Source organism: Salvelinus fontinalis, chromosome 14 (genome assembly GCF_029448725.1).
Source record: "Salvelinus fontinalis isolate EN_2023a chromosome 14, ASM2944872v1, whole genome shotgun sequence".
NCBI lineage: Eukaryota > Metazoa > Chordata > Actinopteri > Salmoniformes > Salmonidae > Salvelinus > Salvelinus fontinalis.
In genome coordinates, this window is record NC_074678.1 from 43,604,052 (window position 1) to 43,657,575 (window position 53,524).

Sequence of the window (53,524 nt, forward strand, 5' to 3'; positions counted from 1 at the left end):
TTGTCGCCTGCAGTTCCGCCTTTGGGACAACGACTCACATTGTTAGGGTGGAGACATGAGTATCTTGTCAATATACAGATCTCTAGTTTCTGCCAATTGGCGGGTACAGCGTTCACTGTTCAGATGCTGGCTTCCCATAAAACAAATTGATATAATTACTCCTGTTTAAACAAAATCATTCAAATACATTACCAGAGAGCTTGACTTAGTCACAGAAGATCATTAGCTTATTTGAGAAGCCAGCAATTTGGGCAGCGCACGTGGCAATAGGCCTAGCTGATTATTAAGTTGCAGCTGTCAGTGAAAAGCATCTCAAATGTGTGAAGATGTGTCTTGAGTATAAATTAAAATGTTGAGACAAGAAGAATGGGAGGGTTGTGTGGCAAACATGAGCGTCTCTCTCCAGAATGAATGCATTCAGCTCTCCAGAATGTGCTCTGCTGTCTCCCACCAATTCTTGCACATTCATTGTTTCATTGTGTGAATTGTTTGCCCTTGTTAATTTTGATCAATTCCCAATGACATACAGTATGCAACCAGTAGGTCTTATAAATATACTGTTAATCCCCCTCATTTGGTTACATGCATTTCTGTTAATGCATGTATTACAGTCATTTACCGTTCTCATTCTCGAAGTGGAAACGTTGTTTGCAGAGTTTACAGCCTGCTACATTTGTGAGAAACACGTTTTGGTATATCATAACCAGCCATTTAGGAGTTTTCTAAATGTTTTCATTGTCTTTTATTTGGAGTGCTCTAGGTGAGCAATTCTCTGTCCTGATAAGGCTGAGGGAGTGTGCATGCCTGAGCACTAGCCATAGCTCAATTCAAGACATATAGAAAGGGAGACAGACAGAGTAGAGAGATCAGTGGCAATTTTAGCATGTAAATCTTGGTGGGGCAAACCACTACACAACACTAAACAATACATGAATTGCACTTTAAAGGTGACAAACTGTTACATAAAGCTGTCCCAACAGCAGAGCTTTCTTTCCAGCACCATGGAGTGAATCCTTACCACCGCTACACCTGGTTATCAGCGGAGCCTTGTCTGGCAGCGAAACAGTTCATTCAGCCTCATTTACTGCCTTTTTAAAAACATCGCTGACATGGCTGACTTGCTTAAACAAATGTGGTTTCTACTGACAATTGAGATGTACAAACTATGGCATACGGGAACGATGAGCGGATAAGAGGAAATCCGTAATTTTGATTAAGACATTAATGAGCGAGCTACAATGGACGTAGTCAATATAACTATTTGTTCAGCACTTTTGAAATGTACAGTGACAGAATTCATAACATGGGGAAACCTTACAGTATTCTCCCTGTATACCAATTCAGAACTGTAGGAGATATAAAGGCGGCATATAAGCAGACAATGAAAGCTCGTACAATATTCAATGATGACATTTCTCTAAAACAGGCTATGTGCACCACCAAGTCAGAACAGTAGGCTAAGTTATGAGTGGGAAAGGGACCAAATTAGTAGGGTGAGGCACATGGACTACTAACAGCTTACTATACAACATACACTTAGTATTACTTTCTTAGCTATAGTATACATATCTCCCTGGCATAGTACATAATTTTTGCAGCAGCATACAATACATTTTTGGAATCACCTTGTTGTGCTGTGCTCACTTGATCAGGAAGGTGGTGTGGCAGTCCTTCTTGTGGGCAAATTTTGTCATCAAACTTTGTCATCTAAGTCTGGCATTCTCTGGATTTATTGTGCTTTCAAGACAACTGGGAAGTCAGAATAAAAAAATGTTGAATCATGACATCAGTGATCTTCAGGTCGGAGCTCTAGAAAGAGGCCCAAGTTCCCGACTTGGAATTCCGAGTTGGATGACCGTTCAAAATGTATTTTCCCAGTCGGAGCTCGTTTTTTTCAAAGTTCCAAGTTGTCATGACCTCACTGAACTCTGAGATTCCCCGGTTCCGAGTTTCCAGTTGTTTTGAATGAGGCAGAAGTCATGCTGGATTGACAGCATGGCCAATGTATTCAACCTTTTCTGGCCCATGGTGTTGCATGTGAACGTTTATCCTTCTAAGCTTGGAAAAGAGACCCTTAAACCCAGACTTGAACCACACACCCTATCTACCAAATAGCTGGCTACTGATTGCTTGCAGTTAGCCACTGATTCCTTCCAAACCACTCATTGCTGAATTTGGCGAATTCCAACTTGTGCAATGTTTATGTCCAATGGCAGATGAACACTGATACGTTTTATCTGTAATTTCACTTCTTATGACAAGGATTGAAAAGGATTCGCCAGTAGATTGTCGACTTGATTCATGAAGATGACTGCTTGTCTAGCTTGCTAGCTAAGATTTTGAAAGCATGATGGTTAAATTATCAGTCCAATCAAAGCTATGGTAGATAACGTGATTTGACCTGTGGCGACTGACCTTGAGCCTTCTTGGATGGGCACTTCTAATGTAACTCTGTGGCAGCACCCAAGGGGGCTTGAACTTTCTAGAACTCCCTGTAGATTTTGCAATGATGTAATGTCCCCATGAGTGACAGAACACTGAGCCAATCACGGCGCAACTAGAGAACATTACCAACCCATATGCTCTGTATTTTCCGCTGGCTGCCCCACCACAGAAAGCACTGAGCTATGCTGAAACACCTGCAATTTGGAGCTGCTTTACTCAAGAAAGCAAAAAAGAGACCATGTTTGTATGCGGCTTTATTTTATTTTTTATTTTAAATTGTATCCCCTTTTCTCCCCAATTTTCGTGGTATCCAATCACTAGTAATTACTATCTTGTCTCATCGCTACAACTCCCGTACAGGCTCGGGAGAGACGAAGGTCGAAAGCCACGCGTCCTCAGAAGCACAACCCAACCAAGCCGCACTGCTTCTTAACACAGCGCGCCTCCAACCCGGAAGCCAGTCGCACCAATGTGTCGGAGGAAACACCATGCACCTGGCCCCCTTGGTTAGCGCGCACTGCGCCCGGCCCGCCACAGGAGTCGCTGGAGCGCGATGAGACAAGGATATCCCTACCGGCCAAACCCTCCCTAACCCGGACGACACTAGCCCAATTGTGCGTCGCCCCACGGACCTCCCGGTCGCGGCCGGCTGCGACAGAGCCTGGGCGCGAACCCAGAGACTCTGGTTGTCGCAGCTAGCACTGCGATGCAGTGCCATAGACCACTGCGCCACACAGGAGGCCCTGTATGCGGCTTTATTAACTCAATTTTGTTATTTTTAAAATGGCAAACTGATATTTGGCACATATTGATGCCAAAATAACATGCAAAACAGAAGAAAAGAAATGCAGCAGCCTACAATACATTGGCCAATACAGCAGTAGGCCTCTAACTTCCATTATCAACTAAATAAAATACATAGGCCTAAAGCCGACAAATAAAAATAGGAGAAAATGTTTTTGTTTTTTGGAGGATAAACAGCCCCACCTGCCCTGAATGAAGGGGTCGCCACTGAGAGAGATTAGCGGATTGAAAGAACCTGAATGTTCATCTGGATATTTTCTACTGTTGATGATGGAAGTTATAGCCTATTGGCCAATGCAGCAGTAGGGCTATCTCAATTTCTTTAGCTGCCAATGGATCACCTTGTATCAATGTGTCCATATGGGAAAGGCTGGTGCTCTTGCATTAGTTGAATATAAACTTTTAGATTTCTATCATTTTAATTCAGATTTTTATAATTAACCATGTGACAATAATTTTAAGGAAAGAAACCCTTCTTATAGAAATTAAACTGTTTCACGAAAATGCATATATAAAAAATATCATAACTGGCACGCAAATAGGTAGAAATAGTAGGATAAATTGTAAGATTCCCCAAACTTGAAAGTCACGAGCTGCCTATGGTCTTTATTATAAAATATTAACCAAATTCGTGCATGAGTTTGAAATAAACGGGTACCCCTATAGAAATCAAATGCCTGTCCAACTGATTCGTTCTGGTGCTGGCCCTGTTCTTCAGTCAAGCAGTGAATTTCAAACACCAGGGAGAGTTTCCAATGCCTCTTCAAAGAAGGACACCTATTGTTAGATGGGTAAAAAAAAGCAGACATTGAATATTCTTTTGAGCATGGTGAAGTTATTAATTACACTTTGGATGGTGTATCAATACCCATAATCACTACAAAGATACAGGCGTCCTTGTCACGCCCTGACCTCAGAGAGCCTTTTTTATTCTCTATTTGGTTAGGTCAGGGTGTGACTTGGGTGGGCAAATCTATGTGTTCTATTTCTTTGTTGGCCGGGTATGGTTCTCAATCTCAGTCTATCGTTGTCTCTGATTGGGGATCATACTTAGGCAGCCTGTTTTCCACCTGAGTTTGTGGGATCTTGTTTTTGTATAGTTACTGTGTAGCCTGTAGAAGGTTACGGTTGTTTATATATATCTTTTTGTTGGTGTTCATCAATAAAGAAGATGTACGCTTACCACGCTGCACCTTGGTCTCATTCATCTCTAAACGACGGACGTAACAGAAGATCCCGCCACACACGGACCAAGCAGCGTGGCCAGGAGGAGCAGACATCCTGGACATGGGAGGAGATCCTGGACGGGAAGGGATCCTGGACATGGGAGGAGATCCTGGCTGGAAAGGATCGCCTTCCATGGGAGCAGATGGAGGCAGCGAAGGAGCAACAGCGACGACGCCGAGGTTCGCGGCCACAAAGACAGCCAACATTTTTTTTGGGGGGGGGGGGGCACACGGGGTGGTACACGGGATCGTCGGCGGTGCCGAGGTGTGAACCAGAGACAACCTGGGAGGAGATAGAGAGGTGGTCGGTCAATCCAGGGAGAGTGCCAGAGCCCGCCTGGGATTCAATAGAACAGTGCGAGGAGGGATACCGGAGAATGGAGTTTGCGAGGAGTATGCGGCAACGTAGGCATTTGGAGGAGCGTGTCATCAGTCCGGTGCAATCTGTGCCGGTCCCACCCATCAGGCCTCCAGTCCGCCTCCCCAGTCCGGTACGTCCTGTGTCTCCTCCTCGTACTCGCCCTGAAGTACGTGTCCCCAGCCCGGTACATCCTGTGCCTGCTCCCCGCACTCGCCGTGATGTACGCCTCCACAGCCCAGTACGTCCTGTGCCTCCTCCCCGCACTCGCCCTGAGATTAGTGTCACCAGCATGTACCACCAGTGCCGGCCCCACGCATCAAGCTTCCGGCGACAGTTCCCAGTCCAGTGATGATCCATGGCACGAAGCCTGCAGTGATGATCCATGGCCTGGAGCCTGCAGTGATGATCCATGGCCCAGAGCCTCCAGTGATGATCCATGGCTCGGAGCCTCCAGTAATGATCCAAGGTCAGGAGTCTCCAGCAAGGGTCCGCAGTCCAGAGTCTCCGGCGACGGTCCGCAGTCCGGAGCCTCCGGCGACGGTCCCCAGTCAGGAGCCTCTGGCGAGGGTTCCCAGGCCGGAGCTTCCGGCGACGATCGGTGGTTCAGTTCCTCCAGCAGTGATCTACGGTCCGGAGTCTGCGAGGACGATCTACGGTTTGGAGTCCGCGACAACAATCTACGGTCCGGAGTCCTCGGTGACGATCCCCGCACCAGAGGTGCCACCAAAGTGGGGGGAACCTCAAGCGGAGCGGGGTCTGCGTCCCGCACCAGAGGCGCCACCGAAGTGGGGGGAGCCTCAAGCGGAGCGGGGTCTGCGTCCCGCACCGGAGCCTCCACCGAGATGAGATGCTCACCCGGACCCTCCCCTATAGGTTCAGGTTGGCGGCCCTGAGTTCGCACCTTTGGGGGGGGAGTACTGTCACGCCCTGACCTTAGAGAGCCTTTTTTATTCTCTATTTGGTTAGGTCAGGGTGTGACTTGGGTGGGCAAATCTATGTGTTCTATTTCTTTGTTGGCCGGGTATGGTTCCCAATCAGAGGCAGCTGTCTATCATTGTCTCTGATTGGGGATCATACTTAGGCAGCCTGTTTTCCATCTGAGTTTGTGGGATCTTGTTTTTGTATAGTTACTGTGTAGCCTGTAAAACGTTACGTTTGTTTAAATGTTGTTGTTCATCAATAAAGAAGATGTACGCTTACCACGCTGCACCTTGGTCTCATTCATCTCTAAACGACAGACATAACAGTCCTTCATAACAGTTACCAGAGAGGATGAAAAAAAACAGTTACGGAGTTTAATGGCTGTGAGAGGAGAAAACTGAGGATGGATCAACAACATTGTAGTTACTCCACAAAACTAACATAATTGACAGAGTTAAAAGAAGGTAAGCTGTTCAGAATACAAATATTCCAAAATGTGCATCCTGTTTGCAAAATGGCACTAAAGTAATATGGGAAAACATGAAACCACTGCCAGAGCCCTGCAAAATGACCTCCAGCAGGCCACAAATGTGCATGTGTCTGCTCAAACGGTCAGAAACAGACTCCATGAGGGTGGTATGAGGGCCCGACGTCCACAGGTGGGGGTTGTGCTTACAGCCCAACACCGTGCAGGACGTTTGGCATTTGCCAGAGAACACCAAGATTGGCAAATTTGCCACTGGTGCCCTGTGCACTTCACAGATGAAAGCAGGTTCACACTGAGCACATGAGCACATGTGACAGACGTGACAGAGTCTGGAGACGCCGTGGAGAACGTTCTGCTGCCTGCAACATCCTCCAGCATGACCGGTTTGGCGGTGGGTCAGTCATGGTGTGGGGTGGCATTTCTTTGTGGGGCCGCACAGCCCTCCATGTGCTCGCCAGAGGTAGCCTGACTGCCATTAGGTACCGAGATGAGATCCTCAGAGCCCTTGTGAGACCATATGCTGACACATGCACATTTGTGGCCTGCTGGAGGTCATTTTGCAGGGCTCTGGCAGTGCTACTCCTTGCACAAAGGCGGAGGTAGCGGTCCTGCTGCTGGGTTGTTGCCCTCCTACGGCCTCCTCCACGTCTCCTGATGTACTGGCCTGTCTCCTGGTAGCACCTCCATGCTCTGGACACTACGCTGACAGACACAGCAAACCTTCTTGCCACAGCTCGCATTGATGTGCCATCCTGGATGAGCTGCACTACCTGAGCCACTTGTGTGGGTTGTAGACTCCGTCTCATGCTACCACTAGAGTGAGAGCACCGCCAGCATTCAAAAGTGACCAAAACATCAGCCAGGAAGCATAGGAACTGAGAAGTGGTCTGTGGTCACCACCTGCAGAATCACTCCTTTATTGGGGGTGTCTTGCTAATTGCCTATAATTTCCACCTTTTGTCTATTCCATTTGCACAACAGCATGTGAAATGTATTGTCAATCAGTGTTGCTTCCTAAGTGGACAGTTTGATTTCACAGAAGTGTGATTGACTTGGAGTTACATTGTGTTGTTTAAGTGTTCCCTTTATTTTTTGAGCAGTGTACATTAAAGTGGACAAGTGAAAGTAAATTTTAGGCTTATCCAACGGCTGCGGGTGGAATGAAACAGGGATTTTACACAACCATGTCTATGGGAGGAGAGGTAACTCAATGACCATTCCTGTATGTGCAAAGCAGCTAATTTAGGCGCTGTTTCAATAGATTAAAGGATGGATTCTCCATTTCTTGAAATATTATTGAATAATATTTCTAAATATAGGCCTGGATCAATAATGATCAATAATAGTAGCCTATATATAAATAAATAATCACTGATCTGACATTACTTATTTGGTATGGTAGCCTAGCATAAAATCTCCTGTCATCTATCGGGGATGTCTTCAAGGATGGGAGTAATGGATGCGTAAATTATCCCAAAACAGGGGCATCGTCTCCGTTATAGGCTATGGATGCGTCTCAGCTATACCGCTAATTTAGGCTACCTAATTTAGACTACCATTAATTCACCTTATAGAGGCTAGTGGCTAGACCTGTTAGATTACAATAATTAACCGTAAAATGTCTGTCTCAGACGGGGCTTTACCCAAACCCCTGCCTCGTGGCTATGCAAGGTCCATGGCAGGGGTTTGGGGGCAGCCCTTGAGCCCGACAGGGACGCGCATCCTCCACGTAATATGTCACTTGTATTCACAAAACAAGCCTAGGCCTATGCTACTTCATTGGAAGTGTACATACAACACCGTGCCATTACGCACAGATTTGTAAATGAACCTTAAATTTCGACATAGTAACAGCTAGGCCCGCAGCCTCTAAATATATACAAGGTGTTGAGGATAACATTGCAGCGGATTCGAAGGGCACTATGACAGGGACTACCTGTCACATACATCATACAAATCCTTCTGAAAAGACCCAATCTGTTGCACAACCTTTTCCAGTTCTTATTACTTATATTATGGTTATGTCGCTAAAAGAGTAACGATTTCCTTTTTACTAAAAACCAATTCTAAAGTAGTTTCACCAGAGCCAGGGACGCATGCAATTAACCAAACCCTTGAATCTTGAAATTTAACTGCGACTTTGTTCTCGAAATCTTGACGTTTAATTTCAACTTTATTCCCGATATAATGGTACTTAAGAGAAAATTCACGTAAAAGTTCTGTGCATTGATGCAAAATAATATTTAATGGCTATTCTGTGGTTTTACCATGCGAGACCAACTGGGTTTGAACATGTAATCTGCACAATGTATCATTTGTTAGCTTGCTGAGCTAAAGCCTATATAAGCATTACATTGGGGAGATAATAACCCTGATTAATGGTTACACTTTTAATCTACTAGATCCAGAGGCAGCTGGTTTTCGGTTGTACCGGATTAATTGCACCTACCTGGTGTCCCATTTCTAAATCAGTACCCGATTAGAGGCGGAGGAAAAAAATGCCGTCGAACTGGCTACGAGGTCCAGAGTTGAGTTTCAGGGGCCTATGTGTATGCAAATATATATTTTTTTAAATATATATTTTTTTTAGAGGGCCCAACGCATTTGGGTTTGACATATTCAGGTTTTTGTTGATATTGAGGGAACCTGGTCCATGATTATGTTCATTCTACCTAACCCTTGAAAATGACCATGGGTGTCCCCCCCCCCCCCAGAAACAACACAGCCCCTACCCCTTGATGGTTAATGTAATGCCCCACAAAAATGTTGTAATGGGATCCTAAACAGAATATACACCAAGTATATCAAACATTAGGAACACCTTCCTAATATGACAACAACGAGGCAGCATATCTTTAAAACATTTATTTGAAATAAATTCCTTTCTTTTTGCATAAGTGCAAAATGCACTCAAAAACAGCCACCTGAGGGAAGTCTACATCTTTAAATAAAAAAACAAGCAAAGTGTACATTTTTCGTACAAAATTCTCTTTAAAAAAATTGCAGTTTGTGTATAATATATATTCATATTTTCCTAACTTTAAAATAAAGACTCAGAAAATAAACACAATCCACCAAATTAAAAACATTTTCCCTAGAATTTAAAGCTGAGAACTTTAGACCCTGTTTTCATTTCTGTATCCGGCATAAATATACATATGTCTCTCTAATATATATATATATATATATATATATTCTCTGTGCTAGTGTTTGACCAGACAATCAAAACCTATTGCAAAGTAGTAAAGTCCTACTTTAAAACATGTGGGGAGAAACAAAGTTCCTTTCATTTCAACATTTGAAAGAAAGGTTATGCAAAAGTCTTACATCAACGTTTACATCATGTGACATTGTAACAGAAGTAATTGGAATCCCTGGTTTTATGAGAGTTCACTTTTTCCCAAATTGTGTCAATTTGTGTTCCAAAAAACAAATACAGAAATCCAGTTTTGCTTATGACCAGAACACATTTCCCTGACTTTAGAACTGAGCGCTGTGGCGGTCGGAGACGCTCAGCGCCGGTATGGATGGAAGCCCGTTACGTTGTGATTCTGTCCTCGAGCAAAAGCGGCTGCTGCAGGCTGGGGGCCCGCCGCCGGTTGTGCTGTTGGTGCCCCGTATGAAGCGGTCTGCTGGCTGGGATCTGCGAAAGTATGGCCAAACCCACTCAGGTCCTGACCATAACCTGTGAGGGTGGGTGGAGAACAGGGAAGAGGGGTTCATTATCACAATCAGAAATGGTGCTCATAAACAAACAGATTCCAACCAGCTAGGTGAAAGTCCCTTATTTTACCCAAAATAAATACAGCATTGATCATGGTTTCAAGGGCTTTTTAATGTTCATGTTAAATATTGTCTTCCTTCCTTCATGAGCCTCCATGAACCAAAATTCTGAGTTTGGTTAGCCAGTCTAAGAATGAGTGCTTCCAGTGTAAATCAATCGGTCTATTATTTTGAGGATTCAAAGATGCAATCTGAACTGTTATGAGAGGAATCAACAAAAGGAAAACAGTATAAATGCTTAACAGGTTTTTATTTTTGAAATAGACACGATGGCTCCATCTCCCTGCAATCCACTGTAGCAGGAGAAGCAGAGAACTGCCTAGACATTCAGTTCAGATCAGGCTGATAAGTTACAACTCATGTCAGACACTACAGAGTAATGAAAAAAGAAAAGAAATGAAACAGAAAACGGTAGAAGAACACAAGCAAACTTTCCCACAAGGTGCTCAAAGCGCTACAAGGCTGGAAGAAGCATGTGGAAGAGCAGACCTAACATGACCAGAGAAATCAAATAGATATCGGACATTCATTCACCAGCCACAAGTGTTTGTTTCTTCATACAAACTTTCCTCTGATTATCATCTTTGATCTGTCAAAAGGAGACGATGGCATATGGGAAAAAAACAAGTTAATTGACTGCTAACACTTTCAACAACAGAGAGCAAAATAAAAAAGTTAATTATAGTATACCATGAACACATTTTGCCAATTAAATCTTATTTTTTTACCAGAAAAGGCAGAGAGAGAGGACAAACAAATCTGAGGACACAGGTGTTGTTGGTATAATAAACTACAGCTACGATAGGAAATGAGACGTATTAACATTCAACAGGCATGGAACCCTGTTAATTGATTTATTATTCATATCGTGAGATATGTTCACGCAATAAGATCTCAAATCATTGAATACCGTAGCTGTATTTTAGTTTACTCTAGAAGTATGTACTTTGTATGCACAAACATACAAAAGCACATACAGGGGAAAGGGACGCAAAAAAAAGTAGCAGCTATACGACTTTATACTGAACTGTACTTTTGGTGGTTGGAAAAGACAATGCTCACACCTACCTGCACTACTTCCTCCCTGCACATCCTGACCATTACTGTGAGAAGGACGCGTTGGTCCGTAGGAAGAGGGCTCCTGAGGGTAGATACTCAGGCCTATCAGGGAGACGAGGAGACTAGGTTGACGTAACCAAGATAGTCTACTTTAATTTAACATTGTCCCCTTCTTAGACCTGCCACTAGGGCTTGGCTTAACACTTAATTATTACACTCCCGCTGACTGCCTGCTCTTAAGACTCCTACCATCACTGCATACATCCATCTGGAATTACAAACACATAGGGTGAATGGGGGTGGGCGGGCTACTTGCTAATGCCCTTTGCCGCTTATGGTTACCTTTCTAAAGTAGGCAGCTAATGCAAACGGGAAAGCGCAGGATGGGTAAGCAAAGCGCGAAACACTGAACAAGATGGGAATCTCAACTGACAGTCACAGGGATGTATTCAACTGATGCAGTGCATTCGGAAAGTATTCAGACCTCTTGACTTTTTCCACATTGTTATGTTACAGCTTTATTCTAATTGTCCCCCCCTCATCTACACACCCATACCCCATAATGACAAAGCAAAATCAGGTTTAGAAATGTTTGCAAATGTATAAAAAAAATAATAATAATGAAATATCATATTTACATAAGTATTCAGACCCTTTACTCAGTACTTTGTTGAAGCACCTTTGGCAGCGATTACAGTCTTGAGTCTTCTTGGGTATGACGCTACAAGCTTGGAACACCTGCATTTGGGGAGTTTCTCCCATTTCTCTCAGCAGATCCTCTCAAGCTCTGTCAGGTTGGATGGGGAGCATCGCTGCACAGCTATTTTCAGGTCTCTCCAGAGATGTTAGATCTGGTTCAAGTCCGGGCTCTGGCTGGGCCACTCAAGGACAAGGAGACTTGGCCCGAAGCCACTCCGGTGTCGTCTTGGCTGTGTGCCTAGGGTCGTTGTCCTGTTGGAAGGTGAACCGTCGCCCCAGTCTGAGGTCTTGAGTGCTCTGGAGCAGGTTTTCATCAAGGATCTCTGTACTTTGCTCTGTTCATCTTTCCCTCTATCCTGAGCCTCCCAGTCCCTGCAGCTGAGGGGTTGCTTCTGTCTGGCCACTACCATAAAGGCCTGATTGGTGGAGTGCTGCAGAGATGGTTGTCCTTCTGGAAGGTTCTCCCATCTCCAGAGGAACTCTGGAGCTCTGAGTCACCATCGGGATCTTGGTCACCTCCCTGACCAAGGCCCTTCTCCCCCGATTGCTCAGTTTGGCCAGCTCTAGGAAGAGATGTGGTGGTTCCAAACTTCTTCCATTCAAGAATGATGGAGGCCACTGTGGTCTTGGCGACCTTCAATGCTGCAGAAATGTTTTGGTACAATTCCCCAAATCTGTGTTGACACACAATCCTGTCTCAAGTTCAAGTCTCACAGCAAAGGGTCTGAATACTTATGTAAATAAGGTATTTGTTCTTTATTTTTAATACATTTGCTCAAATTTCCAAAACCTGTTTTGAAACATGTGTGTAGATTGAATAGGAAAAACATTGAATCCATTTTAGAATAAGGCTGTAACGCAACAAAATGTGGACTAAGTCAATGGGTTTGAATACTTTCCAAATGCACTGTACTATTTTGAAGAGCTATACACTTACAAGAGCTATTAACAAAACAAGATATCTATATCTGTCTCTCCCCACAGATTTTTGTTCACTGACAAATGCCAGTGAGGACGAGGGGGCAGACATAATTAACTAACTAAGCAACATACATTAACCTTTCAAAAAGCAAGGATTTACCAAGGCATTTTGTTTACTAAGGAGGACGAAACCTTATGCAAGAGCCCCTCAATTGATGACAATGCTGGATTTGTACCCAACATGGTACAATAAGTATAATTGAAGGAATTGAAAAAAAATCCTGATACAGTGCCTTCAGTCTTCTCATATAAGCTTTCATATTTGTGGGGAAAGATTGTCTGAAACCTATTACTCTCAGGATAAAAATAATCTACAGGATCCATTGACACCATGGAGCTCATGCCAGGAGAGAAAAGCCAGCCAAGTCAATACCAAAAAGGGAACAGTTGGTCAAACTGCCTGTAACCTTTGCCAGTAAAATACAATATCTTCCTTTGTCTATCTGCAGTTTGGTGGATATTCCAACTCCTCTCAAACAAGATTTCTAGGCAGGATGATCTAGTTCATACCTATCATTGGTTACCCATCCACATCATTACACAGCCCTAACTGGAATATTCCAAAAAAGGTGACACTGAAGAGTCCTGGGTATGGTGGGACTTCTATAGTATCTTCGTGGCCAAGCCGTGGGGGGGGGGGGGGGGGGGGTGTATGCAAGCGTGCATATGCATGTGATGTCATTAAAGCTACATGGTACCAAAGGGGCGAGCTCCTGCTTGTTTTAGGGTTGTAGTAATGAGCTTAGGCTAGGGAGGAGGGGTTGTTTGACCCAATAAAGCATCCAACAAAATGGATCTATCCAGTATAAGCCATAATAACAGCAATGCTGAGGGTGGGGCTAGGGACTGCATGGAGGCTCTACTTACCATACTGGCTGTAAGGGAAGTCTGGCTGTCCCGTGGGTGCTTTGCTGATGTCCTGAGTAGGTGTTGTAGCTGGAACAAACCCTAGCGGCCCTGTTACCGGAGTCGTGGGCGGGGGCGGCCCTCCTTGTGGGGCATACTGCTCACCTTGAGGCGTGCCAAAACTGTACCCTAAACCAGTGCCAGATGGAAGAGTAGTTATGTTGTACATTCTGAACTATGAAAGATCACCCGTATGATATATATCCATTTTAATTATAATCAAAAGAATCATACAACCTTTGTCAGTCTAGGCAGTAGGGTTGGATGATATTAGAATGTATCATATACTGGTGGTATTAAAAAATTATATTGTGAAGACGATATTTACGTTCGTAAAGATAAAAATTGAGAACTCTAAAACGTGTTACTGTTGGTGTTACATTATTGTTAGCGCTGCAGACCAGCTATTAATTTCTTCAAGACAAAGCTGGTGTTGAAATTATATTCCTCCGTTTTACCTGACTTAACGATGCCCGCATTTGAAACGCGCACTAACATTTGAGTTTTTTTGTGGAGGAATTTGTACATATGTGCAAACACTCATCATAAAGCAATGATTTTTATTTTTTACAAAACACACATTTTTGGGGACATAACAATATTGTTTATTGCAATATTGGCAATATGAAAACAAAACCATTTACATAAATAGAAACATGCTTTTCTTATGACAACAATACATTGCAGATACTGACCGAACTGAGGTGGTGTGCTGTATCCCTGTTGAGCGTAGGCCTGAGGTGCACCAAACCCCCCCGGCGGGGTCGTTGTGACGAGGAATGCGTTGAACGGTGAGGGGGGCTGGACGGGAGTGCCACGGCCCACAGATAAAGGGGGCCCGTACCCACCTGAGTCAGAGAGAACACAACAGTTACTGAATACGTGATGACAGGTGTCTATTGGTACATTTTCAGTCTTGGATATATCCTGGTTGAAACCCACTGTCAGTAGAGACTGCACATTAGATAACATTTTCACCACTGGGGTGGTATGATACAAGACTTAAGCAAGGGTGAAGAGTGTTAAGAATAATGATAATTTCCCTCTAGAGACAGATAATGGACTTAGAGTGCCCTCAGGTATCCCAGCTGTCACCGTGATAACACTGGTGCTTAACTGACATTACCCAATTGGTCAATATGGAAAATATAAAGTGCAAGGCAATTGTCTATGACACAATACTTTCTTGATAAGTTAACCATCACAAGACAATAGCTAACTATTTAAAAAAGCTAGTCAGTGCGAGATATCCAAAACAGTCAAGTGATTCGAGGGCAAAACGTACCCATGTGCTGGCCTGTAGACACCCAAACTCCTTCAAAAGAGAAAATAGTTTAGTACTTTGCTGACACAAAAACAATTCTTCAATATGTAATTTCTGAACTACAGTACGTTGATCATTCCTCAAAGTAAAGTTTCAATGTGGACCTAGAAATACAATGTTAATATTATTTTAAAAAGCAATCAAGCATTTTAACAGTTTCCAATACTATATTTCTCCTAGGTATAATAGAATGTCATGTTCCTGGTCTGACAGAAAGAGCCGCGTTCTCTGCTCTGGCTGGTCTCCCACTCACCCGGAGGCCCATAACTCTGCTGCCAGCCCTGGGCAGGCTGTGCCGACCAACCATTGGCGGTACTCAGGATGCCTCTGGGTCCCCAATGGTTAGGTTCAAGCTGGCCAGGAGCATTGCTGTCCCGAGGTTCAGCCTTTTTCACTTCCACCTGGACAAAGGACAAGGAGGGCACAATTTGCAAGACCAGTAGTTTATCACCAAAATACCTTCCTTACCCGATCTCACCCATTACTAATATTTCTCTTCAACATATCAGCTTGAGAGGGTTTCAGTTTTACATCTTATCTGGGCCATTACACTTGTGCCTAATGCAGATCAATACTTTAAGGGGAGTTGAGTAGCAATATGTTTCTCAGGTACTTCAGTCACAATAAGATATTGCTTAATTGTTGTTTAAATCATTTTGAATAAAGCATAAAATAGCAATTGATTTAAAATTGTGCAAAAATGTCATAAATTTGACAAAAATCAGCCTGAGAAACATATTCATATTTCCTTTTTTTGTGCCCTTTAACTTTGATGAAAACATCTATCGGAAGGTAAAGACTTACCTTTTCCCAGCTAACGTTTAAAGAATCTCAATTATATTTAACTTGTAGTAGAACTTCAGAGGGAGATGGATGTACAAAGAAATGTATCATATATATCAGAAGAGGTAAAACATGCAGACAATAGAAATGGACAGTCATAAGTCAATTTAAAAATGAATCTTCATACCGTGTCAGATAATGGAGAAAATTGCAATGGTGCTCAATTAAATAATACCCATCTGATTTGCTCATCTCACACAGAATAGAAGCACTTGGTATTGGACTGGACTAATGTTCAATGAGGTTGAAAAGCCAATCATTTTTGTATCACACCAGATGGTTTGTGAGGCTACCAGCCCTTATCTGCCCTATAAAATAGTAGTGTCACTTGTTGTAGCCAGCCAGAGATACCAGCAGTTTACCAGAGCGACAAATGGGTTTAAAAACTACATGGCGGGGAATAGGGGGGGACTAGACAGAAATAGACTAGGCTCTATAGAGGTTGAGTTATTGGGGTCACCTTGCGAAATGAATCTCAATTTTCCCCCTGCTTTAAGGCGGTGCCACTTTCTTTGCCTCGCCTCTTTCTTCTCTGTCGACCTAATTACAAGCACGTTTCCACGAGTGGCCCTCCGTCTATAGCACAGCTACCTGGGTCTTCTCCCGCGGGCATCGTGGCTGGGAGTGATGGATACCATGACCTCAACACACTACCCAACAGCAGAACTGGGATTTTGTCCCACAGTTTGATGTGCTCCACTTTCTAATTTTGTAACTTATATCCCCTACCTCCCTCAAGTCTAAGGCAAAGGTAATGTGAACTCAAGATCAAGCCAAGCCCCGATTCCTTCTGGAAATCAGGACAGTCGGTAAGAGGATAGCATAATGTAGGTAGGGTCCCATACATCAATTATGAACAGACATGGGTTGAGCTCAACTATGAAAAATGGGTACATAAGTCACTGTCCATTTAAATGTTCTCTTTCAATCAAAAACAAATGTTGTGTCCTCATATGGGGGGGGGGGTAATCACACTATTGAATGCAAATTTTCCAAACTAATTTTGTCAAGATAACGAATGCTATAGTAGAGGATGTCTCAGAAGTAGTTATGCTAATTGTTTATGATAAAACGACAAATCATTCATGACAGAATATAAAAACTACTGGTATCACAGAACTGTGGCTTCAGGCACCCACTTAGCTAAGAACTTGCCGCTGGAAGGAAGTAGTGAATGATAGGGGCAAGCAAAATCAACTGTAATTCAAAGACGGTGTGAATAGATAGCCCTAGAAAAAGACCCACCCATTTTGGTTCTCAGATGTGATCGACACAGTATGGAGATTCTTAAACTGAGGTCACTTAATTTAGGTTCTTTAGGAAATATATCAAATAACTCAAAAAGTAAGTGACCTGCCAACAAAATAATAAAAAAATAAAAAAAGAACTGAACAAGACCAATCCTTTAGGTGATTTCTCTGTGGTAAAATAAAGCATTTTAGGCTAAACTCTTATTTCCCATTATATGCTCCAAAACTGGCCACTCCCTTGAATCTCCAAAGCCAGGGCAAGTATTGTTTGAAGTGAGATATCGAATACCTTTTACAACCTAAAGGAGAGGTCAAAATAAACAAAGCCTTGGGCGACTACAGAAGTTGTCACTAATATTTCAGGAGGGGTGACCGAGTATTCTTTACAACAAGTACAAGGTCAACCGGGCCATTGAAATGTTACGTGATCCAGAAAACAATTGTGACCTGATCTTTTAGGAAAATCTTCAGCCATGTCATTAAAATGAAGTTTATAAGAGCTATAGGCCTTCAACCTCATTGGTGGCCCCTGAAAATAAGAGCTGTAACTCAAAGTTAACAGCAGCAAACGATGCATCCCGTCGCCCAAGCCTCAGTTTGATCTTGAGGGTAAAATAAAACTACAACTACACACTTTTTTGCCCATGATGTCGTGAAAATGCATGTTGACAGCCTGGTCCACTGATTGTTCGGCCTCGAAAGTAATAAATCCAAAACCTAGCCAACGACCAAGAGTGAATCAAGGTAGCAGGGTGTTGTGACAACACAAGATGAAGAACAGTATTGGGCTCAGCAAGACAAGGATCCATCAAGACTGAGCTGGAGGCTCCTGGGGTTCAGATGATGTCACTGACTTGCAGCGATACACAAGCTGAAGTTTGAGGGCTGAGGCACTTGTATCATCCAAGATAAACTTTGCACCAATCCTTTCCATGATCAACTAAGGTTTCAGTTTTTTTTTTTTTACTTCTAGCATAGCAAAGTCTCCTTGTTCTGTATTATATAGGGGTTTGAAAATGTAATGTAATATATAAAATTGTAATACAGTTATATCCAGTGCAGTCAGTTGAACTACTGAGGAATATAAAAACTATATAGATTTCATGACACACTTTAGTGGTTTCAGAGCATTCATGTATGTATTGGGTGCCAATTGGCCCAGCGGTATTGATATTACTTCATTTCATCCAAACCCCAACTTGATCTGCCCCTTGGTATATTGCTGTGCAGCACAAACTGGCAGCATCCATCGTTAATGCATAACAAAACAAAAAAAATGGAGAAACAGAAACTGTACAATGTCTAAAGCTTTTTCAAGTTTTCCCAAATGTGGATTTATGTTTAGAGTCAGCCAAGATAAGCCTAAATGGAAAATTACAATATTGCTTACAACAGCAACACAAAGATATAGGCCATTTTGTCTTCCGAAATGTGTAAGTAATAACTAATGATGCTGTCAAGAGTTTGCATGGGGGATAAACAAAGTTCCCGTCAAACATGGTGAAAAACCCAATGGTGTAAGTATTCAACTCTTACTGTACAAAATAAAAACCCTGAAATGAAGGCTTTGATAAGGTGATTGACTGTGAAGCCTCTCAGTTTTCCATTGAACTGCATAGAACCTGTGTAATTCTAACAAATCAAATCTAAACTTTTTTTGGTGGCGTACACAGTTTTGCAGATGTTATCGCAGGTGCAGCGAAATGCTTGTTTCTAGCACCAACAATATCAAGCAAAAACACCATTCATCCCAATGACTACAGTCCCTGCATTATACTAAAAGTTACACTAGCTGAACCTATGAATATACAGCACTGTAATTGAATCCTTCATTTAATTGTACATTTAGAACCCCAACATTGGCAAATGTCCTGGTTCTGATAAAGTCTTGTGATTTTTTTGTGGTGATAAAAACTTTCCACAGTACTTCAGTTATGCAGCAGCAATAGCCCACTACAGTGAACCAGTTTCATTTTGATAAACTCATACCAGTGGCAGAATTGGGTTGTGAGAAAATCTCCACTCTGGGACCTAACCTGATTCCAATTAAATGTCCTTTGAGACAACCGAGATTTTGAAACCGCTAATATTATTTCAAGCTGTCCCAAGCCGCCTGATCTACAACTATAAATATCATCCATCGATGACCTGTCCTTAATCTAGATTCAAAACTTAGTTTGAGCATTTGCAAACAAACATTCCAAGACAATCTACCCCAAAAAAGATGTCAAAAACACAGTCGTGCTCAGCGCCAAAAAAAACTCAAGTTCATAACCATGATGAATCTAAACTTTGTATACACCCCAAATTGACAGCCTGAACATTCCATTTTTGGTTCAAACATCTGGCCTGTACCTCTGTGATACCACTCAGTACACAATAACCTAAAGGAGAAAAGACAAATCTTAAGAGACACCGTTAATCACATTCAAACCATTCACAAGGAAAAGGACAGGAAAATTAAAATAGGAAGGGCTTATACTTACAAAAATACTTAACTTTTTACATACGGGAAAACACTTAATATATATATATATTTTTTTTTAAATCAGAAGTCTAAATTAAACAAAAGAAAACTTAGCTTAATACTGAATGTTTAAAAGTATTTTAGTAAAAGAAAAGTCTGGATATTATGCTTGATTATGTTAATGTCATTGCTGTGCAACATCGTGTAAATTCAGATGACAAACTATTCTGCTTGTCTCCCCAAAGAGATCAATGAGTACTGAAGTAGAAGAGAGGTAATAAATGACAGGAGTTATTGACTGCTGCATCATTGCTATGTGGGACAAGCGCAGAAGAAACAGCTCTGAGCAAACTACCCAACCTAATATAACCTACATCTAGGCTAAACAGTTCTGAGCTAACTGACCAGACTAATCTACATCCACCCATGCTAGTCTTGTCATTCTAGGCGTGCGTTTACAGCCCAATTCTCATTTAATTTTTTACTAATTGGTCTTTTGACCAATCAGATCAGCTCTGAAAATGAGCTGATGTGAAAAGATCTGATGTGATTGGTCAAAAGACTAATTAGTGGAAAGAATATCAGAACTGGGCTGCCAGTGTAAACGCAGCCTAACTATCAATTAATTTAACAGATGAAACTCCTTACTTTGTTCTTAAAAACAATTTCAAATGTCAACCGACTCTGGAAAAATGGAGAAAAAAAAGTGAACTGTATCTGCATAATTTAGGGCCATAGGAATTCCTTTCACCAGTTTCTTCAGGGTTTCCCTCTCAAAATCGCACTAATAGAAAAAACTAAACTGGATGTTATAAGTCCACAACCATGCTATAAACCACATCAGGAGACCACTTTTGAGTTCTGGGAAAAATTTGAGAAATGTCTTAACCTTAAATTCCAGTGAGCACCTAGTTATTGTTTAGTGATGTTTTTGTAGCACAGGTGATGGTAGTTTGCAAAACAAATATCCACTGGATTGATGCAAATAATCATGACATCATTCTGCCAGGTAAGCATAGGCTACCATGTAGTTAACATTTAATTGAGAAGGTTTTTGGGAATGCCTTTCCATCTATCAGAAGATTTTTCATTAGCATCATCGCTAATCGCGACACAAACTGGTAGCTGCGCGCACTGCACACATGGGGAATTCTCATTGACTCTTCAGAAAGTTGCAGGAAATACGAATCACTGATGCATTCTGTTCATGTCTTGTGATAAACTTGGGCTAATTAACACATTTTCTAAACATTTAGTTGATTCGCTACCAAACAGTTATATTGTTCAATTCCAATTTATTGTCTGGATTGAGTCCATGTTTTCCATATTGCAGATTTTATAGGGCCCTAATAAAAAAAATGAATAATCTAGCACTATGCTGGTGAAGTTCTGCCATTTCAAAATTTAACTCAAAGAACTCAAAAAAGACAAATGTTAACTTTTGTCAAATGGTCAAAGGTTTAAATAAGACAATCCATTAAATGCAGCCTGAATAATACCACAAAAAAATATCAAGATACTGTACTCAAGTATAGTCTTCATGATGAAGCCAATTTATTTCAAACTACATGTAATACTATAGTGTGTTAGCATGTCCCTTAATAAAACATCTAAATGCATCAAAAGCTGATCCGGTCACACAAAGTCAAGATGTTTGAAATTCATGCAAACTTTCTCACCATGTAAATAGGACTACACGGGGAAAGCTTTCAGTATTTAAAAGGTGGCATCCATTACACCGCCTGTGAATGAATGACGAACAAGACGTTCCACCAGAAGACACAGGTGGGTCTAGCTATAATTGAGCATGGGGGAAAGTGGATTGAATGCGGCTTATTCTCTTTGGGTCAGAATAGTTTGTCATGAGATTTAGAGATGGGAGGTACGGAAGAAAAAAACGGGTTCAGCTTTTACCTCGGGGCCTCTGTTTCTCCGCGTCATAGATCATTACCACCTCTGTGACCTTGGATTCAACAAAGGAGAACATGGGCTGCATTAGGATACAGGGAAAAATATGCTAGTATTGCCATTGCATGCATCTCTCAGTTGGAAAACTAACACATTCTATCAATATCCTCTCCTCATATTGATGGCATTCTAACAGAAAATACTACTTTTCCTGTAGTCTTCCAATAAGCAGTTCCTATATTGGATCCTGTGCAAAACATTTAGAACTGTTTAGGTATTTTTTTAATATAAAAGCTATACAATACAGTATAGACATTTTACCAGGACTCACCACTCCAAATCTATTGAAATAGTCCCGGAGTTCAGGTTCACCGCAGTTATGGGGAATTCCGCCGACAAATATCTTCTTTGATTTATTGCTGTCAGCTTTGCTGCCCTTCTGAAACAAAAAATGGGATCTCAAAGCCAGATCAACGATCTGTACAGGTGCATCAAATCCAGGACCAAAAGACTGAAAAACAGCTTCTATGTCCAGGCCATCAGACTGTTGAACAGCCATCACACCATCCCCTGTAGTAAGAGAGTAGTACTCATGTAGTAAGTAAAAGACAAAGATAGACTCGCTCGCACTCACAGCCAACGCTGCTGTCCCATGTATATGAAGACAAACACTGGACTGTTTCTTTCACACCGTGTATTATTCACATAGCTCATTCTAATATATCTACTACTGTACATTCCATTTTTGTTAAACTGTTTATATACTCAAATCTTGACATGGCTCACTAATATCTTCTGCTTTACATGTCATTCTCAGTATATATTTTAGGTGGCATTTGGATTACTGAGTGTTATTTGGGTTGTTATCTGGATTAGTTCTAACATTTGTGATTTGTTTTTTAGTTTTTCATTATTATTTGTGTACTTAAGACATTTTTTCCTGCAGTTTAGGCACTAGTAACAAGCATTTTACTGTACCCTCTACAACACCTGCTTAACTGTGTACGCAGCCAATAAACTTGTATTTGAATCCCACTGAAGACAATTCAACTTCATCTAGTCAGACAGAGGAGAAGAAATTAGGTTCTCTCATTCTGCCCTGGGGTATAATTCTTCACGTCACATCAATGCGAACACTAGTCCCAAAAGATCAGGGCACACTAGTGCCTTCACTTCAGAGTTACTGAGACAAGCCATTTCAGGATCTCCCTATTTCTGTAGAGGACACATGTAGCCCCAACTAATTAAAATACGCCCCTTACCCAGCCGTCCTTCGTTCGCACTTTTTCAGGTTGCATTCCTCTGGGAGTACATGGCTTGGGATCAATCTGAAGGCAAGGAATGAAATTGTACATCTCACCCTTCAGTGAAAAATCCCCTTCAAATGTTCCCTCCAATTTATCTGGTGACTTTGCCCACTCAATAAGGCCACATACAAATTAAATAAATGACGTGTTATACAATTCACATTATGATAAGTCAAAGTTTAACTGCAAGAGAATGACCTTCACTATGGCAAAATTGACCTGTTCATATTGCTGCATAGAGCAACTTGTAGCAAACCAAGCATGTCATGTCCAGCCCACTGCAGTTACATGTTAGTTCAAATAATAGGCATCTGAACAGGCAACACTTGTTTGGCAAACAGCCTGCTTTCATGTCCATGAATGTCCTTCAGAGCCAGCCTTACATTTACTGAAGATACCAATGCCAGTTATGAATTCACTACTACTTGCTCTTGCACAGATTATCATCTATGTGTAATACTTCAGTTAAAAAGTCCACATTCCCATGCAGTGCTTAATTGTTCTAATACTTAAAGGCATAATTGAAAAGACACATATTTTACTTTCCTTATTCAAGCTGCAAAGTGCATACTCACATTTCTGCCATCAAGATTATGAGGTTTGGTCTCCAGTACAGTCCGGACACAGTTGGGGTCTTTGAATTTGACAAAACCAAAGCCCCGTGACTGATTTGTGGTTTTGTCCTTCATGATGACACAATCAACTACTTCACCATACTGTGAGAAATAGTTTCTCAAAGTTTCTGATAGAAAAGAGGACATTGACATGAGTGGGACGATCCATTACAGGATCCTTTAGGGATACATACATAGTGTCCTGACATTATGGGTAATGTGTTTCAAAGTTCACTGAATGCAAAGTATTTAGTATTTCATTAAGATCCCCATTAGCTGTTGCCAAGGCAGCAGCTTCTCTCCCTGGGGTCCAAACAGATAAAACATTACATCAAACAAAACATTGTGCATTCAAAAGCATGACACGCATGCATCTTTGGAGGCAGGGCATGGAGGTTTCAACAAATCATTTTCATAACAATCACATTGAATTCTTATAATTGCTTTTCTTGTCATTGAAAGCCCCAAGGAAATACCAAGGAAGGATGCACAAAAAGACATAGTACTGTGGCTATTGCTCATAACTTCAGAAAACACTGTCAGATTGAAGAGCGTGGTGCAAAGACACACACTGCCCAATCAAGCATGATACAGAGAAGGTCTCTGAACCGTAGCTACAAACAAACTCGCTTACGACTAGATCTGAGCAACTATGAGAAAAGCCTGCATGTGTACTTTAATTACAATACACACTAACATGCCACCCTTTAGTACTCCAGAACAACATTTTTATGCACACCTTCAAGGACAACAGTATGTGCACTGCAATACGCCTAATATTGACTGGTTGGTAAGTAGACAGCTGACTCACCCTGTGTTGTACTCCAGTCCAAGCCACCCACAAACAGTTTCCTATAAAACGAGAAAAAAAAGCATTCCTTTGACTTTAAGCAAAACCTGAGATGGTCCATCATTCCTGGGACACAAGATCACATTATCAAATGGTTCTGATGCGTTAACATGTGAAAACTGACTGTGTCACATTATTGTAATGTAACCTCACAATAGATGGAGTTATTTTACTGAGGGTATATTTCTTTAAGCTGCTGATGATGCATATCAACAAAGCCTGCTTTCTACTCAAATACTGGAATAAGGGCGACTTGTTTAGCACCGACAACACCTCTGGTCTTGTTTTGAAACCTTTTGCCACGTATACAGGCTAACATAAACCAGGCAAGCGAGACATTAACTTAAGCTAGCTAAATTAGCTAGTTAACCAAAACACATTAATTATCCATGAAACTTGAAAGAGCGTTAGCTAACGTTACAGATTTGACTTTAATCTTATAAACCAAAGTTAGCTATATGCCGCAAGTAAAAAAAATAGGTAAGATACCATTGCCTCAACTATAATTTGATATGGATAATGTTGACGGATCAAACCAATATTACAATGCTCTCAATCGTATGCCCTGAAGTCAGTTCTCTATCAAGTTCAAGAGTAACAACGCAATATTAACTATCACCAGCAACTAGCCACAATTGAAAAAGTTTACTAGCTTCTGGTATTTTTTTTAAGCATGTAGTGTTAACCAACGTTATATTCTGTCGACTTCAATCAAACTTGAAATTGGCTACTTAGAAAACGAAGATAGCCAAGTGTCGACTCCTGATGATAACGTTACCGTGCCGTATTGGTACTTCACCACTTTGCTAGCTAGTTAACGTTAGCTGCCAACGCTAGAGCGCCAACTTGTTTCGGTTTATATTTATCTAGTTAACTAACGTTAATTAGATGAATAGTTGATTATTTCAATTAATTATTCAATGACACCATGTAAACATTACTTTTGATTAGCTATCTAGCTACCTAAACCAATGTCATGCATGTTTCCAAATTATTCTTAACTAGCTAGGCTAAAGTCAACGTTCGCAAACTAGCTAGTTAACGTTAGTTACCAGTAGTTATAAATATAAAAACGCCAACTAGCTAGCTAACGTTAGCTAGCTGAGTAAAAGTGGTGATGCAGGTGATATCTATCACAGTAATTCATTGATTGAAGTTAAACTGCAAAGGAGTATATACTTATATAACTAATCCTCATTAATTAGGTGGAGATCACATCTTACCCAACTTCATCTCCGGCTAAATTGCTGTTCATTTCTAAGGCTAGTGCAGGGAACGGGTGTGCTGTCACTAGTTTATTGCTTCAGTACTGCTCCACTCGAGGAAGGTCACTCCGCTTTTGGTTGGAACTGAATCTGCGCAATGACGACGTTTGCCACACGGGGTCACCTGCCAGGGGGTGAAAAAATGTAATAATATACAGTTGTGGGATATGTAGTTGAAATTCAAGATGTAGTCTCTTCATTTACAAATTAGATCAGAAAACAAAATAATACTGCCACACTGCATTGCTTGTGGATCTACTATATAGTGCTGAGTGATTAGTGCTTTTTGAGGTTGGTTCGGTTTCGGTTCGATTATTACCAAAAAAATGTGGACATTAAATGTGTACATTAAAAAAAAAAAAATTAACGGTAGTGACTGAACATTACTACTTATCACTTACCACAATTTATTCACATTACTTTACTTTAATAAAATATTAGTTTTATAAAGATTACTTTATTATTTAATTCCAAGTCATCATCTCATCTCTCTATAGAGCTGTTGCCTATGCTGTCTGACGAAATCAATATTTTAGTAGTTGTTCAAAGTAAATATGGCAACTTTTTATGAATGAATTACAACTATCAATCACTTAGATCATATATTTTCAGGTAGAGATACCTCGTGAAACATCTGCTTTCTACCCCTGTCGACCGCGCGTTCTCTCTTCTCTCAGGGTGCATTCATAAATTGCCTCCAATATGTAAATTCAGAGCGTTGTCAGAGTGTCTGTTATAAATTCAGAGGGTTTTGCTCTTGGAGCGTTCAGAGCGCACACTGAACGGTCTGGCTGAGGAGTAGTGTTGATCCTAGCGTTCTGACCTCACAACGGCAGTCAAGCACCCAAACTAACTGGCTAAAGTTGGCTAGCTTCTTTCAGACACAATTGAGGGAACACCTCACTCTGACCAATTTAATAGCCCTAGCAGAGTTGGTTAGGCTGTTTTCATGTTATCTAGAGCGTTAATGACCGTAACTGTGCTGCTGGCAACAATTTAATTACATCAATTATTCTGCGCTCTGGCACACTAAAACGAGAGTGCCCTGAAATCATAGTAGATAGCCAGAGTGAATTTACAAACGCACACTCAGTCTCCATATCTGCTCCAAATGTTCACATTACAGTTCAGCGAACCACACAGAACGGACAAGTAGGCGGACACGTATTGGATTATGGCCATTGTAGTCACGAACCAAGTTTTCAGCGCTAATATTGGCCTGTTGGAAACTACAACTCCATACTACATCGCTTGATCTGATTTATAGCTACAGAAACTGTGCATTGACCTCACAGAAAAAAACAGAACGAAATATAATTCAAATAAGTTAACAAACGTCCGTCAATTAAAAACAGCAGACATTTCAGTTAATCGCTCAGCACTAATGTACAGACAGGCTAGTGGAGGATCATAGTTAAGGATCATATCACCTCCACCTTACCCGACACCCTAGATCCACTACAATTTGCATACCGCCCCAACATATCCACGGATGACGCAATCGAAATCACACTGTACACTGCCCTATCCCATCTGGGAAAGAGGAATACCTACAGTTTAAGTCGGAAGTTTACATACACCTTAGCCAAATACATTTAAACTCAGTTTTTTACAATTCCTGACGTTTGATCCTTGTAAAAATGCCCTGTCTTAGGTCAGTTAGGAGCACCACTTTATTTTAAGAATGTGAAATGTCAGAATAATAGAGAGAATGATTTATTTCAGTTTTTTTTCTTCTTTCATCACAATCCCAGTGGGGCAGAAGTTTACATACACTCAAATAGTATTTGGTAGCATTGCCTTTAAATTGTTTAACTTGGGTCAAATTTTGGGTAGCCTTCCACAAGTATCCCACAATAAGTTGGGTGAATTTTGGCCCATTCCTCCTGACAGAGCTGGTGTAACTGAGTCAGGTTTGTAGGCCTTGCTCACACACGGTTCTGGCCACAAATTGTCTATGGGATTGAAGTCAGGGCTTTGTGATGGCCTTTCCAATACCTTGACTTTGTTGTCCTTAAGCCATTTTGCCACAACTTTGGAAGTATGCTTGGGGTCATTGTCCATTTGGAAGACCCATTTGCGACCAAGCTTTTAGTTCCTGACTGATGTCTTGAGATGTTGCTTCAACATATCCACATAATTGTCCTTCCTCATGATGCCATCTATTTTGTGATGTGCACCAGTCCCTCCTGAAGCAAAGCACCCACACAACATGATGTTGCCACCCCCATGCTTCACGGTTGGGATGGTGTTCTTCAGCTTGCAAGCCTCCCCCTTTTTCCTCCAAACATAACAATGGTCATTATGGCCAAACAGTTCTATTTTGGTTTCATCAGACCAGATGACATTTCTCTAAAAAGTACGATCTTTGTCCCCATGTACAGTTGCAAACCGTAGTCTGGCTTTTTTATGGCGGTTTTGGAGCAGTGGCTTCTTCCTTGCTGAGAGGCCTTTCAGGTTATGTCGATGTAGGGCTGGTTTTACTGTGGCTATAGATACCTTTGTACCTGTTTCCTCCAGCATCTTCACAAAGTCCTTTGCTGTTGTTTTGGGATTGATTTGCACTTTTCGCACCAAAGTACGTTCATCTCTAGGAAACAGAACGCGTCTCCTTCCTGAACAGTAAGATGACTGCGTGGTCCCATGGTGTTTATACTTGCGTACTATTGTTTGTACAGATGAACGTGGTATCTTCAGGCGTTTGGAAATTTTTCCCAAGGATGAACCAGACTTGTGGAGGTCTACAATTGTTTTTCTGATGTCTTGGCTGATTTCTTTTAATTTTCCCATGATGTCAAGCAAAGAGGCACTGAGTTTGAAGGTAGGCCTTGAAATACATCCACAGGTACACCTCCAATTGACTCAAATGATGTCAATTAGCCTATCAGAAGTATCTAAAGCTATGACATATTTTTCTGGAATTTTCCAAGCTGTTTAAAGGCACAGTCAACTTAGTGTATGTAAACTTCTGACCCACTGGAATTGCAATTCAGTGAATTATAAGTGAAATAATCTGTCTGTAAACAATTGTTGGAAAAATGACTTGTGTCATGCACAAAGTAGATGTCTTAACCAACTTGCCAAAACTATAGTTTGTTAACAAAAAAATTGTGGAGTGGTTGAAAAATTAGTTTTAATGACTCCAACCTAAGTGTATGTAAACTTCCGACTTCAACTGTATGTAAGACCGCTGTTCTTCGACTACAGCTCAGCCTTCAACACCATAGTGCCCTCCTAGCTCATCACTAAGCTCGGGGCCCAGAGTCTGAACCCGACCCTGTGCAACTGGGTCCTGGATTTCCTGACCATCCCAAGGTGGTGAAGGTGGGCAACAAAACCTCTGCTACACTGATTCTCAACATGGGGGCCCCACAAGGGTGCGTGCTCAGCCCACTCCTGTACTCCCTGTTCACCCGTAATCGTGTGGTCACACATGTCTCCAATGAAATCATCAAATTTGGAGAAGACACAACAGTGGTAGGCCTGATTACCAACAACGATGAGACAGCCTACAGGGAGGAGGTGAGGGCCCTGATGGAGTGGTGCCAGGAAAACAACTTCTCCCTCAACAAAACAAAGGAGCTGATCATGGACTTCAGGAGACAGCAGAGGGAGCACGCCCCCATCCACATCGATGGGGTCGCAGAGGAGAGGGTGAAAAGCTTCAAGTTTCTCGGTATGCACATCACTGACAACCTAAAATCGTCCATCCACACAGTCAGTGCAGTGAAAAAGGTGCAACATTTTACATTTACATTTTAGTCATTTAGTAGACGCTCTTATCCAGAGCTACTGACAGTTAGTGCTTTCATCTTAAGATAGCTAGGTGGGACAACCACATATCACAGTCATAGTAAATACATTTTTCCTCAATAAATTAGCTATCAGTAAAGTCAGAGTTGTTAAGGGTGGGGAGTAGTGAAGTGTGATTGTTAGTTCACAAAAGGCTATTTTTAAAAATAATTTTCTATTTGGGGGGTCGGGGTGAGGAGGTGGCGCGAGGGGGGAGCTGTGGGATTATTTAAGATACTCTTTGAAGAGGTAGGGTTTCAGATGTTTTCTGAAGAAGGGAAGGGACTCTGCTGTCCTAGTTTAAGGGGGAAGCTGGTTCCACCATTGGGGTGCCAGGACAGAAAAGAGTTTGGACTGCGCTGAGCGGAAGGGCCAAGAGATCAGATGTGGCAGAACGGAGTGCTCTGGTTGGGGTGTTGGGTTTGAGTATAGCCTGAAGGTAAAGAAGGGACGTTCATCTTGCTGCTCCGTAGGGAAGTACCATGGTCTTGTAGTGGATGCGAGCTTCAACTGGGAGTCAGTGGAGTGTGCGGAGGAGCGGGATGTCATGGGAAAACTTGGAGAAGGTTGAATACCAAGGAGGCTGCAGCGTTCTGGATAAGTTGCAGGGGTTTAATGGCACAAGCAGGGAGCCCAGCCAACAGTGAGTCGCAGTAGTCCAGACTGGAGATGACATGTACCTGGAATAGGACCTGCGCTGCTTCCGGTGTGAGGTAGGGTCCTACTCTATGGATGTTGTAGAGCATGAACCTGCAGGGGCGAATCACTGCTTTGATGTTTGCAGAGAACGACAGGGTGTTGTCCAGGGTTATGCCGAGGTTCTTTGCACTCTGGGAGGGGGACACCATGGAGTTTCAACCCGTGATGGAGATGTCTTGGAGTAGGCAGGACTTACCCGGGAGGAAGGGCAGCTCCGTCTTGTCGAGGTTGAGCTTGACGTTAGTGGAGGCTGCTGAGGGGGGGATGGCTCATTATAATGGCTGGATTGGCGTGTAAAGGCTGGAATGGAGTGATTCACTCTATTCCGGACATTATTATGAGCCATCCTCCCCTTAAGCAGCCTCAACTGCTTGAGGTGGTGAGCCGTCATCCAAGCTGAGATATCTGCTAGGCACGCAGAGATGTGTGTCATCACCTGGGTGTCAGAAGTGGGGAAAGAGAAAAGTAGTTGAGTGTCATCCTCATAGCAATGATAGGAGAGACCATGTGAGGATATGATGTAGCCGAGTGACTTGGTATATAGAGAGAAGTGGAGAGGGCCTAGAACTGTGCCCTGGGGGACACCAGTAGTGAGAATACGTGGTGCAGACACAGATCTTCTCCGTGTCACCTGGTAGGAGCGGCCTGCCAGGTTGGATGCAGTCCAAGAGTGTGCAGAGGCTGAGACGTCCAGCCCTGAGAGGGTGGAGAGGAGGATCTGATGGTTCACTGTGTCAAAGGCAGCAGATAGATCTAGGAGGATAAGAACTTCAACCTTTATTCAACCTTAGGAGGCTGAATAAATTTGGCTTGGCCCGTGATATCCTCACAAACTTCTACAGATGCACCATTAAGCACCCAGGGTTTCTTCTGGACAGGGCCTAAATATACTGTCCTAATAAGCACATGACCTAGAGCAGCGTTTCCCAAACCAGGGGTTGGGAGGGACCCCATGTGGTGTTGCCTGATTTGAAAATGGGGTTGCGAGAGAAACAAACAAAAACAAAAATTGCGCTTGTTATGTTAGTAACATCTGGTAACCGCTAGATGCGGTTGTAATAAACAGAGTGGTTTCTGTTTTCTTCCTACAGATCTGGCTCTATCTTTTGAACGTTTAAGCTACAACATATTATGACCCCATCACTGAAAGAGAAGCCTCTCAGGAACATGTATGTTTCCCTCAACAATGCCCATGAGCTGCGCATGACTCATTAGAAAAGGCGTTCAATCAGACTGGTGGGAAAAGAACATCATCAATGATAATGTTTTTTTCTCAGAAGATCAGACAAAATTATTGCCTGATGATCTTCTGAACTTCCCAATACCTTTCTGCATTTCAGTCACCCTAAACCATATTTAAATAGATTTAAATACTGTAAAATGTACTATCAGACTGATTTGTAATGGACTGTCATAGTCCCAATTTAAAAAAAAAAAATTGCCCATTGATTCCATACATTTTTTCACATGGTGGGGTGGTTATTATTGATATCAAAATGGGGTCACAGGCCAAAAAGGTTGGGAAGCTCTGCCCTTGAGATATCCCTTATTGGGACAGTGGTTAGAGTGTTCGTTATTGGTGCTGGTGGTCTAGGTTTGAGACCCACTAAGGGAGTCACCCTACTTTCACATTCTTGCAATATATGTTAATGTCATTATTTTGATAGATCACAACCGGCAGTGATCGGAAGTCCCATAGGGCGGCGTACAATTGGCTCAGCGTCGTCCGGGTTATGGGAGGGTTTGGCCGGGCTCGGCTGTCATTGTAAATTAGAATTTGTTCTTAACTGACTTGCCTCGTTACATAAAGGTTCAATTCAAAATTCAAAAAATATCCAGAATGTGGTTGCCATTTTCTCAGAATATCAAAAATGTGTATATTACAAGAGTTTCGTTACAAAACGCTATACATTTCTAATTTAAAAAAGCCTTTAATACAGCATAGCAAAGTTTAAAAACAGCCAGATTTGTGAAATTGCTTTATTCAACATTTTGCGGTTGCGTGAGGCTTGGTGATCACAGAATCAGTAGGATATTAAACAAACACTCAAATAGCAAACAGAAGCAGGAACAGAAGTCTGGCTTCTGCTTTCATTCAAAATAAGTTATATTATAATGCAGGGTTAAAGACACATTCTTTCGGATTGTCTTGAGCATGCAGTCTCTCTCCTCTCGCTACAGCTAATTTAGTTTGAATTATTATGTGGATTATAATAAATGAATATATTTGTAGGGGGTGGATGCATTTTTCGTTAGGGCAAATCTGGTCTGTGATATTGAGTTAGAAATGTAAAACTTTATAGTACTTAAGCCTCGAATACATTGCAAGTTTGACGTTTTTTGGTCATCAAGCTACACTTTACAGTAGGACTCAACTCTGACTGACTGCAGCATCTGAACTGTGTCTGAACTGAACTGAACAGTCTGAACTGTGGAACAGATTGGGGGGGTTTTCACACCTAGCCAAGCTTTTAGAGTATCCTTTTGTAAATTAATGGAGGTGTGAATGTTTCACTCAGTCTCTCTCCTATCGCCCTAGAGTCCTGAATCAGACAAAAAAAAAATCTGCTGGAGGGTGGTCCTGGAGTTGAGAGAGAACTTGGGTAAATACAATGGCGCAATTACACTTGACATGTGGACTGACGATTTTCAAAAAATAGGATACTTGTTTACAAACATTGGAGTAAAACATGCTTATATTTCAGGTTATGATGGGGTATGACAGTTAAACTAAACTCATGAGTCATTTATATGTTTATATTCTTCAAGAATCAATGGGTACATATCCTTAAATTATATGTCCAAAAATGGATGTAGTAACTGCAGATTGGCCATTTAACATCAGATAAAAGCATCAACATCACAGGAAAATATGGACTACAATGTTTTTTTACTAATTCATTGAAAACCAAAAGCTAAAATGTCTTGAGTCAATAAGTATTCAACCCCTTTGTTATGGCAAGCTTAAATGAGTTCAGGAGTAAAAATGTGCTTAACAAGTCACATAACAAGTTGCATGAACTGACTCTGTGTGCAATAATACCGTATAACATGATTTTTTAATGACTACCTCATCTCTGTACCCCACACATATAATTTTATTTAAGGTCCCTCAGTCGAGCAGTGGATTTCAAACAGATTCAACCACAAAGACCAGGGAGGTTTTCCAATGCCTCGCAAAGAAGGGCACCTACAGTATTGGTAGATGGGTAAAAATTTTAAAAAGCAGACATTGAATATCCTTTTGAATGTGGTTAAGTTATTAATTGCACTTTGGATGGTGTATCAATACACCTAGTCACTACAAAGATACAGGTGTCCTTCCTAACTCAGTTGCAGGAGAGGAAGGAAACCACCCAGGGATTAATGGAGGTGTGAATGTTTCAGTCAGTCTCTCTCCCATCACCCTAGAGTCCTGCATCAGGCAGTTTCATCAGCTGTCCAGGTGGCTTGTCTCAGATGATCCCGCAGGTGAAAAAGCCGGATATGGAGGTCCTGGGCTGGCGTGGTTACACATGGTCTGCAGATATGAGGCCGGTTAGACCTACTGCCAAATTCTCTAAAATGACATTGGAGGTGGCTTATGGTAGACATGAACATTAAATTCTCTGGCAACATTTCTGATGGATATTCCTGCAGTCAGCATGCCAATTGCACACTCCATCAATACTTGTGGCATTATGTTGTGTGACAAAACTGCATATTTTAACCTCTAACGCCTCACAAACCCGGATCCGGGAGCACCCCCATCAAAAAAGCTGACTAGCATAGCCTAGCCTAAAGCCACAGGGATATCATATAATAAAATTTTCATGAAATCACAAGTCCAAGACACCAAATTAAAGATACACATCTTGTGAATCCAGCCATCATTTCTGATTTTTAAAATGTTTTACAGGGAAGACACAATATGTAAATCTATTAGCTAACCACGTTAGCAAAAGACCACTTCTTTACTCCACCATTTTTTTACTCCATCGGTAGCTATCACAAATTCGACCAAATAAAGATATAAATAGCCACTAACCAAGAAACAACCTCATCAGATGACAGTCTGATAACATATTTATTGTATAGCATATGTTTTGTTAGAAAATGTGCATATTTCAGGTATAAATCATAGTTTACCATTGCAGCCACTATCACAACTCTCACCAAAGCAACTAGAATAACTACAGAGACCATCGTGTATTAGCTAATTACTCATCATAAAACATTTCTTAAAAATACACAGCGTATAGCAGATGAAAGACACAGATCTTGTGAATCCAGCCAATATTTCAGATTTTCTAAGTGTTTTACAGCGAAAACACAATATAGCGTTATATTAGCTTACCACAATAGCAAACATCAAAACAGCATTGATTCAAGGCAAAAATAGCGATAACGTATAAACCACCAAAATATATAATTTTTTTCATTAACCTTCTCAGAATTCTTCAGATGACAGTCCTATAACATCATATTACACAATGCATATAGAGTTTGTTCGAAAATGTGCATATTTAGCGGCACAAATCGTGCTTATACAATGTGATTAGTGTCCAAAACCTCAAGCAATGTGTCCGGCGCCATCTTGGAGGCACCTATTCTAATCGAAAACTATTCATAAACATTTACATTTAAGTCATTTAGCAGACGCTCTTATCCAGAGCGACTTACAGTAGAATGCATACATTTTTATTAGATTTTTTTTTACATTTCATATACTGAGACAAGGATATCCCTACCGGCCAAACCCTCCCTAACCCGGACGACGCTATGCCAATTGTGCGTCGCCCCACGGACCTCCCGGTTGCGGCCGGCTGCGACAGAGCCTGGGCGCGAACCCAGAGACTCTGGTGGCGCAGCTAGCACTGCGATGCAGTGCCCTAGACCACTGCGCCACCCAGGAGGCCATAAACTTGACTAAAAAAATACAGGTTGGACAGCAATTGAAAGACAAATTAGTTCTTAATGCAATCGCTGGGTTACATTTTTTAAATTAACGTTACTTCAAGCATACAGCGTGCGCTAAAGCGAGACGCACCGAAATTCATGGCGGAATTATTATTTGACATTTGTCAACAGAACAACAAATTATCAGCATAAATAGTTCTTACTTTTTGATGAACTCTCATCAGAATCTTGGGAAAGGTGTCCTTTGTCCAAAAGAATCGTTGCTAGGTTGGAGAACGTCCTCTTCAACGTTGCAATTAGCAGTAAACAATAGCATGAGAGAGAGAGATACCCAACCCCCTAGAACGCCAGAAAATGAAATACCCGAAAATCGCAATATACTGACATAAACTGATATAATTCGGTTTAAAATAACAAGATTATGATGTCTTTAAAGCCTATATCGAATAAAAACACAGCCGGAAATGTCTAAGATCTATAACCGATGGTTCTAGTACAATATGCCAAGGTCCTCAGTGCGTCAGAGCGAAGGGGGAAAAGAACGATACACGTCTTTGCCAAGTCATTTATAACATTTGAGATCTACGTAGAGACTCCATTTCAAGTCTCCCTATTCGCTAACAACCAGGGGAAGGCGTATGCAGTGCATCTCAACCAATAGAAGACAGGCAGAGTTATACACAGGTCTCAGAGCAGCTTGGAAAATTTGGCATTCTCACATACACCTAGGAAAATTGCTCTAAGTCCAGTTCTGTTTCACTCACAGATATAATTCAAACGGTTTTAGAAACTAATAATATGCATATTGTACGAGCAAGAATTGAGTACGAGGCAGTTTAATTTGGGAACGTCATTATTACAAAGTGCTAACAGCACCCCCTATTGACAAGAAGTTAAAGTGGCCTTTTATTGTCCCCAGCACAAGGTGCACCTGTGTAATGATCATGCTTTTTAATCAGCTTCTTGATATGCTACATCTGTCAGGTGGATGGATTATCTTGACAAAGTAGAAATGGTCACTAACAGAAATGCTCACTAACAGGGATCTTTTTGGAAAATCTTTTATTTCAGAACATGAAACATGGGACCAACACTTAACATGTTGCATTTATATTTTTTGATCAGTATAGTTATAGAGGATCCAATGGGATATTTTTCACAAGGGTAGCTAGCACTGAGGTATAAAATAACGGTATCTAGCAAGGCTAACGTTACTTCTCCTTTGCTAGTTAGCTAACACACATTCAAATCAAGCAGCTGAAATGACAGCAAACTATTTACGTTTTAATTTTTTTAAACCTTCATTTCTATTGCCAATTCTTTGGATATAGCCATCATATCCAAAGCATACCACCCTGCATACCACTGCTGGCTTGCTTCTGAAGCTAAGCAGGGTTGGTCCTGGTCAGTCCCTGGATGGGAGACCAGATGCTGCTGGAAGTGGTGTTGGAGGGCCAGTAGGAGGCACTCTTTCCTCTGGTCTAAAAAATATCCCAATGCCCCAGAGCAGTGATTGGGGACACTGCCCTGTGTAGGGTGCCGTCTTTCGGATGGGACGTTAAGCGGGTGTCCTGACTCTCTGAGGTCATTAAAGATCCCATGGCACTTATTGTAAGAGTAGGGGTGTTAACCCCGGTGTCCTGGCTAAATTCCCAATCTGGCCCTCAAATCATCATGGTCACCTAATAATCCCCAGCTTCCAATTGGCTCATTCATCCCCCTCCTCTCCCCTGTAACTATTCCCCAGGTTGTTGCTGCAAATGAGAACGTGTTCTCAGTCAACTTACCTGGTAAAATAAATAAATTAAATAAAATTATAATGACCCTGATGATTGAATTTTCCTGGATCAGAGAAGCTGTCAATCTTGCCACGTTCGCATGACATGGTGGAGATCGCAAAACAATACAAAAAATGCAAAATGTCGCACAGGTCGGATAGGCACACAAGGCTTATATTAACCTGAGCAAAAAACAATGCCTAGTGATTTTTACCTTTTCCTGTTGAAAGTGATATCCCAAGTATAAATAAAGTAAAGTACACACACTAAAGGGTAATAAAATATGTTCTGAGCAAAATAGTGATTTTTAGACAACTACAAACTTCAAGGAATAGGTCATTCAAGGAGTTGGTTAGATGGGAAGTCGTGATGTCATCGGCCTCCTCCCTTGCTCGAGGAGCAATAAAAAACAAAAAAGGAAACCCCTCCAATTTGTGCTGTCATGACTTACCTGATCCACCTATTGAGATGTGCCTTTTGTCAAGTAAATCAGGTGTTAAATGAGGTGAAAAGGAGACTGGAGTGCCACTTGAACCCCAGCTGTATTAAACCAAATGCTAGGCAAGAAGCATGGGGTAATAATGTCTAGGCGCTTTTTCCCCAGGGAAAATTAAGTGTATGAATGCCTGGCTCAGCTGCAGGACAGTGGAAGCACATTGAAACTTGAAATATACTTATGGCATCATGGCGTTTTGCCTTAAATTACCGTGAATAACTAATGGATATCAACCAATCAGCATCCAGGATTCAAGCCTCCCGTTTTATAAAGTAGACTAATAGGGCACACTGTAATGTTGTAAAACAGACTACAATATGCCATGATTATAAAAATACAATCAGTGTATCATGTTTTCTCTCAGTTTTCGACACTTAGGACTTCATTGACTTCATTGGAATGCCACTTATTGACCAACAGAAGTAAGTAAGCCTAATGTATATGCCTACGCCTCGTTGACGTCTTGCATAGTCAGCACTTCTGACCCATATAAATCCCCACCGCAACCAAATCTGTCCTTCCTCTGCCACGACGTGGAGACAGCAACTCCGTCCATCCCCCATCTAATAAAGCAAGCCAACCACCAAAATGACTACGGCACAACCCATATTTTCCAAGGGAGAAGACTGCAAAGCTGGCTGGCACGACGCTGGTGCTGGTTACAATGAGACCGACACTCATCTCGAGATTTTGGGCAAGCCCGTTATGGAACGTTGGGAGACTCCGTACATGCACTCGCTGGCAATTGTAGCCTCCTCAAAAGGTACAACACACAATGTGCAAGCTAGTGGGCCATATGAACGCATAGGGACGACTAGACAGTGTGGATTTTGGTACTCTGTGATGTAATTCCATAATAACATTTTACCTGACTGCAATTCCTTTCCCTTACAAATGTGTAAAACAAATAGACCGTAAAGGACAGCCTATTTGCCTATAACATAGTCAATGGCTATAATTCATTCAGAGCTGCAGGGTAATCGATACAGACGATTACAATCAATCAGCAGACCTTAGGAAACGTTCATGAAACCAATGCGTTTACAGTTTATATGCGACGTTCCTCTCAATGCACGTTATGTTTAAAAGCATGGCGGAGTTGGATATAATGGCTTGTGGTTGCAGCAGGTGTTACTCTACCAATTGAACCGTGCCATATGCGCACTTGCTGGGGAGTGTCAATAATTTATTTCCGCATACCATTCAAGAAGTTTAATGGTGATCACTGATACTTTAAGAGTATATATACATTAGGCTACGTTAAAGTTGCGTAAACGTTTCGAGTTGTTTGCGCACTCACGTCACCATAGCGCCCATGTTGCTGCATGGAGGAATGCGGTCCAATGAGAACAGTTGTTTGGTTCCAAATACAATATGACCAGTTCTAGTAAATAGTGTATGTTTGTCTTTATATTGCGTTGGCAATGTCTATTGGAAAATACACATCTTTGGTGGCAATTTGCCAGTTGATAACAGAGTAGTAGCCTAAAGGGTGAGGCAAAACAAAATGGTATTTGTCTAATCTATTTTTACACATTACTGAAAGACTACTCTGTTGAACTCCTTCAAGTGGCCACAGGCCATCTATCACGTGCCGTTTTCCCCAAGCATTCATTTGAGAACCCTTAAATAACAAACAAAAATTGTGCATTATTAGTTTTGCTTTTCGTGAAAGGTACCACAGCACTGGGATAAAGGTAGAAATGTTGAAAACACTTCAATACAGGTAGGTACTTAAACACAAATTGAGATTCTTGTTCTGCTTTGTCCCACAGGTGGACGGGTTCTGGAGATTGGGTTTGGCATGGCCATCGCCGCAACTAAAGTCGAGTCCTTCCCCATCGAGGAGCACTGGATCATTGAGTGCAATGATGGAGTGTTCGCAAGATTGCAGGAGTGGGCCAAGGCTCAGCCACATAAAGTGAGACAAATCTTCAACTTCACATTAGGTTCTATTCTGACTTTTCCCTCCTTTTTAACGTGAATTAAATTAACCTAAATTCTTCTCCACTCACAGATTGTGCCCCTCAAAGGACTGTGGGAGGAGGTAGTGGGCGGCCTGCCTGACAACCACTTTGATGGTAAGTTTCAAAATGCATTCTATTGGCATATCCATTGAATATTTTATGTTCTGAGTAAATTGCTTTAGATATGCATGTATGTGTAATTGTAATTATGCCTGTTCTATCAAAGGCATTCTGTATGACACATACCCTCTGTCTGAAGACACATGGCACACTCACCAGTTTGACTTCATCAAGGTAAGTACAACACTTCGATGACCAAGGCTGCACATTACGAACATATCAGCAAAAGCACAGGAACCAACAGAGGAGTGGGATTTCCCCCTGTAATAAAGACTATAAAACACACAAATGTTTGGTATCATATATGATATCATAGCTGTATCCAACGCAAACATATGGCAGGCTTTTAGACATGAATCCAAAAATAGAATAAGATATTTCTTAATGGAATCTGATCCCTATCACTTGAAACAAACATTGCCTATCGTTCCACAATGACGTGCTAACATTTCCATTAATAGTGCAATTGTTGAATTGTCTCAATAGGGCCATGCCCACAGGCTGCTGAAGCCAGGTGGCGTTCTCACCTACTGTAACCTGACCTCCTGGGGTGAACTTCTCAAGACCAAATATGACAACATCGACAACATGTTCCAGGTGAGCCGCCTTTCAGCCAGTCAATGATCAACACCTAATCTCTCTGAGGTGCATGGGTAGGCTACACATGTTCCTTCTCGGGCTCGACACATTTCATTTCTTTGCACGCATTCTGCACTTCTGCCAGATGGTACTTACAGGTATATCACTGATAGTTACTGTGGTATTACATGTAATTTCACGTGGCCCTCAATATTGTTTGGTTTGATGTTCATTCAACCATTAACCCTTTAGTTTCATGTACAGTGACTATGTCTCTGTTGCACTCTGCTTATTTGGTATGTCTGTAGCTACAGTACTAACTCATTTTCCTGCTGCATGTTTCCACCATTTAATATATATATATATTTTTTTTACAGTACATCAAAGTGTACACTTGATCACAAATGTTCTATAATTTTATTTCAAAACTATGAAAATCAAATTCACAACCCGATTGATTTCACACCTGTGTGGGGTGAAGTGATTACTTAGACAAACTAAACCAATTACTGTATATCTACTAATACCATTTTTATTGCACTTGGTCCTAGCACTGTTAGAAAATCTGTCCTCAATTACCTTTCTTGGCTAAACAAAGGTTAATGATAAATTGTACCTGAACTGCAACTGCGTAACCCTTTAAACTCACTGCGTAACACTTTAAACTCACAGCCCCTATCATCCCATATATACTGGTTGAAAATTGCAGATTTGGTCACTGATAAGTGCCTAAATTGGAACTCGGTGGCTGTACAGTAACCTACTGTACCATATGACGTCAGCGTTCAGGCTCTTCAATTTACAGTGCTTTATGGGATTCAACTGACAGCTGTTCTAAGCGTTCTATGCCGTTCTATGCCCACATTTGTTGTTGTCTGAGTGAGGGGAATGCTGTAAATCAAAAGATGAGATGTTGAGGACTATAATAAATACCGCTTTGATGTCATACAAGCAAACCACACACCTACATTATGACCAAATGTGCACTTCACATTTCCATGTTTGAAAACTCATGTCATTTTAAAGTAGCAACATTTATGATCGATATGTTTGATGTACAGTTACAAAGATGATGTCATACCCTGGGATGTCCTGAACAGAATGAACCTGTGTCGTATTGTGAAGAAAATTTGCAGAGAACATGCACTCATGACTCTATTCTACGCGCACCAAATTTATTTTCTGTTTGTCTTAAGTGCCTTGTGAAAGCCTAACACTGTAAGATCGTATTTTATAACTTCGCTAGTCATGTTGGCAATTGAATAAGCTTTCAAATGATGCTCACCTGACCCAGATTGAGATTTATAATGAAACGTTCCTGGATTGTGTAAACCGTAATTGTGTGATTTTGGGGGCGCAGGGCTGTGTTCAAAACAAAAAAAAACGACAAGTATTCTAGCTTCAGTTCCTCAATGGCAAAGCTAGGAGAGCTCAAACAAGCATCTTATAGTTGAAGGCTCTTTCCATGAGTCATAAAAGTGCATTGAAATTACTTAGGAACTGTGCAGTTTGGGCAAGTGTTCACTTGGCGACACCAGTTAGACCTCTCACTCAAACACTTGTTAGAATTTTTTTTGATATGTTGCAGATACCCCAAAATTTCAATTAATATTCTTATGTTACTGATTGTATCCAGTATTTTCAGATTTCGTTGACAAATGCTGCGAAAAGTACAGTAAATGTAAAATGCATATAAAATCAAGTTTGTTTGGATTCAGTTGTCAGGTGAACTGTTGTCCTCACCTTTTGGTCTGATAATTTCCCCATAATCTCCAGTTTTCTCTTTCAATTGCTACCATGGTCCATGCATATGCTTTTTATGTTTCTTCTGATAGAAACATTTCAATTTGGCACTATTCACATAGGCCAATTTCCACACGTGTAAAGGGTTAAATGGCCCTATAATGTGTGATGCAGGTCCACAATACAGACCAGATCTTTGTGTTAATGATTTTCAGGAGACCCAGATGTCTCAACTGCTCGAGGCTGGCTTCAAGAAGGAGATGATTAGCACCACAACCATGGATATTGTCCCCCCAAGCGAATGCAAATACTATGCCTTCCGCAAGATGATTACTCCCACCATTCTGAAAGAGTGAAATGGCTTGGTGCCACTGCAATGTCTTTATTCCTTCTCAAGTGCCTGTATTTTAAAAGCCACATTAGTTTACTGTCAAATCCATAAGCACTCAGGGATGTCCATCTTTCAATAAACCAATTTAAATCACGTCCACTCTATTTTCTTCTGTCACAATGAATTTGTTTGTGTATCACCTCTTTAACAATTGTCCACCTCTTGCAATTTGTCACAGAATGCATTACATTTGAGCTGTATTGCAACGTTAACAAGCATTTTACATACCACACAGGTAGCCCAATTCTGATCTTTTGTCGAATTATTAGTGCTGAGCGATTAACTAAACTTCAGTTATTTTTAGTTTTTTAAACAACTAATTGACCGATTTTATTTGAATTCCATTTAGTTTTGGGGTTTTCCTGTGAGCTCAATGCGCGGTTTCTCTAGAGCTAAATCCGATCAAACCTGAACTGTGCGATGTAGCCGGGAGTTATTTTTAGTTTGCTTTTTCCCCGCAAAGAGCTTAATTATGGACAGAAATACTCAATACCCCCCCCCCCCCCCCCAGACGATCCCGCATGTGAAGAAGCCAGATGTGGTGGTCCTGGACTGGTGTGGTTAAACATGGTCTGCGGTTGTGAGGCCAGTTGGATTTACTGCCAAATTCTCTAAAACATTGGAGGTGGTTAATGGTAGAGTAAATAACATAACATTTTCTGCCAACAGCACTGTTGGATATTCCTGCAGTCAGCATGCCGATTGCATGCTCCCTCAACTTGGGACATCTGTGGCATTGTGTTGTCAAAACTGCACATTTTAAAGTGGCCTTTTAATTGTCCCGAGCACAAGGTGCACTTGTGTAATGATCATGCTGTTTAATCAGCTTCTTGATATTTCACACCTGTCAGGTGGATGGATTATTTTGGAAAAGGAGAAATGCTCACTAACTGGGGTGTAAACAAATTTGTGCACAACATTTATTTGAGAGAAACTTTTTGTACGTATTCAACATTTCTGTGATCTTTCATTTCAGCTCATGAAACATGGGACCAACACTGAGTTGCTTCAGTTGCCCGACCGCCTACTTGTCTGGTCTGTGTTGAGCAGACACAGAGAGAACACAGTTGCTGCTCAAGGCACAGTATCTCACCCTGAAAATACATGATCTAAGTGATTGATAGTTGGTGATTAGCAGTCATAAAAGTATGCCTTGACTTTGAACTACTAAAATTGTGATTTTGTCAGACAGCAGCTCTACAGAGATGAGATGACTTGGAATGAAATAATCAAATAAAACTAATGTAATATATACTAGTTAAATATTTTAAAGGATAGTTAAATGATAAGTTCCATGATGGCAGTGACTGCCCATTACTGCTTATCTTCATTGTTTTATTCTGTGTTACAAGTGGATCAGCGGTTAAAGGCACTGCATCTCAGTGCAAGAGGCGTCACTACAGTCCCTGGTTAGAATCCAGGCTATCACATCCGGCCGTGATTGGGAGTCCCATATGGCGGCACACAATTGGCCCAGCGTCATCCGGGTTTGGCCGTTATTGTAAATAAGAATTTGTTCTTAACTGACTTGCCTAGTTAAATAAAGGTTACATTTTTTTTTACAGCATTCAGAAAAATTTACAAAAATCGACAAACCTTGATTTTCTAAATAATCTAACAGACCTCAAAAAGCAATTATTGGTATTTTGACCAAACATCAGTTCTTTTGCCAAATAATTGGGCAAAAGATCAGAATTGGGCTGCCTGTTTAAACAGCTTTCGATTTGCCATTTGACTGAATATAGGTCAAAATTGCATTCTCTTTTGACAAGAAAACAATTATTTCCTGAGGGGCTGGGACAAGCTGCAGAATAAGTCCCTTAAGTAAAGAGAGGGAAAAAGTAACTAATCATTAATGGATAAGTTGTCGTGGCACATTGCCTCACTTATTGGCCCTGGTTATAGATAAGTGTTATTTGTAGCTTACACCCCAATCATTAAGTTTTTTTTTTTTTTTTAAATAGAGGTCCTCTGGATATTGGACAACCTTCAGCTCTCACAAGAATTGAATTGAATCCATAAATATTTACCATGGGGTCACAAATCCTTGAGCCTGGTAAATGATATGAGTTACTGAAAATGAGATTTATCAAATATCAACCTGCATTTCTTGCAGAATGGGCAACAATTCAACATTTTATGTAGATTGGATGTAATTTATCGTTCCAAATCACACAAGGGGAGCTTTTTTTGTGGCAACATGTTAAATGGTTTAGACCTATCAACTTTCCCATAAAATATTAATAGCTCCACCCTGCTTCCTGATAGGCTAGGTGGAATTATATCCCTATTGCTACCTACCAATCGTCTAAGATGTACACAAGTGCATACAGGGTTAATTTGGGATTGGGTGTTGCTGAGTAGAACCAAAGACTGGCCCTGTGACTATACTTTGAGGTTGTATCCAACCTCAGTTCCTTGAAGTAAACACTGACATGACAATTGGTGAAAGCAATACCAAGGAAAGCTTGCTTACACCAATTCAATGTCAGATCAGTGATTACTTCAAGGAAGAAAGGAAACATTGAGTATTCGAACAGGAACTATTTGGTAGAACCAGAGACAAAGGAAGAAAATATCTAAACTCTATAGAACAATTGTATGCCAAGTGCACCATCTACTGACTGAAGTACAAATAGTCTTCAGATAAAGTACACCAACACATTACAAAAAGGTAAGAATAGACCACAAAAGACCTGATGTGACTATCTAAATAGTGATGACCATAGAAATATTGTTTAAAATGTTCAGTTAAAATTATTCTATTGCTGAGAGGAAATTGGTGAATGTCATACCTCAAAATATGTGCAGGGCCAAGAACAACAGTTAAACTAATGACAAGAAATGTATTTTATTGTTTATACAGAGAAGAGGAGCCAGAGAATACCCAGAGTGACTCCTGAGGATATTGCCTACCGGTTTACTGGGTGGCCAGACCACCCATAAATACAACATTTACAAACAGCAAGAGACAGAATTTCACTTGCGATACCAAATCCTCATTTTCTTCTCTCTCTTTATTTTCTTCTGCAACTGGAGCGTCCCGTAGAGAAGGGCCTCTGCTGTGGGAGGGCAGCCTACAGGAGGACAAGCAAACAATCAATTTGAGTCAAATGTTTTCTATAAAATCTTCAAAAGAGCTATTGTTGTGATTTGTTTCTTTTCCACATTGCTGTACATATATCCGGGACAGAACTAATTATTTGTTTCATAATAATAAAAAAATCAGAATGAGATACCTGGAACGTATATGTCCACTGGTACGATGCGGTCACACCCTCTGACCACTGCGTAAGAGTAGTGGTAGTAGCCACCCCCATTGGCGCAGCTGAAGGACAGAGTAATAAGATACAACGTGGCTCAACTAACAGTTAAATATGAAATGCAAGATGAAAATGTCAAACACTGTAAAAGCACTGTGTAATGGTAAATCTTGGTGTGGGAAAATAAATCACAAATCGGTAGAAGCAGTTAACTTTAGGGAGGTTGTGTTAAACAATCAGGTGTTTTTAAATGGAAAAAGTTAAGGCAATCATGAGATCCATTTCAAACTAGATAACCACTAAAATGTTTGTTTAAATCTAATCATATTACGACAATACTTTACCTTCCCATGGAAATTACATATCTTGGCTCAGGCATCTGGTCATAAACCTAGGGGAAATAATGAACATCATGGTGAAGTCGTACACGCAATAAAAGCAAATACAGAACTCCTTTCTCCAAAGAAACGTCCTTCAGTCAAATACCTTGCGCAAAGCGGGGGCCATCTTGTTGGTCAGGGTGCCTGCCACAATCATGACGTCGGACTGTCTGGGGCTGGCTCTGAACACCACTCCAAACCGGTCCATGTCATAACGAGGAGCCGCCATGTGCATCATCTCCACCGCACAGCACGCCAGTCCAAACGTCATGGGCCATAGGGAGCTCTAATGTAGAAACACAAAGACAGATTGGACTGATAAGTCTACAAAGCAATCTGAACAAAGATCACTGAGTGAGTCAATGTTTTTCCCTTGTTAATCTCTGGTGAAAAGAAAAGCGAGATATGGCTGGGGGGCCCCCACCTCTTGGGCAAAACATTTTAGTGGCCCCCTTGATGGCAGAGAAGAAAACAATTGTAAGTTGTTTCAAAGCTCATTTCCTGCAATTCTACACATTTTGCCATGACTTATGCCATGTTAACGTGATATCTGAGTGAGAGTGACTAACAAAATCAATCAAATAAAATAATTTTATTGGTCACATACACATGGTTAGCAGATGTTATTGCGAGTGTAGCGAAATGCTTGTGCTTCTAGTTCCGACAGTGCAGCAATATCTGAGTCTGAGTCACTGGCTTACTGGTGCTCTTCCATGCCGTCCCTAGGAGGGCTGCATCACTTGAGCGGGTTGAATCTCTGACGTGATCTTCGTGTCCGGGTTAGTGGTTGAAGATATCCCTCTAGTGGTGTGGGGGCTGTGCTTTGGCAAAGTGGGTGGGGTTATCCTGCATGGTTGGCCCTGTCCGGGTGTATAGTCGGACGGGGCCACAGTGTCTCCCGACCCTTCAGTAATTATGCTGAAATAGTTTGTGTCGGGGGGGGGGGGGGGGGGGGGGGGGGGGGCAAGGGTCAGTCTGTTATATCTGGAGTATTTCTCCTGTCTCATCCAGTGTCCTGTGTGAATTTAAATATGCTACCCCTGATTATCTCTCGCTCCTCTCTCGGAGGACCTAAGCCCTAGGACCATGCCTCGGGACTACTTGGCTTGATGACTCCTTGCTGTACCCAGTCCACTTGGTCGTGCTGCTGCTCCAGTTTCAACTGTTCTGCCTGCGGCTATGGAACCCTGACCTGTTCACCGGGCCTGCTGTTTTCAACTCTCTCTACCGCACCTGCTGTCTCGACATCTGAATGATCGGCTATGAAAAGCCAACTGATATTTACTCCTGAGGTGCTGACCTGTTGCACCCTCTACAACCACTGTGATTATTATTATTTGACACTGCTGGTCATCTATGAACGTTTAAACATGTCAGAATAGAGAGAATGATTAATTTCAGATTTTATTTATTTCATCACATTCCCAGGGTGTCAGAAGTTTACATACACTCAATTAGTATTTGGTAGCATTGCCTTTAAATTGTTTAACTTGGGTCAAATGTTTTGGGTAGCCTTCCACAAGCTTCCCACAATAAGTTGAGTGAATTTTGGCCCATTCCTCATGATAGAGCTGGTGTAATTGAGTCAGGTTTGTAGGCCTCCTTGCTCGCACAAGCTTTTTCAGTTCTGCACACAAATTTTCTATAGGATTGAGATCAGGGCTTTGTGAAGGCCACTACAATACCTTGACTTTGTTGTCCTTCTAAAGCCATGACATAATTTTCTGGAATTTTCCAAGCTGTTTAAAAGGCACAGTCAACTTAGTGTGTAAACTTCTGACCCACTGGAATTGTGATACAGTGAATAAGTGAAATAGTCTGTCTGTAAACAATTGTTGGAAAAATTACATGTTTCATGCACAAAGCAGATGTCCAAACCGACTTTCCAAAAATGTCTTGTTAACAAACTATAGTTTTGGCGTGGTTGAAAAACTAGTTTTAATGACTCCAACCTAAGTGTATGTAAACTTCTGACTTCAACTGTACATATGAGATGAGTAATGCAAGATATGTAAACATTATTAAAAGTGGCACTAGTAAAGTGACTAGTGATCCATTTATTAAAGTGGCCAATGATTTCAAGTCTGTATGCAGGCAGCAGCCTCTGTGTAAGTGATGGCTGTTTAGCAGTCTGATGGCCTTGAGATAGAAGCTGTTTTTCAGTCTCTCGGTCCCAGCTTTGATGCACCTGTACTGACCTCGCCTTCTGGATGGTAGAGGGAAGAACAGGCAGTGGCACGTGTGGTTGTTGTCCTTGATGATCTTTTTGGCCTTCCTGTGACATTGGGTGCTGTAGGTGTCTTGGAGGGCAGGTAGTTTGCCCCCGGTGATTCGTTGTGCAGACCGCACCACCCTCTGGAGAGCCTTGCGGTTGTGGGCAGTGCAGTTGCTGTACCAGGCGGTTATGTAGCCCGACAAGATGCTCTCAATTGTGCATCTGTAAAAGTTTGTGATGGTTTTAGGTTACAATAAATATTTCTTCAGCCTCCTGAGGATGAAGAGGCGCTTTTTCCCTTTCTTCACCACACTGTCTGTGGGTGGATTATCCTCAAAGCGGGCAAAAAAGGTGTTTTGTTTGTCTGGAAGCAAGATGGTGTCCGTGACGTGGCTGTTTTTTTTTGTAGTCTGATTGTCTGTAGACCCTGCCATATACGTCTTGTTTCTGAGCCATTGAATTGCGACTCCACTTTGTCTCTATACTGACATTTCGCTTAATTGCCTTGCGGAGGGAAACACTACATTGTTTGTATTCGGCCATAATCTCAGTCACCTTTCCATGGTTAAATAAGTATGTTCGTGCTTTCAGTTTTGCTCGAATGCCGCCATCCATCCACAGTTTCTGGTTATGGTAGGTTTTAATAGTCACGGTAGGTACAACATCTCCTATGCACTTCCTTATAAACTCACTCGCTTAATCAGCGTATACGTCGATATTATTATCTGAGGCTACCTGGAAAATGTCCCAGTCTGCGTGATCAAAACAGTCTTGAAGAGTGAATTCCGATTGGTCAGACCAGCGTTGAATAGTTCTTAACACGGGTTCATCCTGTTTGAGTTTCTGCCTATAGGAAGGGAGGAGCAAAATGGAGTCGTGGTCAGATTTGCCAAAAGAAGGGTGGGGTAGGGCCTTGTATGCATCGCGGAAGTTAGAGTAACAGTGGTTCAGTGTTTTTCCAGTGCAAGTGCTACAGTCGATATGTTGATAGAATTTAGGTAGCCATGATCTCAAATTTGCTTTGTTAAAATCCCTAGCTAAAATAAACGGAGTCTCAGGATATATAGTTTCTTGAGGGCCATTGTGGTATCGGCTGGAGGGGTATACACAGCTGTGACAATAACCGAGGAGAATTGTCTTGGGAGATAATCAAATGCCGACCGTGTTGTGAAGAATTCTAGGTCAGGTGAACAAAAAGACTTGAGTTCCTGTATGTTGTTACAATTACACCATGAGTCATTAATCATGAAACATACACCCCCCACCCTTCTTCCCGGAGAGATGTTTATTCGTGTCGGCGCGACATACAAAGAACCCAGGTGACTGTTGACTCCAACAGCATATCCCGATTGAGTCATGTTTCTGTGAAACAGAGTATGTACAATCCCTGTCTCTCTGGAAAGCAACCCTTGCCCTAATTTAGTTTCTACCTTGTTATCTAGAGACTGGACATTGGGGAGTAATATACTCGGAAGCGTTGAGTGGAGTGTGCGCCTTTGAAGTCTGACCAGAAGACAGCTCCGTCTACCTCTTCTCTGGCGGTGTCGTTTTGGGTCAGTCCCTAGAATCAGCTCAAATGCCTTGGATAGTTCGGACCAAGGATCCGCTTCGGGAAAGTCGTATTCCTGGTAAGTTCACGCCGCTCTGATATCTAATAGTTCTTCCCGGCTGTATGTAATAACACCTAAGATTTTCTGGGCTAACAAAAATAATAAATAAAATAAATACTGCAAAGTTTCCTAAGGACTAGAAGTGAGGCAGCCCTCTCTGTCAGCACCATTTTGTACAGTGTGGGTCAGGGCCCGTGGACATGTGCCCAGTCGGTATTCTAAAAATTGTTAGCTGACATGGCTAATTGAGTGACTGTCTGTGATTAACAAAATAAAAACTTTGCATGCACAACCAAATGTAGAAATTGCACCTTGTGTATTCTACTTTTCAGACTCAACAGTAAGTTGAGACCCGGCTGAGTTCCAAAAAAAAGCTTAAGGCTGGTTTAGAGGAATACCTGTGATCATACGGTGCTGCCCTCTGTAGTTAGTTTAATAATTTTGACAGATGTTTCAGCAACAGAATAGAGAATGTCACAAAGGAGTTTTAGATGGAGGGGTGCACTACTTGATTTTCTTATTGAAAGATTGACACAAACATTCAAAATGGACCATATGCCATTGAAGAACATAGAGTACTTGCGGTGTGGCATTGACTTACCCTGCGTGCCCAATTCACCAGATCATCCAGCTTAGTGATAACATACTCTCCCTTGCTGCTTGTTACTGCAGCGGGCTTGGCAGCAGCCACCGCTGTGCTTTTCTCTCTGACTGAAACCACACTGGAAGAAAAGGAGGTAAAATGAAGTACTCAAACAAATATTTTGACAAATTGAGACGTTTACAGGACCTCCCTTACCATGTAGCATTGCCACTTTTAGCAATGTGGTGTAGCGACAAGCTCTGGTGTAGCGACAAGCTCTGTTGTATCGCAAATACTGAAATGGATCTGTGTGGTAGAAAAAGATCAGGTAATACGACCTTACAATACAACAGACTGACCATCAAGACAAACTAAATGGCATTAACAATACACAAATTACACTACTTTAAGGATTTAATAAAGAGAAAACATTTCACAAGGTTACTGGTGATTTGAAAACAGAAAGAACCTGTTACTAACTATAGTAAATCCTAGGCCTGTCTTAGTTTAATCACCTTAACTGCGTAATTTGCCTAACGTTATGCTTACCTCGATGAAAAGTTACCAAACGCGGCGAGGCGAGGAACTGCACAGGAAAGACAAAAAAAAGCACAATGTCAACAAATGTATCTGTAGGTTGTATTTAGATAACGTAACAGTTACTTGCGGGACACATCGAAATATTGGCTATAGACAAGGCAGTGCGCTTTCTTGGGTGATATAACAAGCTGACTGACGTTTGTGATAGAAATACGAATAACGTTAGCGACATTAGCTACCATCCATGTTTTACAAATGTTTTATTTAACTAGGCAAGTCTGTTAAGAACAAATTATTATTTACAATGGCGGCCAAACCCGGACCACTCTGGGCCAATTGTGCGACGCCTTATGGGACTCCCAATCACGGCCGGTTGTGATACAGCCTGGATTTGAACCAGGGTGTCTGTAGTGACACCTCTCGGGAGCCCCTAACTAACGTTACTTAACTAGCTAGCACTATGAGTCATTGCTCTTATGTAAAACGGGGACATGTATTGGTCTTTACTAGATTACCATTGAGACGTTAATAACCATGTGCAATGTCTGTGAAACTTCACGCGTGCTAGCTTTATAGCTAGCTAACTACACAAACAAGCAGCATTTGCTAATTAACATAGACAGAGTTGTTTCTGATCAAGCCAGGGGTTCTGCAGTGCTAGCAGCTAACTAACTTGCAAGGTCAGGGATTACAAACCGTTGTGATAGCAAAAACATGTCACGAACAACCAATATAATAAATTAATCGGAAACCATACAAAAGTGTAATATTTGTGAGATAAATTATTTAGATATTTTTCAGAATGATATGTTCCAGTAACTAGCTTTACGTTTTAGCCAAAACATCACTCACCCACCAACGCCGCCATCATAAGCAAATATAATAGCTAGGACTTCCGGTGACTAAGCTTACACGATAGAACCATTTGGGGCGCTCTCTTCCATATATTTTTGTTGACAGGACTACAAAAATGTCTGTATATTATTCAAACGTAGCCATATTGATTGGTCTGAACTTTCGAAGTGAATTGCTCAAAGTAAAAAACAAAGGCGTAGAACATAATGTCACATTAGCCAGTAGATCAGAACAGATCCAGGATCAGTTTACACAACCCAAATCATAGCCCATTACAACGCAAAACTGACTTCATAATGCGATAATTGGGCGCCAAACTGTGGCGGGAATATTTATTGATCATGCGCATGGAGGCCTGTTCGAATGTCAAACAACAACCGTTAGTTAGTGATACAACTTGTCAAAATCAGTTAGTCATGTTGGAGGCATGAGAGTTCGCAAAATGAAAGGGTTGTTTCTTTAAGACCAAAAATAAGTCAGCTGAACAGTTAAAAAAAGAAGCCAGCATGAGGTACCTGTACATTAGTTGCTCTTTGTGTATGGTGTATGTGTGCACAATTTATGCAGAGGTCATCTACACCAACAGTTGGGCTCTATATTTAAGTGGCACTTCTGAACAAATCAACAAGATTGCAAAGAAACATGGTTTCCATATCTTGGGAAAGGTAAAACAATTATGTTAATGTTAGTTCACTGTTTATTTATGCAATATAATGATTTGTATTTTTTATAGGTAGATCTTTTGGCATAATATGACTTGCTAGTAGGATATAATTTCATCTGGCATATTATATTTGTAGATATTTCCCGATGGCAACTATTACCATATGGAGCAACGAGGGGTGGCAAAACAATCATTGCAGGCACACTATTTGCATAATCTTCGACTGAAAATGGACCCTAAGGTGAAAAGCCAGATCTGTAAAACACTTTCTAAAATTGTCTGTGATAACCAGTCCCAGTATTGCTCTTATTGTGATGAGTGTAATGATCTACCTGTTTCTCAGGTGCTTTGGTTTGCACAGCAATCTGGAAGGAGTAGAAATAGAAGACACTCTTTCACAGCACCCACTGATCCATTTGTCAATCAGCAGTGGTACCTGGTACATGTCAACATTATTCTTTCATTTTTGTTTGAAGTTTATTTCCATAATAAGAAGCTCTTTAGATTTTTATTCTGCTGTTTGAGGGGTTTCTGCCTTGAGTGAAAACATATGGTAATCCCTGTTTTGGAAAAAATAAATTGTAACTGTAGGCCTCTGCTTTTCCAGAGTGAGGCCTTTAATCAGAATGTGATGGCTGCCTGGGCTCAAGGCTACACAGGCAAAGGGGTAGTGGTGTCCATTTTAGACGATGGCCTAGAGACAAGCCACCCAGACCTTGCTGAAAATGATGTGAGCTATCGAGATGATTATTGTTGTAGGGGCAAATGATTGCATTTTGTTAATCATGAAGACAAATGGAAAATGATCCATCAGTAGAAAAAAAACAAGCATTGCATTGTACCTGTAGGATCCACTGGCTAGCTATGACATGAATGATAATGACCCCAACCCAGAGACTCAATACTCTCTGACCAGACCAAAGAGGTAATTTGGCTGTGATGTTATTAAGATTTTACTGCTACAAGACATTACATCTATAACATGTATGATCTGCACTATGTGATGACATTCTGCATTGATGAACCCCTTTTGTCCTCTACTCCATAGGCATGGAACACGGTGTGCTGGGGTGGTGGCAGCAGTGGCAAATAATGGGGTGTGTGGGGTTGGAGTGGCATATCAGGCCAAGATCGGAGGCAAGTATTACCTATACATTAAATAATTATTTCTGTTAATAGTATATAGAACAATACGGTAATTATCCAGCTTTAATTTCCACCCTGGCTTTTGCTCTGTTCTGTCCAGGAGTTCGGATGTTGGATGGACAAGTGACTGACCTGATAGAAGCCATGTCCTTAAACTTGAATCAGAAGCACATTGACATATACAGCTCAAGCTGGGGACCTGAAGATTTGGGGAGGAATTTGGAGGGGCCAAACACATTAGCTAAAGAAGCCTTTATCAGAGGCATAAGCAATGTATGATACAACTTGTACTGGTCATCCTATA

At 41.4% G+C, this 53,524-nt stretch overlaps 3 protein-coding genes across 6 annotated transcripts; 1 reads left to right on the forward strand and 2 right to left on the reverse strand.

Moving 5' to 3' along the window:
• Window positions 1–9,094: 9,094 nt before the first annotated feature.
• On the reverse strand, window positions 9,095–25,594 carry LOC129810922 (DAZ-associated protein 1-like). Of its 4 annotated transcripts, none has more exons than XM_055861920.1 (13): window positions 25,459–25,594; window positions 24,197–24,237; window positions 23,347–23,513; window positions 22,727–22,792; window positions 21,796–21,900; window positions 21,471–21,519; window positions 17,724–17,806; window positions 15,250–15,397; window positions 14,958–14,987; window positions 14,368–14,520; window positions 13,634–13,801; window positions 11,096–11,188; window positions 9,095–9,929 (listed from the first exon to the last, which is right to left on the reverse strand). In XM_055861920.1, the coding sequence occupies exons 1-13, from the start codon at window positions 25,488–25,490 to the stop codon at window positions 9,757–9,759; spliced, it is 1,308 nt and encodes a 435-aa protein (XP_055717895.1). In that variant the 5' UTR covers window positions 25,491–25,594; the 3' UTR covers window positions 9,095–9,756. The 4 variants fall into 4 exon arrangements, with proteins under 4 accessions (XP_055717895.1, XP_055717894.1, XP_055717896.1 ...); XM_055861919.1 differs by having other exon boundaries at window positions 21,796–21,903; XM_055861922.1 differs by having other exon boundaries at window positions 9,836–10,616; window positions 21,796–21,903.
• A 12,066-nt stretch (window positions 25,595–37,660) lies between these two features.
• LOC129810923 (guanidinoacetate N-methyltransferase-like) lies at window positions 37,661–42,057 on the forward strand. The gene is made up of 6 exons (XM_055861923.1): window positions 37,661–37,927; window positions 38,940–39,085; window positions 39,182–39,245; window positions 39,358–39,425; window positions 39,738–39,848; window positions 41,789–42,057. Exons 1-6 carry the CDS (start codon window positions 37,753–37,755, stop codon window positions 41,927–41,929), a joined length of 705 nt encoding a protein of 234 aa, XP_055717898.1. The 5' UTR covers window positions 37,661–37,752; the 3' UTR covers window positions 41,930–42,057.
• A 2,742-nt stretch (window positions 42,058–44,799) lies between these two features.
• On the reverse strand, window positions 44,800–51,475 carry LOC129810925 (NADH-quinone oxidoreductase subunit B-like). Its single transcript, XM_055861927.1, has 8 exons — window positions 51,408–51,475; window positions 50,565–50,601; window positions 50,232–50,321; window positions 50,034–50,154; window positions 45,714–45,893; window positions 45,572–45,618; window positions 45,204–45,292; window positions 44,800–45,041 (listed from the first exon to the last, which is right to left on the reverse strand). Exons 1-8 carry the CDS (start codon window positions 51,424–51,426, stop codon window positions 44,944–44,946), a joined length of 681 nt encoding a protein of 226 aa, XP_055717902.1. The 5' UTR covers window positions 51,427–51,475; the 3' UTR covers window positions 44,800–44,943.
• Between the last annotated feature and the right edge of the window lie 2,049 nt (window positions 51,476–53,524).

Excerpts from the sequence above, each read along its gene's own strand:
- LOC129810925 (XM_055861927.1), bottom strand. Across the intron at positions 50,322-50,564 it reads TTTGGTAACTTTTCATCGAG|ATCCATTTCAGTATTTGCGA; the intron begins GTAAGCATAACG and ends TCTACCACACAG. Across the intron at positions 45,619-45,713 it reads TGGCCCCCGCTTTGCGCAAG|GTTTATGACCAGATGCCTGA; the intron begins GTATTTGACTGA and ends TATTTCCCCTAG.
- LOC129810922 (XM_055861919.1), bottom strand. The coding sequence starts at position 25,490 with ATGAACAGCAATTTAGCCGGAGATGAAGTTGG. Across the intron at positions 21,904-22,726 it reads TGCGAACGAAGGACGGCTGG|AAGGGCAGCAAAGCTGACAG; the intron begins GTAAGGGGCGTA and ends TTTTTGTTTCAG. Across the intron at positions 15,398-17,723 it reads ACGACATCATGGGCAAAAAA|GTGGAAGTGAAAAAGGCTGA; the intron begins GTGTGTAGTTGT and ends TCCTTTGTCCAG.
- LOC129810923 (XM_055861923.1), top strand. The coding sequence starts at position 37,753 with ATGACTACGGCACAACCCATATTTTCCAAGGGAGAAGACTGCAAAGCT. Across the intron at positions 37,928-38,939 it reads AATTGTAGCCTCCTCAAAAG|GTGGACGGGTTCTGGAGATT; the intron begins GTACAACACACA and ends TTTGTCCCACAG. Across the intron at positions 39,849-41,788 it reads ACATCGACAACATGTTCCAG|GAGACCCAGATGTCTCAACT; the intron begins GTGAGCCGCCTT and ends AATGATTTTCAG.